The sequence below is a fragment of the Lactuca virosa genome, chromosome 7 (genome assembly GCF_052849685.1).
Source record: "Lactuca virosa cultivar CGN04683 chromosome 7, Lactuca_virosa_CGN04683_v6, whole genome shotgun sequence".
Classification (NCBI taxonomy): domain Eukaryota; kingdom Viridiplantae; phylum Streptophyta; class Magnoliopsida; order Asterales; family Asteraceae; genus Lactuca; species Lactuca virosa.
Window position 1 is genome coordinate 222,639,241 of NC_136432.1, and position 72,089 is coordinate 222,711,329.

The window sequence follows — 72,089 nt, forward strand, 5'->3', positions numbered from 1 at the left end:
GTCAAAGTTTGACCGTTGACTTCAGTTGACCTTAGGGTTTTGGTCAAGTTGATTCAGGGAGTTCAGGGAGGGGTAGGATGGCCTTCTACCCAATCTTTAGAGATGAGGTTATGAGAGAGTATTGATCAGGAATGTTATTATGTTAATAGGAGGAGGCTAGGTCGGGTTATCGAGCACGAGAAGGCATCCGACATCATACGAGGTGAGTCTTCTCACTTTACTGTACCTAGAGTGGTACCTATGTATGGCCGGAAGGTCTTATATACTATGAGAAGTATGTGCTGTATACTGTTATATGATATTGATGTGTTATGTATGTTGTGAATGCTAAGGACCAGAAGGTCATTATGATATGGACCGGAAGGTCAAGATGATATGGACCAGAAGGTCATTACGGGTAGGACCGGAAGGTCTACCAGGGTTGTGGGACGGAAGTCCTCTGAGACACAGTGACCGGAAGGTCTTATAGCCTTGAGTGGCGTATGTGCATATGTGGTATTTTGGGGAACTCACTAAGCATTTATGCTTACAGTTGTTGTGTTATGTGTTTCAGGTACTAGCGATGATCGCGGGAAGGCGCCGACATGACCCGTACACACTCATGGAGTTTATGTTTTAAGATTCTGGGATATGTTTTTGTTATGATAACATTGGACACATTATGTTTGACATCATCTTATGAATAAAAGTATGCTTTTAAAATGAAAAATTGTTTTGGAAATTTACGTTGTTACACAAGTTGGTGGACAAAGTTGTGCTACAACACTCATGAGTGCTCATAAGTTCTGAGTATTGGATTCAACTCATGCTCATTTGAATCACTTCATGGATTTTATCATGAGTGATCATGAGACGATAATATCTTATATTCTTCAAACCTAGAGATATGAGTTGTTACTATGAGTTGGTTGTACATTGATTGCACGAAACCGCATTGGTAACTCGATGTTATAAAACGTGCCTTTGTGTATGATTCAACAAGTAGTAGAACAAGCCATATGAGTCGAAGTTTATCCATTCCTTTTACCTTCGGGATAAAAGCGATATCTGTGGGCCCCTCGATGATTTAGTGATGATACATGTGAGTGCTTGGCCAAGCCATGACTGATTTGATTTGTTCAATCAGTCAGTCGTCATAAATCGGAAATCGGGAAACAACAAATGGACAGAGATAATGATTATAATCCATGTCTCAGTCCATATGATATCTAGAATGGAGGAATATATGATCCCTTATCTAATGGACAAGTCATTGACAAGGTCAGAGTTCGACAGCGGCTTTAAGAGCTATGATTACCAGTTAGGTTTTGAAGTCATACTCAATAATAGTTTTAGACTTATCCAAGTGGGAGACTGTTGGATTAATGTCTAAGTCCATAACTATATTTGGTATGTACTTGACCCGACCCGGCATGGTTCATTTGGGTTGCACTTCACCGGCACAATTTATATGGATAGTCTTTTGAGAATAGTATATTTATGATTAATGTTAATATATCATAAGTTCTAATATATTAATATGTAATCATATTATTTAATTAGTATTGATCACGAATTAATTTAGAATTAATTAAGTGATCAAAAGCAACTAATTAAATATGGACTCTTATATATATGGAATGGGCCAAGTTCATTTTGGTTGGGATAAGCTTTCATGGATAGTCCATGGAGCTTTTAACCCATGGATCCTATGTAAATGAAAGGTCATGGGTATTAGGGTTTACATGGATGTAACCCTAATCCTCCATAATATATAATGGGGTTCTTGGCTCACAAAATTGGCACTAGTGGATGGAGATAAGAGTGGGCCGATTTTGGTGTGCATACATATTCTCTCAAGTTCTTCCAAGGTGTTTTGGTGATTTATGATTCCACTTGAGGCTTCCACACTATTGGGGCTAAGCTCTTAAAGCTTGAAGACATCAAGCTACATCAAAAGGTATGTCATCTAACTAGAACTTTGTAGTATAGGTACTTCATAATATGCTAGTTAGGATGAAACCTTGGAATATTAAGTATTTGCATGTATATTAGAGAAAACATAGATCCAAGGTTTATAGGGTTGCATGTACACCATAGGAGTGTTAGAATGCTCAAAACCCAACAGAGGTGACTTGCGTGGAAACACGAGATAGATTGCCTTGTAACATGGTGAGTAATATGGAGGTGGCATCTCCAAAGTCAACTCCTCCCCTTCCATTTCATTTTTCATTTTTTTTGTTAATGATGTTGGGCCGAGGGTCTTTGGGCTAGGAGGAAGGAGGATGAACTAGTTTGGCCCAATTCTTTCCTTGGTTCGAAATTATGAAGTCCATAGAGAAGTTTTCGGCCCATTGGGCCTTTAGGGTGGTTCATGGCCCAAATGGCATAAAAAGTGGGTTTTATGGCTCACTAAGTTTAATTGGATTAGCTATAGACCAATAAGGCCAATTAGGGTTAGAATGAATTATTCTAGGCCCAAATGGTCCAAAATGTTATAGATTTGGGAATTGGGTCCATTTAGAATCCAAATAGGGTTTCCAAGCCCAAAATAGTTGAATTGAATACTTATTGGTCCATTAGGCCCAATAAGGAAATCCTAGTCCAATATAGACTTAAACCATGGTTCTTAGGGCTTCAGACTCTGATGAACATAATTGATGAATCTAAATGAGCATTGAGTGAGGTTTACTTAGAGTATATGATTTACTATAGTTGAATGGTTACACATGAATAGAATTTCCTAGCTAAAATGCTAGTTGTGACATCATCCCCCCGTTAGAGAAAATTTTGTCCCGAAATTCTTTTGAAAACTAGGCTTGTGAAGGGAAGAATAAGTGAGGGTACTTCTGCTTCATCTGGTCTTCACGTTCCCACGTGAATTCCGGTCCACGTTTTGCGCTCCATCGAACCTTCACAATCGGGATGCGACTTTGCTTTGTACGCTTCACCTCCCTATCCATAATCTCGTCTGGTTCTTCGATGAACAGGAGATTCTCGTTTATTTCAATCTCTTCCAAAGGAACGACAAGGGTTTCATCTGATAGACACTTTTTCAGATTCGAGACGTGAAACACTGGGTGTACGTTGCTGAGCTCGACATGTAGTTGTAGCTTATAAGCCACTAGACAAATTCGGGCAAGAATCTCGAACGACCCAATGTATCGCGGGTTCAACTTTCCTCGTTTCCCAAAGCGAATCATTCCTTTCCAAGGAGAGACCTTTAACAACACGCGATCCCCGACTTGAAATTCTAATGGCTTTCGCCGCTTGTCAGCATAGCTTTTCTGTCGGTCTCGCGATGCTTGAAGTCGAGCTTTGATTTGGACTATCCTTTCGGTCGTCTCACGGATGATTTCGGGTCCGGTAAGAGTACTGGCTGGCGATTTTCCTTTTGCTAGTTGAGTGTCACCCACCTTAGCCCAGCATAGGGGTGATCTGCACTTACGACCATAAAGAGCCTCGAAGGGAGCAACCTTGATGCTCGTGTGATAACTGTTATGATAGGAGAACTCGATCAGAGGCAAGTGGGTATCCCATGACTTGCCGAAGTCAACCACGCAAGCTCGGAGCATATGCTCGAGTGTCTGGATGGTACGCTCACTCTGACCATCCGTTTGTGGGTGGTAGGCAGTGCTCATATCTAGCTGTGTTTCGATTGCCTTCTGAAGAGATTGCCAGAATCTGGAAGTGAATCTGCTATCTCGATCAGAGATAATAGATACTGGCACTCTATGGAGTCTCACAACCTCCTTGAGGTAGATGTGGGTCAGCTTTTTCATCTTGTAAGACTCTTTTATTGGCAGGAAATGAGCGGTTTTTGTTAATCTATCGACAATTACCCAGATAGCATCCAATCCATCTGCTGTCTTTGGCAATTTGGTCACGAAGTCCATAGTAATCCTTTCCCATTTCCACTCGGGTATCACTGGTTGCTGCAACAGTCCCGAGGGCTTTTGGTATTCCACTTTCACCTTGGCGCAAGTAAGACACTTGGCCACGAAAGTGGCTATCTCTGCCTTCATATTAGGCCACCAATATTGCTGCTTGATATCCAAATACATTTTGTCTGACCCCGGATGAATAGAATATCGCGTCTTGTGGGCTTCATGCATGACTATCTCTCTGAATCCCCCAATTTTGGGAACCCAGATTCTATTCATGAAGTAGTGGGTTCCGTCGTCTTTAACTTCGAGCTCCTTCTCCATTCCTCGTAGTGATTCACTAGCGACATTCTCTGGCTTCAATGCGTCAAATTGAGCTTCCTTGATCTGTGAGGCTAGATGAGATTGGATGGTGATTGGCAGGGTCTTCACACGACGACTTGAATACTCCTTTCGGCTCAGGGCATCGGCTACTACATTAGCCTTGCTTGGATGGTATTTGATTTCACACTCATAATCGTTTAACAGTTCAACCCATCTCCGTTGCTTCATGTTTAGTTCCTTTTGATTTAGAATGTGCTGGAGGCTCTTGTGTTCTGTAAAGATGGTGCACTTGGTACCATATAGGTAGTGCCTCAAAATTTTCAAGGCGAAGACCACCTCCCCCAATTCGAGATCATGTGTGGTATAATTTACTTCATGAGTTTTCAGTTATCTGGATGCATAAGCAATTACCTTCTCTCGTTGCATGAGGATACAACCTAATCCTTGATTCGAAGCATCACAGTAAACTATGAAGTCTTCGGTTCCCTCCGGTAAGGATAGCACTGGAGCACTACAGAGGGCTTGCTTAAAGGATTGGAAGGCAATTTCTTGCTTCTCGGTCCAGTTGAAAGGTACGCCTTTCTAAGTCAATGTGGTGAGGGGTTTGGCTATCTTGGAGAAGTTCTGAATGAATCTTCGGTAGTAGCCTGCGAGACCCAAGAATTGGCGAATTTCTGTTGGCGTTGCCGGAATTGCCCAGTTTTCGATTGCTTTGATCTTGGAGGGGTCCAAATGTATTCCTTCCTGACTGACTACATGGCCCAGAAAGTTTACACTGCGGAGCCAGAATTCTCACTTGGAGAGTTTCGCATACAACTTTTCAGTCCGCAGGGTTTCTAAAATCTGTCGGAGGTGTTGGCTATGATCTTCTTCACTTCGAGAGTACACGAGAATATCATCGATGAAGACGATTACAAATTTATCAAGGAATGGGCGGCAGACTCGATTCATGAGGTCCATAAATGCAGCGGGGGCATTTTTTAGACCGTTATCCGCTTTCGATAAATAGTTGAACAAGCTTAAGGTGATGAACCGTTATCCGCTTTCGATAATTGACGATTTATTTGATCAGTTTTAGGGTACATCTTGATTTTCCAAGATTGATTTTAGGCCAGAGTATTACTAGATGATGGTGATAAGAGGATATATAGAAGATGACCTTCATGACCCGTTATGTGCATTACCAGTTCGTGGTGATGCCATTTGGGGTCACCAATGTACCGATAATGTTCAAGGATCTGATGAACAGAGTGTGTCGGTCGATGCTGAATCGGTCAGTTATCGTGTTTATAGATGATATCTTTGTCTATTCTATGACCATGTAAAAGTATGAGGTGCACGTGCGAGAGGTCCTTGAGAGTCTAAGGAGAGAGAGGATTTATGCCAAATTCTCTAAATGGAAGTGGTTCAGTTACTGGAGCACCTCATTAACTAAAACAGTATCTTAGTCGATCCGGCTAATATTGAGGTAGTGATGTAGTGGAAGGTTCTGAGGTCTCCATCTAATATTCAGATTTTCATTAGGTTGGATGGGGATTGTAGGAGGTTTATACAAGATTTTTTGATGATTGTTGTATCCTTGACCTGGTTTACGAACAAGAGTGTAACGCCCGATAATTCTAAGGTATTCATTTATTTAATTTGATTACTTATTTAATTATGATTTTGGGCTTGAAGACCTTGGCTTGATCTTTGGACATGGGGGTGTCGTACGCAAGGAATACCACCCATGTACTCAGGGCGTACACGAGTTAGTGGATCGCAGGTGCCATGTACGTACGCGCAACGTACAATAAGGTACGCGCAGTGTACGTGACCAGACCCAAAACCCTAATATTTAGGGTTTGAGCACTATTTAAAGAATATTATGTCCTAAGGATCCTTTCTATCAGCCTCCCTCTTGTCCCTAATCAGCCTCCACGAAACCCTAACTCCATTGTTCAGTGTTCTTGAGATTGGAATGTCTTTTTGAGTGTATTTGGTGCTTTGAAGGAAGGAGAACATCTTGAAGCTTCCTTGGAGGAGTGAGAGCTTGTAGATCCGAATTATCTGCTCCATTTCTGGCTTGTTTGAGGTATAAAGTCTTAATCATGCTCTTTAGAAGCTTAGATCTCCTTTGGTTGAGTTTTGGACCCTTTTTGGATCCCATAGATGAGATCTTACAGTTTAATATCGTTTATGAAGCTTAGAGTTGCCACTCTTGGTGTTCTTTTGGTCCTAGAGTCATAAAGTTTTCATCTTTGAAGCTTAGATCCATCCATGCATGAGTTATGGCCATTTTTATGAAAGTAGAATGTTATAAATCGAATTTGGGATCTTTTGGATATGCAAAGTCACCAAGTCAGTGACTTTATGGTTCTAGATACTCATTGGGACCCAAATCTGTGTTTTGGACCGTTGGGCTTAAGCATTAAGAGCTTAATGGAGGAGTACGTTGGGCGTACAAGTCACTACACGTGGTGTACATGCCATGCAGCGTGTACGCTTAGCGTACAACTGAGTACGCCCTGCATACTCAGTCAGTTTGGGCTTCACATCTTTTGGGCCTCGGTTGGGCCACTTCTTTGGACCTTGTTGCTTTGGGCCTTTTGCGCCATCTGAAATCAAGCTTTTGGACTAAGGAAAATTATTAGGATTTAGGTTAAGGCCCATAGGGGGGGGGAGGGGGGGGGGGGGTTAGGCCCAATTTCGAAAATTAGTCCATAAGTGGGCCTTGGTGGAACAATTGGTTTTGGGCGTTTTTGGTTTATGGATTTAGCTCTCAGTTTTGGTTCAAAATAGGTCAGGGGTAAAATGGTCATTTTACCCCACGTATGTTGGTTATAACTGGAACACAAGTGTTAATTAGGTGTTGTTTGGATTGTTTAGCTCGGGGAGTCGTCAGGGCAACAACAAGGGATTTCTTTCAGTGAGCTTGATCATTCGAGGTGAGTTTCCTCACTGGGTTTAGCGGGTCTAAGGCACCGATTTCGACCCTTATTGATTATACTAGGATGCTAGGAGTCTGCGTGACCCTTGCATGTGTTATGTGCTGCTATGTATACTAGGTGTGGCTTGATGTCAGGCGAGGCCTGAGAACTGGAACATAGGCTAGTTTTTATGATCATTATATGTGTTAGCATGATTATATGATATAGATTTCTAACGTCTGGGATTTTTATCAGGTATTACATTTCTTTTTATTCAAGTTACAATTATTAAAGTGTTGGATTTTTGGGGTGAAGCGTACGCTGGGCGTACAAGGCATATGCACGGCGTACACATATGAGGCGCGGATCGGGGAGCTCCCATGCGTATGTTGGGCATACCCATGCGTACGCTGGGCGTAGGGTGACCAGATGCAAAGCCTAAATTTTAGGGTTTGCACCCTATTTAAACAACTTATAACCTTCAAAACCCTTATCCTCTTAGCCTCCCTTGTCCTCTCAGTGCCCAACTCGAACCCTAACTCCATTGCATGTATCTTGAGCTTACTTTGAGCATTTTGGTGTTGTTTTGGTGGTTTTGAAGAGCAAGGAGTTTGAAGAAGGAGAAAGGACTTGAAGAGAGCTTGTAGATCCAGGAGATTAGCATCTTTTCTGACTCATTTGAGGTATCAAGCTTCAAACTTGATCATTGCAGGCTTAGTTGTAGTTTTGGGGTGTTTTATGGGATATTTTGACTCCAAAGTTGAGGTTTCTTGTGTTTTGGTAGTTCCAGTCGATAAGAGTTGTCCTTTTGAGCTCTTGGATGCATTTAGAGTCATAATAATCGAGCCTTGATGGTTAAGCCACAACCATGCAAGTGTTAGATGGTCACAAAGTGTGTTTAAGGACTTAATTCATGTCTTAACCCCCATCTATGCATACAAAGACATAAAGTTTGTAACTTTATGGTTTAGGACGTCTTAAAGGACCTGTATCTATGTTTTGGACATTAGGACATAATGTATTAAGTCACAAAAGGAGTTCTAAGGAAACTAGCCAATACGCTAGGCGTACCCCAGGTACGCTACGCGTACTGGGTCAACTTCCCCAAAGTGGTCAAGACCAGCGTACGTTGGGCGTATGTGCCAGGTACGCTGCACGTACGTATGCAGAGTGGTTAACATGGGTTTTTGGGCCTTAGAAGATTGGGCTTGGATTTGTTGGGCCTCATGACCCACTATAGAGTAAGGCCTCTGGGCCTAGGACTGGAGTTTATGGTATTGGGCCTTGGCTTGGGCCATTCCTTGGACTTTGTTACTTTGGGCCGTAGTGGATCATCATAAATCAGTTATTTTGGGCTTAAGAGAAGGCCCATTTGACGAGTTGGGCCCAATTTAGAAAATTGGGCCATTGGTGGGCCATTAGTGGGCTTGGGAAGGCTAACTAGATTTGGGACTTTCATGATATGGTGTTGGGCCTTAGGCATGGACCAAATTAGATCAGGGGTAATATGGTTATTTTTACCCTAATAAGGATATTAGTTTTTGACTAAGTGTTATTGTGGTAATGATAGCTCGGGGAGTCGTCGAAGCAGCCGTTAGAGATTCCTTACCGTGAGATTCTGCATTCAGCTTTGCGAGGTGAGTTACCTTCCTGTATGAGTGGATCTACGGCACCAAGGTCGGCCCACTAGAAGTTGTTTATAGTAGAGATTATTGTCTTTGTGATAATTGTCTGGTATGCCACTATTTGTAGAGATTTATGCGCTTGTATGCTATGTATTATGTGGTAGTGGTAGGAGGGGTGGAATAGACCCTATAGCCGGTTGAGATAAACCGGAGGGTAGGTCAGGCACCCAGATATGCTTGACAATATGTTTATGATATGTTATTATGTGATAGTGGTAGGGGGTAAAATAGACCCCGTAGCTTGTTGAGGTAGACCGGAGGGTAGGTTGGGCACCCCAGATATGCCTGGCAGGGTAGGTCGAGCATCCAAATATGCTTGACATGGGTAGGTCGGGCACCCCAGATATGCCTGACAGGGTAGGTCGAGCACCCAAATATGCTTGACATGGGTAGGTCGGGCACCCCATATATGCCTGACAGGGTAGGACGGGCACCCAGATATGCCTGGCAGTATGTGATTATGTGGTATGATGGGGGAACTCACTAAGCTTCATGCTTACAATTTTCAGTTTTGGATTCAGTTACTTCTTCTTCGAAAGGAAAGGGGCCGGCATGATCGCAGCACATCACACTATGATTTTCCGCACATGAGATCTTTGGGAGTTATACTCTGATGATGTTTTCTTATGACATATTTTGTTTATTGACATATTGGTTTTGATGATGATATGAGATGATACTAATGATGTTTTCAGACTACTATTTTTATACATTACCTAATTTAAAATGAAATTTTTGGTTCTGAATTTTGGGATGTTACAAGATTGTACGTGTATAGTGGGTGAGGCCCAGTGACAGGCGAGGCCTGCGAATAACAGAACTATAAACCGAGCGGGGCTCGTTGGCCGGTGGGGCCCGATGCCGGGCGAGGTCCGATGTCGGACGGGGGCCCAATATGTGATTTATTATGTATGGAATGGGGTAGTTTGGGGAACTCACTAAGCTTTGTGCTTATGGTTTCAGTTTATGTTTCAGGTACTTTCAGTTCCAAGGGGAAGAGCTCGGGATGACTGCATCACACAAACTACATGGATTCCACTTTTGAGAGATCACTCTGATTATTATGTTATTGATATTCTATTTTCATTTGAGATGTATGGATAATTTTTTCCGAATACTAGTTTATTTAAATTAAAAATGAAAGTTTGGATCATATTTTTGGGACGTTAAAAAGAGTGTTTTTTTTAGTAGGGGCCTGAGCAGTAGTCGACACTTGAGATCGTGAGGTAGAAGTTGTGTCAGGAAGCGATATTGACCCTTGTTGAGGGTGTAGATGATTTTGTGGTTTATTGTGATGCATCGATATTGGGTTTGGGTGTTGTGCTTATGCATAGGTGTCATGTCATCATGTATCCTTCGAGGCAATTGAAGCATCACAATGCAAATTATCCTACTCATGATTTGGAGTTGGGGGATGTAGTTTTTGCCCTCAAGATTTGGCGTCATTATTTGTATGGGGTTCATTATACCATCTACATGGACCACAAGAGTTTGAGATACTTGATGGATCAACCAAACCTGAATATGAGACAACACAAGTAGCTTGACATGGTGTAGGATTATGACTATAAGATTTTATATCATCTGGGGAAGACCAATATGGTAGCCGATGCTTTGATTCACAAGACTACTAGTGCCGATTCGAGATCTGTGTTTGCGGTTAACTATTGTTACTCCACTATTGGAAATGATCAAGAAAGCTCAGACTGAGGCACTCAAGGAGGAGAACCGGAAGAATGAAAGGATAGTGGGATGGATTTACTCATTTGATTATGATAGTTGTGGGTTTTTAACACTACGTGATAGGGTGTGGGTTCAATATTCAGGTGGGGCCCAATTGGCTTTATTGGATGAGACTCATAAATCGAAGTTTTCGATTCATCCAGGTGCTACCAAGATGTATAGGGATTTGAAGCATGACTATATGTGGACCTTCACGAAGAGGGATACTGCTTGGTACGTTGAGAGGTGCTTGACTTGTCGGAAGATCAAGGCTGAACATTAGAGGCCTCATGGCAAGTTGCAACTATTGGTCATCCCGATGTGGAAGTAGGAGCGTATTACAATATACTTCACCACTAAGCTACCGAAGACAATACAAGGGGTCGATGCGATTTGGTTTATTGTTGATAGATTGAATAAGAGCACTCATTTAATTCCTGTGCAGGAGAGTTATTTAGCAGAGAAGTTGGTTGATATTTACGTCATAGAGGTTGTAGCTCGTCATGGAGTGCCATTGTCTTTAGTTTCCGACAGAGATGTTTGTTTTACTTATATGTTTCAGAAGAGGTTCCATGACGATTTGGATACTCGGTTGCATTTCAACACTGCTTATCATCCATAGACCGACGGTCAAAGTTAGCAGACTATCTAGACTCTTGAGCATATGTTAGGGCATTGGTATTAGATTTTGGTGGGAGTTGGGATACATACATTCCTGTAGCAGAGTTTTCATACAACAACAATTATCACTATAGTATCGACAAGCCTCCTTTCAAGATGCTTTATGGGAAGAAATGTCAAACCCCGACTTGCTAAGGTGAGGTCGGTCATAGAGTCATAGGGAGCACTGAGGTGGTGCTTAAGACCACTTAGCTGATTCAACAGGTGCACAATATACTAAAGACTGCGCAGAGCCAACATAAGAGTTATAGAGATCGACGTCGGTCCGATCTTGCGTTACATGTTCAGGACTTTATGCTTCTGAAGGTGTCACAACTGAAACAATTCATTTGATTCTAGAAGTGGGGCAAGTTGGGCCCTCAATACATTGGACCTTTCAGAGTGATTGCTGGGGTGGGCAAGGTTGCCTACCTATTGGATCTACCCGAGGAGCTCAGTCAGAACCATAATACCTTCCATGTTTCTCAGTTGAGAAAGTGTTTAGCAGACGATTCAACAACGGTGACTTTGGATGATATTCATGTAGATGAGCAACTAAATTATGTGGAGATAAACCGATCACAATCTTAGATAAGATGATAAAGACCTTGCGCAATAAGGTGGTGGATTTAGTAAGGTGCAATGACAACACCAGAAGGGTTCTTAATGGACTTGGGAACTTGATGAGGAGATGTGCGAACACTATCTAGAGCTTTTTACAACATATTTCGATGATGAAATCTAATTCAAGTGGGGGAGAATCGTAACATCTGTTTTCAGGTATTGATCCTTCCACGTCATTTAAGTTATGATGCGCTCAGGTATGTCGTGGGTGCGGCTAGGAACTAAACCATAGATCTCAAAACTCGTGCACTCTTTAAAGGATATGATGTCTAAATTTCATCCACCCTTAGCCTCCATCATGGTCAAAGCATTTCTACCAAACCCTAGCCTCCCTCTTTCTTATTTGAACTCATTTTTCTTGTTTATACACCTTGAGGGAGAAGAATGTGCATTTAACGAAGTAAAGAAGCAAGAAGCTAGCTTGATTCAACGTTTGGAGCATTTTATGGACCCTTATAAGTTTGCAGAACTCAACCTTTGAATCTAGCAAGAAGCTAGCTAAATTCAATGTTTGGAGAATTTATCGCTCCCTAAGGTCCCTGGAGTATTTTATGTGTTGGATTTGAATTGTAATCTCCACTTGGTGCCATGCATGGATTTGTGACCCCATTTTTACCATTTTTGACCTAGCATGGAGAGAGATATGCATAAGGCATGCATGTCCATGAAAATACGATTTTTATGAACCTTGAGAAAGTATGGAAGCTTTGTGGAAAGTAGGAGAGCTGGACTTAATAGATTAAGGGGTTAATGAGTTAAGTATCCTGCCAGTGGAATCGTGGCGCGACCACAGGATGGCCACGACGCGGTTGCCTAGAGAGCCCAATAATTGTGTTGTCTTTTAGTGACCACGACGCGACCAAGGACTTGGTCATGGTGCAACGGTCAGTGGTAGTTGACTGTTGACTTTGACTGTTTACCATTGACTTTTGACCTATTGGATATTTAGTTAAACTTGGAGGTCTTGAGCTTTAGACTATGATGTGAGCCCTGATTCGTTTAGGTGTTTTGTGTAGCAGTCATTACATGACTTAGAGTGTTGATATCCAACTTTTGATTCAGGTGAGTCCTCTCACTATACTCGTAGGGCATTATGTGTCATGGAATGCTCGCTATCTTTGTGATGCTTGCATGAATGTTTACATGTTGTTGGGTGAGACCCGTTTGGTGAGATTTATTGGGTGAAGCCTGCTTGTTTATATTGTTGGGCGATGCCCGCTTATATGTCTGATGGGCGAGTCTCGTTTTTATGTTTGTTGGGCGAGGACCGTTATGGTATGTAGTATCTTGGGAAACTCACTAATCTTTATGCTTACGATTTTAAGTTTAAATATTTCAGGTACTTCTGGTAGGAAAAGGAAAGACGTCACTTGATTGTATCACATCCATTAGAGATTCCGCATTTATGATATTAGTTTATGGCGCTGATATTTAATTTTGTGGATTTTCAAACTCGTACTCTATCTATATTTTATGTTGGAATGAAATTTGGAATGGTTTTATTAATATATAAAAAGGAAATTTTGTTTTATAATTTGGGATATTATATATCTTCATTGGGAAGTACACATGTCTCCCCCAGGCATTGCTAACCAGCTAGGTGAAGTTTTTTGGGTTTGAAAAGCATTGTATGGTCTCAAACAACCCCCTCGTGCTTGTTTTGAGAATTTTTTTTATAATAATTACTTCACTTGGTTTTCATCATAGTAATCCTGATTCTGTTTTATTTAATAGATGTACAAGTACAAGTCGGATCCTTTTTTCTTAATATGATGATGACATAATGATTACTCATGATGATCATGATGGTATAAAGTCTTTGAAGTGTGATTTGGCTTACCAGTTTGCTATGAAAGACTTGGGCTTACTGCCTATTTTTTGGGGATTGAATTTACTTAATCTCCGAAGGGTTATCCTTTATCTTACACAAAATATATTTCAGATTTGTTTGAACATGCTCAAATCTTAGATAGTCAGACAGTTGATACGCCTCTAGAGATTAATATCAAGTATTCTCCAATTGATGTGTTCCCTTATCAAATCCGAGTCTTTATCGTAATATTGTAGGATATTGCTCATGCATTTTATATGGTTAGCCAATTTGGCATTGCTCTTATTGTTCATTGGGGAACCATTATTCGTATTTTGAGATATGTTTGTGGTACTCAGTTCCACACCCTTGTATTTCCTTCCACATCCTCTCTTGAGCTGCATGCATATAGTGATATTGATTGAGATAACGATGTTTATGATCGTAAGTCCACTACTAGGCATTGTATTTTTCTTGGAGATTCGTTGATTTCTTGGAAAAGTAAGAGACATGATGTTGTCTCTCGATCATCTACAAACTCTGATTATCGAGCTACAGTTATTTCTACTTGTGAGATTGTTTAGTTGCGATGGTTTCTTGCAGATATGGGTGTTCATATTTCTCAACCAACTTCTTTGCACTGTGATAACGAGAGTACGATAATGATTTCCTAGAATTCGGTGTTCCATGAGCGGATAAAACACATTGAGATTAATTGTCATTTCACTTGTCATCTCCTTGAAAAATGAACTATTTCTCTACATTGTGTTCCATCCACTTTGCAGATTGCTTATATGTTTACAAAGGCCTTGACTACTCTTTGTTTGGCCTTGACTACTCTTCGTTTTCATTTTTTTCTGACAACCTCTCAATGTTTGTTGTCGTCGTATTGTGAGTTTGAAAGTTTTGACCTTATAGTTATCGAGTTTTTTTTATATAAATGGTATTGTTTTCAAAAGTGTTTGTAAATATGGTGCTGTTTTAAAATGTGTTGCAAAAATGGAGTTGTGGCCCCATCATTTGACCATCCGGTCATAACATTTTACAAAATCAACCCTCTAATATTTCATTTTTGTTCCTTTAAATATTATGAGATGTTATATTTATATCCTATTATATTTATTTATTTTTTTAAATTATTATTTTTTATACATAAGTTATTTATTTAGGAATATCTAAATAAAATATAAATACAAATTTTTTTCGTTAAAACTATAAACTATAATAAATAAATAAAAACTTTTAGGAAAAAAAAAACAAAACACAGCAACCACTAAAATTATCATATAAAAAAATTTCTCATTAAAATTTCAATATTTTACTATAATTTACGAATAAATGTCAAATTAAATTTTATTTACAAAAAGACATGAATTACCGGTATCATTTTTATAGGCAATTTATGTTTTTTCGTAAATAAATTGTCTATATAACCCCACATATCCATCATAAACATATTTCACATTTTTTTTCCAGGTAGTGCATATGTTATTGACACTCACTACCATCTTTTTTCTCGGCAATTCATGTGTTAACGACCCCCACTCCCATCAACCTTAAGTTAGGTTTAACCTAATTAGTTTATTTATTTATTTTCTTTCTTTGTAAATCTATTGTCATTCATAATAATGAAACCCTAGCTATATTTTGGCTCCATTGTTCACTAGTTGACTATGATGGAGTTTAATCTATTGAAATGTCTAGTATCCATTCTACTTAAATTCTTTTGATTAAGCTTTGTATGGTGGTGAATGTTTCATGCATTGTCCTTCAAGTAAAGACCAAAAATGGAATGAAGAAAGTTCTGTAGAGTTGAAAACCCATATTACAAAGTAAAGCCCAAAAATGGAAGGAAGAAAGGATTCTATAGAGTTGCAAAGCCTAATTACAAAAAAAAAAAAAAAAAAAAAAAAAAAAAAAAAAAATCACATATGGTTGGTTATAGAAAAGGAATGGAAATGTAAAGGCAAATCAAATGTCTAGAAATCCTGTTTCACTACATGCAATTTTCCTAGAAAGAAAACGAAAAAACAACATAGTGCACACACAAGTTGTCATGTACTGACGTTCAAACTGAACTACTTATTGTGTATCATCGACAAAGGATGCCGATGAGGAGGCTGAAGATGAACCTGTGTGCTTGGATGATTTGACCTCGTCACTTGAACTTGAACACATGGTATAGTTTCTTCCAGAACCTGTGAGATCAACCAATGGTGAAGACCAAAACGCAGACATTGTGATAGGTGTAGCAGCAAAAGTTGGGGTTGGTACTGTTTTCGGAAGGTTAGGAAGTGGTGCTTCAAAGTTAAGAGCTTGAATTGCTTGCTTTATAGTAGGCCGGACCTTCGGGTCAGGGTGAGCACACCAAAGTCCCACATTGATCAAACATTCCATCTCTCCCTCATCAAAATCTGATTCAAGTTTCGGATCAGCTACTTGACTAAGCATTCCTCTTCCATAGAGGTCCCAAACGTGGTCAACAAGTCTTCTATAACCATCTTTTGCCATCGGATCAATGGGTTTCTTACCACTTGCTAGCTCAAGAGCTACAACCCCATAGCTATAGACGTCTGATTCCTTGCCAGCCCTACCCGTTAGGACGCATTCAGGAGCCATGTAGCCCATCGTACCTGCTAATATTGTGGTTTGGCACCCTATTTCATGGTCAACAAGCCTAGCTAAACCAAAATCTCCAAGCTTAGCGTTGAAATTGGAGTCAAGCATAATGTTGCTTGTTTTGATATCTCTATGCAAAACACACTGTTCCCATTCCTCCTGGAGATAAAGCAATGCTGAGGCTAAACCTCGAGCAACATTATACCTCATTGCCCAAGTCAACAAGAAACTTCCCTTGAAGAGGTGAGAATCCAAGCTACCATTCGACATGAACTCATAAACAAGTAGGAGTTCTTTACCTTCATGGCACCAACCAACGAGCTGCACCAAGTTCTTGTGTCTTAGTTGGCTAATAGTTCTCACTTCAGCTGCATACTCCTTTATGCCTTGTTTGGATCCACTTGATATCTTCTTGACAGCGACATAGGAATTCGTTTCTCTCATGAAACCTTTATAAACCCCACCAAAACCCCCTTGTCCTATCTTCTCTCCCTCTGAAAAGTTCTTTGTTGCAAGGGCCAGTTGTTTGTATGAGAATTTCTTTGGCCCAGTTTCAATCTCATATTCTTGTGTAGCACCAAACACGTCTTCTTCATCTCTTTTTTGGAATATAATCCTTCTCTTCTTCAAACAACCAAACATGAAAAACCCACTAATTAAAGCACATAGACCTAAACCAAGACCAATACCCAACACTACTTTAAATTGTCTTTGTGACTGATGGAGTACTGGTTGCAAAAGCGTCACTACTGATGGACTGGGTGAAGAACTATTTATACTAATCTCTGAACCAATCGGACCAATGATCTCATCATGGGTAGGTAAGCTTGAATTAAAATCCCATGAATGAATAGTATGAATCTCAAAGTAATCACCAGTTGAAGCTGAGAAACCAATACTAACATATTCTGGTAGATACTCTTTCAGATCAACTAGTTGGCTAAGTCTCTGTGTGAAAACTCCAGTTTGATCAAAACCAGTAAACGCAACACTTAGCCTTTTTGCACTAGAGTTGTAACTCACCCTTGCTACATTTTTTTGCCCATTAGCAACAAGATTTGACCATGTCACATTTTTAACTGATACCATGGAATTGATATTGATACCTACATGATCACCAGGTGGGTCCCAATCATTTCTATAAGTATCAAACTCAACTGCAATGAAAGGATTCAATGTTGAGTTGAGCACCTGGTCAGCACCTACAAGACCAATACCGCTACCTTCTTGTTTAGGAGGAAGCTCAAATCCATCAGGAGCAAGAAAGAATGCTATTCCATCACCATAAACAGATTGATCCCCAGAATTTATGGTGAATGAAAATCTGGTTGTGAAGTCAGCTAGCTCTCCTGAATCCTTGTCCCAAAGGCGAAACAATTTCTGATAAGTGACTCTACCAGTACTCCAATGCATTTCTTTATCCTGCTGATTTCTGGTTAGCTGAATGACTGGATTAGAAGGTGCAGCATCTCCATAGTAACTTAATTCATGGTTGTTAGGGTTGAAACTAGTGAAGTTAAAGGTTAGGTTAGCTGAAGAGGGAAGTACTACAAGAAGTAAACTTAAGATTATTATCATGGGAGAACACTGATGAAGGAAGTTAGCGTTCGTAGAGTTATAGGCCTGCGTTTCTACTGCTGTAATGGAACTATGAATCTTACATTTGGCATCAAAGAGGTTGCATAATTTCAGTATAATTGCAGTATATACTATATTATATGGATGAACCATAATGCAGACAATGTGATAAGGTAGTTTTATATTTGGCCTGCAGATTTAACATACCCGGCTGACTCATGGTAAAAGGCAAAATAGTCTGTCCATGCCAGTAGCGTTGAATCCAACATCAGGCCAAAACGGTGATTAGTTATACCTTAGAAACTGTAGTTATTCAACTCTAATTGTTGAAATTACCGAAAGCAATAAAATAAAGTAGACAACTCACTTGGAAGAACGAACTATAATGTAATGACGACATGGTTTAATGATACACATATTTTGACAAAGTTAAATTCTATTTAAAGTTAGAGACGTATTGTGGAGATCTACACAGGTGTCACCCGGAAATTTTAGTAGTGTCACCCGGAAATTTTAGTAGTGTCACGGTAGCAGAAATTTTTTTTTTGAAAAATTTCGACATTTTTATAGGAAACTGGAAAAACCAGGCCTTGCTGTGCCACTATTGACACCCACATAGAACCGCCCCTAATCCACACATAGTAATTATCATGAGTACGACTTTAAAATATAAATTCACACGGAAGAATACAATAGATTTCACTTATAAACTCCTACGAGACTGAATTAGAATTGATAGCACTAAATAATAGTTAACACGAACTCTCCATATTCGACAAATACTGTATATAATTAGTACATTAAGTTATTAGCCTATATCTTGGTACGTTTTGGATAGAGAAATCAAATATACTCCTATTTTTTCCTCATACATTTAAGATTGTGACACTTGTTATATTTAATGTAATTAATAAATTTTTATTACACTTGTTATTATCTAAAAGTGATAGGAGGATGAGTAGGAAGAATAATTAGGAGGATATCAATACTAGAAAACTAGACAATTTGCGATGGCCATATCCGTCGGAAATCCGTCGCTAAAGCCGATTTCCGACAGAATACCAACAGAATTAGGCCTGTCATAAAAAACCCCATGGGTAATTATTTGTGACGGATATGCGACTATTTTTGTAACGGATTGCCGATAGAATTTTTCATCGGAAATATACCGACAGATTAGGTACGAAATGTTATTTGACCATATTTTCCGACGGATTAACAACAAAAGGTATTTTCCAACGGACACTTTTAGTGACCAACTATAGACTGACACTTTCAATGACGGATTACCAACCGATGATCTTCACTTTTGATGAGATATTATTCCGTCACTAAAATTTTCTTTTTAAAATGCAGTTTTTTCTTCCTAAATTACATTAAACCACAAATTGTTAAATACATTACTAAGGCTGCGTTTGGCGCGCCACAGCTAGCTGAAAAGCTAGCTTATTTTTCGAACTTTTTTGAGTTGTCGTGTTTGGTAAGCCAAAAAGCTAGCTTTGTAAGCTAGTTTTTAAAAAGCTACTTGGAGTAGCTTTTTTACAAACTTTCCAAATATACCCTTAACTAATTATAGAAAACTTATTTTGGAAAATGTCATTTTATGTAATTTTATATCTTTCAGCTAGCTTATCAGCTAGTTTTTACCAAACACTTTTTTTTATCGGCTAGTTTATCAGCTAACAGCTAGCTTTTTATCCATCATCTAGCTTTTCAGCTATCAGCTAGCTTTTCAACTAGTGCGCCAAACGCAGCCAAGTGTTTAAAACATTACAATAAACATCGTCTAATCCATTCAAAGTGTCCAAACATTACTAAGTATTAAAACACAAAACTAAGGATAATTTAGTCGATTATTGGGTTGACCGAGTGATTCCATATAGGCCTCCACTTATTGTTTGAATTGAGCTTGTTTTTGCTGCATTTGCAACTTAACTTCAGCTTGACTTCTTTTCATCTAATTTCTCATATCCATTTTTCCATTCTAACAACTTGTTCTTGCAACATTTATACCTAAAAAATGCTACTACAAACATATATAATTAGTTAATATAACAATATAACCCTTACCCTACATTTAATTTCACTAAAATCAGAAGAGATGATGTATTAAGATTGATAAATCTTTTTGTTGATGTATGTAATTCAACAAAACATAGAAGTTGAATGACAAATTCTTCATTTTTACTTAAAAATATAACCGAATAATATCACCAGGATAAATTGTAGACTAGAAACGATTGTGAACAATATTATTATTTGCCAAATGTACACCTAAAAACTGAAATATTAATAAAAATAGTTTTATAAATAAACACAAGTTTGATAATTACCTTCATAACGCTTGCAACAAGATCAAGCACACTCTTGTTGAAATTCCATATCATGCGAAGCTGCACATTGTCAAGGAAATGCACTTGTAATAAAGATCCTACAAATTAATACATAAAGTTCAAAAAGGAAATCAAGGTTACGCTATAAGTTAAAAATTAGTGAATATATATCACTATTTTCACACCATGAAAATCAAAAACTGTGTTTCATCATATTCAATACAAATGAACTAGAACTATTAGCATCCATGACCTCATTAGCAAGAGGCCATTTGTTGTCACTGCTAATCTCCAAGACTCCATGGTAAGTTCAAAACAATCAGCAAAATTGTAGTTAGTCTTGCATACCAACATATATTTACATGATACCTAACGTAAGTGAAGTTGAAAAAATAAACCATAACATGTAAAATCATAGTGGTTTGGCAAATTTTACATCAAAAACTCCAATAAATAGGAAGTCAAATGACACATTTCCAACATGGTACTATTTTAAACAACATATTATTGAGCCCATTTGTAATTCCTACTTCAAATTTAAGACATGTTAAAGTAGGAGCCATTATACAACTTTGCCATTTATTTCAAAGTTTTATCATGAGGAGATGCATAGTTTGTTGCAAAAAAAATAAAAAACAATGTTAACATAAACAAAATACAGTTTATGTTAGAATACAACAAGCTTTTGAAACATTCCTAACATTATCAACAAAAATCATACCAAAATTCTACCAAAAAGGACTATATAAACGAAAGGTACTTTCCATAAAAATCAAGAACTTCCACTACAACTCCGAAAATATAAAATGTTTGCTTATGATTCAAGAGTGTGAGTGCTAAAATGAAAAACAAAACATTAAATATCAGAAAAACACGCAAAGAGTGTGCCAACACAAACCCGAAACAAATAATCGTTCTCGAACATTTATCGTGTCATGGGCCAGTATTCGGTTGTATAATAATTAATAAAAATGAAATCGATGTAAAGGAAAAAAGGAGGGGATGGGTGGAGCTCATAGAGCTTACCGAGAGCTGAAGGACGTCAAAATTGGCGGAGGGGAAAGGATGAAGGACGACGACCATTGCGAAAGGCTGTGATCGAGGTGGCGTCACTGGTTGTGGGTCAAGTCTAAGGTTTTTTCGATTTCAATCTATAACCAACGAAGGGTTGTGGCTTCACGTTTGTAACATCCGGATCTTTGATGTATGGATTGAAAAGCATTATGGGATTTTTTTAGTTGGCGTCGACGTGGTGGAGGCATTACCACGACATGACAATTTGTTTTTGGGGCGCACATCTTTAATGGGTGCCACGTCGTGATGCTATATTGGCCACGACGTGGCATATATTTTGTAAAAAAACCTAGTTTCAAGTTTGTGCCCCTATTTAAGGGATGTGATCGCTAGGGTTTTCAATCCCTCAGCCTCCATCACCTCCCTCTCACTCACCTTGTAGCCCTAACCTCCATTGTTGAAGATATTGAGCTTTTGTTGGTATTTTGGTGTTTTGAAGAAGAAAGAAGCACACTTGGAGAGTGGATCTAACTTACAAGCCTCATCATCATCTCCAACCTTATATTCTGGACATTTGTAAGTGATCAAGATTCAACCTTTATTGCTTTATGTCTCTAGATGTAGGTTTTTGTCCCATTTTATTCATGATGATGTAGTTAGAGTAGAAGGATTCCATAAAGTTAGCAACTATGGATCCTTAAGGTCCTTGGAGTATCATATAGTCTACATCTGAAGTGTGTTCATGTTTTGGAGTACCTTACATGAAATATTGGTGTTTTTCTTCACTTTTGACCTAGCTTGAACTCTAACCATGTATTTGGCATGCATCGCCGAAAAGAAACAATCTTTAGGACTTAATAGTCATTAGGTAGCTTTCTGGAAAGGATAAAGGGTTGGCTTGATGATTTGGGGGTTGACTCTGTTATGTGGTGAAAATTCATTGCCCACGGCGTGGTAAACTGTTCGCCACGACGTGGGGATTGGAGTATTCACGACTGTTTTGGACTTTCGTTGCCATGACATGGTGATTTTTTTTCACGACGTGGCGATGGTTTTCCTTCCGATTGAGAGGTTGGGTCGGGGTTGAACTCATTAGCCACGACGTGGCCATGGATTGGCCATGACGTGGGGGCCAATCAAAGTCAAACTTTGACCGTTGACCTTTTTACTAGGTTGACTTTAGTCAAATTGTTAGTATTAGATTGTAGACTAAGGCGAGATCTTGTGTGATTCAATCAGTGCGCAATAACAACTGTTTCGTGACGCTGAGCTGAAATTTGTCTGATCATGTGAGAAATGTGAGTCTTCTCACTATACTGTGTAGGATGTTAGCTGTCTTTGTGACTCTTTCATGTGTATGTTGGTTTGGGCCTATGTGTTATATGTTGGGTTGTGCCCATTTATTATACGTTGGGTTGGACCCATTTATTATATATTGGGCTGGGCCCATTCATTATACGTTGGACTGTGCCCATTTATTTGTATGTTGGGCTGGGCCTATTTATATGTACGTTGGGGTGGGCCCATTTGTATGTATGTTGGGTTGGGCCCATTTACACGTTGGGTTGGGTCTATTTGTATAGTGTGTGGTATTTTGGGGAACTCACTAAGCTTTGTGCTTACGGTTTGTGGTTTAAACATTTTCAGGTACTTCCATTTCCAAAGGGAAGGGCTCGGGTTGACTGCACAACATCCCCTTATGATTTCTGCATCGATGATTATTTTACTCTGATGATTTTGATACATTGTACTATGATTGGTTTTGAAACACATGATGTATAGATTTTATGATTTTAAAAACGAAAATTTTTATCAGTGTTTTTGGGACAGTACAAGTTGGTATCAGAGCCTTGGTTTGAGGGATTCAGGCATATTCTCGGTGTGTCTGAACTCAAACTGAGGAATTGATTATATTTTTGAAAAGGAAAACAAGTTTTCGAAAAAGATTTTTATAAAGAAAGTGGTGGGATGTGTGCAATCATCCGAGCTCAAGTAATTGATTCCCAAAATACCCATACCTGAGTATTATGATTAGGATGTTGTTATGTGAATTTCATACTAGAGTAGAGCTAAGGATACCTTCAGGAATCGTATGATAGAGTTTCCTGATATGTGTGATGCCTTTTAGCCTTGGAGGAATTGGGTGATATGTATTAGTTGGAATGATTAATTTAGCATTATTTCCTGTTCCTTTTTTGGTTATGGGCTTAGGGTATAATCATTATTTGGCCGTCTACCTGATTCTGCATTGTATACAATTTACATACATAAGGCAACCAGTGGTGTTGGTAGAAGTTCCTTGTAGTGAGAGGACAACGAGGGGAGGATTACTAGGGGAGCCTAGGGAGTACTTCAGTGGTGATATGTATTCTACTTAGCCTAGGGCTTCTGTGAATTTATTTAGTTGAGTGACTTAGAGGATTCAATATGGTTCTTGAGGAAAGTACGGATAGGTGTGGAAGGTATTATTACGCCAATACTAGTAAAAGCACAAGATCTTTACTCGAGTCAAGGATGGTCTCTGAGACTCTAAGGAGTTTATAGAGTGAGAGTTTCCCTCGAGTTTATTCTGATCATTTGTACGTTTGTATTTCAGTATGGTGACCACTCGAGGAGGAGGTTCTGCATCGGGTTTTGGTTCTGGCTCTGGTGCCGAACCAATTGATGAGAGAGTGCGTGAGTTAATCACATATGAGATCACTCATGGTATCTTGGATTCTACTCTTCTGATGTTTGGTACCATCAACGAGAACAACATGGAGCTTCTAGACGAGCGTTTGAGGGCCTTTCAGGCCGAGATCACGACGGGACAGTTAGGGGCACAAACTCTCTCATCTCAAGAGTTCAAGACTTGTGGGGCCCCAGAGTTCTTCCGGTAGAAGGACCCTATTGCTAGCCGTTGATGGATCGATGACATGGAGAATGCTCAGCAAATGAGCTTCTGGCCCAACCGGTTGAAGATGGGGTTCACATCCTTCCTTCTGAGGGACCAAGCTCGTGACTGGTGGGAGGAGGTGGGTCATAGATTGGGATCTGCGGTTGTGGTAGCCATGACTTAGGATGATTTCGTGACGAGGTATTGAGTTGAGTTTGCATGGAAGATCGAGGTGCAACAGCTAGCGAGGGAGTTTCAGGACCTTCTACAGGCTACAAAGACTGTGGCAGAGATCACCGCCAAGTTCCGGGAGAGAGCTCTATTGGTTCCGCAGTATGTAGCAGATGAGGATATGAAGAAGACGAGGTACCATGATATGCTAAGGGATGATATTCGTGAGTTCGTGACTTTGTTGGGTTTCAAAACCCTTGAGGATATGATAGTTAGAGCCTGGGAGCGGCAGATTGATTTGGAGCTTTTGAGGAAGCGAAGACCAGTGTAGACATCAGAGGGCCAAGCAAAGAGGCCCAAGACTGTTGACTCTTGATCGATAGGCCAGCAGGGCCGGGGCCGTTATGCCAAGTGAGGGAAGTATCACGAGGGGAGTTGTCACAATAAGGGAAGGAGTTGTTTCAGATGCGGCCAGACGGGCCATTTCAGCAGGGATTACACTCGTGGAGCACTAATATGCTTCCACTGCAATCAGACGAGTCATAAAAAGGGTGATCCCCGAGACTAGCAGGAGGATCAGTGGTGGAGCCTACATTATCATCAATGAGGATTACCGATGGTCGCAAGGGAAAGGCAGAGGCTCCAGTGGTGAAGAGCTGGACATTTCAGTTAACAACCAAGGAGGCGCGAGCAGCTCCTGATGTGGTTACTAGTCTGTATCATCACCATATCTTTTACTACTTTCATTGTTTATGCTTATGTTTTATTTGATCATGTATAGGGAATTTCTTAGTTAATGGTATGACTGCTCATGTTCTGTATGATGCGGGTGCTACCCGATCTTTTGTATCTCTTTTACTTAGCAAGAAGTTTAGCGACGCCCCAGGGACTCTGGATTACCCTTTGGAGGTGGAGATTGCCAAAGATCGTTCAGCTAATGCTTCGAGGGTTCATCGAGGATGTGTTCTGAATATGTTTAGCGAGAGGTACTCGATCGATTTTGTTCCGTTTCCTTTGCGAGGGTCGAAGATTATTGTGGGTATGGACTCGTTAGGCCTCAATAGGGCTATGATTGATTGTGAGCACCAGTAAGTGAGAGTTCGAACCCAAAGTGGGTGGGGGGGACTGGTTATTCATGGCGAGGGTGCTCAGCATGAACTAGTAGTCTATTCGGCTGCAAGATCTAGGAGGTATATTCAGCAAGGATGCATCAGATTCCTTGTTTATGTGTTGGATATGTGGGAGGAGGGTAAGACGGTCGTGGCCAATGTGCCCATTGTTCGAGATTTCCCTGATGTATTTACTGAGGATTTATTGGGAGTGCCTTCTGAAAGGCTGGTTGAGTTTCACATTGATCTGATTCTAGGTGTGGTGCCGATAGCCAAGGTGCCCTATCATTTAGCACCTCCGGAGATGCAAGAGTTTTCTACACAGCTACAGAAGGATGGCTCTGATCCTGTTTGTGAAAAAGAAGGATGGCTCACACAGGACGTGCATTGACTACTGGGAGTTGAACAAGTTGACGGTGAAGAACAATTACCCATTTTTGAGGATCGACAATTTATTTGACTAGCTTCAGGGTGCATCTTGGTTTTCCAAGATTGATTGGAGGTCAGGATATCACCAAATGAGGGTCAGGGATGAGGATGTGCAGAAGACGACCTTTAGGACTCGTTATGGTCATTACAACTTCGTGGTGATGCCATTTGGGCTCACCAACGCACTGACATTGTTCATGGATCTCATGAACCGGGCGTGTAGGCCGATGTTGGATTGGTCTGTGATAGTGTTCATTGATGATATTTTGGTCTATTCCTAGACCAAGGATTAGAATGAGGAGCATTTACGGGAGGTCTTGGAGACCTTGATTAGGGATAAGCTTTATGCCAAGTCCTCTAAATATGAGTTCTAGTTGCACGAGGTGTAGTTCTTGGGGCACATCGCTAAGACCAAGGCAGTGATGCAGTGGGAGGTTCCAAAGACACCATCTGGGATTATGAGCTTCCTTGGTTTAGCAGGTTATTATCAGATGTTTATTCAGGGTTTCTCCAAGATTGTTGTTTCATTGACTTGATTGACGAAGAAGAACGTTACTCTATGGTGGGAGGCCATATCAGCAGGCAGCTTTCGAGAATTTGAGACAGAGGTTGTGCGAGGCTCTAATGCTGACTCTGCCCGAGGGTATGGACGATTTCGTAGTGTACTGCGATGCATCGATTTTGGGTTTGGGAGCAGTGCTGATGCAGAAGAGTCATGTGATTGCATATGATTCAAGGCAGTTGAAGCCTCACGAGGCAAACTATCCTACACACGATTGCAGCTGGGAGTTGTGGTTTATGCCATCAAGATTTGGAGGCATTATTTGTATTGGGTCAGGTGCACTATATATACAGATCAAAAGTGCATGAGGTACCTGATGGATTAGCCGAACTTGAACATGAGACATTGGAGATGGTTAGACGTGGTGAAAGATTATAACTATGAGATCTTGTATCACCCTAGGAAGGCTAATGATGTGGCCAATGCCTTGAGCCGCAAGGCAGCGAGTGCACTTATTGGAGATTTGTGTCTGAGGATGGTTATTGTTTAACCATTATTAGAGTTGATCAAAAAGGCTCAAGTAGAAGGGTTGAAGAAGGAAAATTAGAAGGAAGGGGAGACAAAGGGTCAGATTTCGTTATTTGTTAGGGATACTCATCAGTTATTGACTCAGTGTGGTATGGTTTGGGTTCTGGTTTCTAGTGGGGTTAGGTAGACATTATTGGAGGAGGCTCATAAGTTGAAGTTTTCGATTCACCAGGGGCCATGAAGATGTATAGAGACTTGAGATTGAGTTATTGGTGGCCCTGTATGAAAAGGGAGATTGTATGGTATGTGGAGCGCTGCCTAACTTGTCGGAGAGTCAAGGCCAAAATCAGAGACCCCATGACAAAATGCAGTCGTTACCCATCCCAATATGGACGTTTCCTAGGACGGCATGAGGGGTGGATTATATTTGGGTGATTGTTGACAGATTGACCAAGAGTGCTCATCTTATACCCATTGGTAAGAGTATTTCTATCGAGAAGTTGGTTGACATCTACATCGGGGAGGTGGTTGTTCGTCACGGGGTTCCAGTTTCTGTGGTATCTGACCGCGATGTCTATTTCACCTCCAAATTTTAGAGGAAGTTTCTGTTGGGTTTTGAGCATTCTAACACTCCTATGGTGTACATGCAACCCTATAAACCTTGGATCTATGTTTTCTCTATTATACATGCAAATATTAAATATTCCAAGGTTTCATCCTAACTAGCATATTATGAAGCACCTATACTACAAAGTTCTAGTTAGATGACATACCTTATGATGTAGCTTTATGTCTTCAAGCTTTAAGAGCTTAGCCCCAATAGTGTGGAAGCCTCAAGTGGAATCACAAATCACCAAAACACCTTTAGAGAATATGGATACTTGGCTCACATTTATGAAATTGGTTATTGCCCTCTTTAGTGTATCCACACTAGCCACTAGCACCAATTTCATGAACCATAAGACCCTTTATATAATGTGGAGGATTAGGGTTAAACCCTAATACCCATGACCTTTCATTTCCTAGGATCCATGGGTTAAAGCTCCATGGACTATCCATGAAGACTTAGCCCAACCTAAATGAACTTGGCCTACTACACATATATATCTAAGAGTCCATATTTAATTAGTTCCTTTTGATCACTTAATTAATTATAAATTAATTCTTGATGAATTCTAATTAAATAATATGATTATATATTAATATATTAGAACTCACAATATATTAATATAAATCATAAATGTACTATTCTCAAAAGACTATCCATAGAAATTATGTCGGTGAAGTGCAACCCAAATGGACCATGTCGGGTCGGGTCAAGTACATACCAAATATCGTTATGGACTTAGACATTAATCCAACAGTCTCCCACTTGGATAAGTCTAAAACTATTATTGAGTATGACTTCAAAAACCAACTGGCAATCGTAGCTCTTAAAGTCGTTGTCGAACTCTGATCTTGTCAACGAACTCTGACCTTTGTCAATGACTTGTCCATTAGATAAGGGATCATATATTCCTCCATTCTAGATATCATATGGACTGAGACATGGATTATCAATCATTCTCTCTGTCCATTTGTTGTTTCCCGATTTCCGATTTATGATGACTGACTGATTGAACAAATCAAATCAGTCCTGGCTTGGCCAAGCACTCACATGTGTCATCACTAAATCATCGAGGGGCCCACAGATATCGCTTTTATCCCGAAGGTAAAAGGAATGGATAAACTTCGACTCATATGTCTTGTTCTGCTACTTGTTGAATCATACATAAAGGCACATTTTATAACATCGAGTTACCAATGCGTTTTCGTGCAATCAATGTACTATCAACTCATAGTAACAACTCATATCTCTAGGTTTGAAGAATATAAGATATTATCGTCTCGTGATCACTCGTGACAAAATCCATGAAGTGATTCAAATGAGCGCGGGTTGAATCCAATACTCAAAACTTATGAGCACTCATGAGTGTTGTAGCACCACTTTGTCCACCAACTTGGACCTCTACAAGCCAACTCATGACAGTCTTGATTCATATCTACTTCCAACATATGACCGACTGTGGATGGTTTAAATAACTTAATCATTCAGGAAGAGCGACTTAGTTATTCTGGAAGTCAAAACATGCAAAGTGAAACACAAGAATAAATGAATCAAATATTGTATCAAACCCTATGAATATAAATAAACACTTTTATTTATCACCATACTGATTACTCATTATTCATTGTTTCGATTTTATCAACTTTATACTTGAATTAAAAACACTAGTTGTCCCATGCTCCAAGCATGTACATTATGTTTTTCTTAAACAATAGGTTTGCCATACACCAAGTATGCACTCTATGTTTGTCTATGATCCTTACTTTGTGAACTAGATCGATTGAACATACTTTCAATGATTCTCTATTCACACTCCCAAATCCTTATCAAAAAATGTAATAATTCCAAATTCCTATCATTTATCGAAATCTGTTTAGATTTTAAATTTATATGCACTGACCCTCTTGTAATGAATGTGTACAAAGTCACAAAACTTGTCAACATTCATTAGAGGGAATTCCAATGAAGATCAACTTCATGGAAATTAAGTCTCATATTCAAAGTACATAGCTTTGAACATGCTTCTTGCATTAAGTTTTTCTAATCTTACACAGACAACTTCCACCTATGGAGACAACTCCATATTCCCATTTTGACTACCCCTTTTGAACAAGAGTTGCCTTTTTTCAGATTATGTCAATATGGTCCTTCCAAATTTAACACTATACTTACAATTGTCCTTGAGCAACCAATCTTTGGTAAACCTTAGATTGTCCTCGACAATTGCTTAATCACTTTAGTCATATCCAATTCTAAACCTTTTCCCTCCTTTATGCCCCAAGGCATTTGGAAAATTTAGAAAGGATAAATATTATAGCACATGTAATCGATCTTGTACCCAAAGCAAATGGGACACGATTCATGATGTCTCACATAAAGACATGTTTCTAAACCAGTCTTTTGCTACAATATTTTTTATTTGTCTTGTTCTCAAAATTTGACTATGAAAAGGGATGCCGTAATCATAATCGAATTTTGAGAACACAATATATAGAATTTCCTTAAGTCGAATCAATCCAACATGAAATTCATATATATATTCTTGACTAAAGGTGATTAAAATATCAATCTAAGCCTTTTAGAATTGAAAATGAAGCCTCTTAGAATTGACACGAAGTATAATTTCCTCTCCCTTAATTATAGCAAAACAACTTTTTCAACCCCTGCAACCTCACGAATTGAAACTTTTGTTTTCTATAATTAACATTGCTAACTTGCAATACTTATCATAATTATCATGCTCCCACTAACATGATGATTATTAGCATAACACTTATGATCCCACTAGCTTTGACATGTATCCAGAAATTACTGAACTTGTAGAAATCAACACTTTATTAACTTTCTTACCAAAGTTCAAATTTCAGATACTAGATTGCTTTGATAAGACTTTATCAAAAAACATACACCTTATCGTAGATAGCTCACATGTGTCTCTAAACAATTTTGAGAACTATGAAAAGGGATGTCGTAATCATATTCTTAATTGTTTAGACCTTTGCTTTTTCTCATGAGTCCATGTTGGTGTGCTCTACTAACGACTTTGAGAATGCAAATATTGCTATCTACTTAAAATCTACTTGGTGGAAGTGTTTCCTCACCATTATTTTCATGAATAGGAGAGAAACCTTATGACCCTTAGATTTTATGGTGTATGTGTTCTTATCCACGTGAATTTGTCAAAACCATAATCACAAGACTAGGTTAGTGACAAATCCTAACTCATATGGATCGAACTTGTGCAATCTTAACTTCTTGCCACCTGGTAGCATAAGGGCTTGCCATTGCTTCCAAGTAGTTATGTAAACAATTGAGAACATGTAGAACTCAAATGTTCTAGCCAACTTAACTGGAATGGGCACAGAAATATCAACACAATAGGTTATAAACCTCTAGTTGTGTACTAGTGATGAAATACAGGTTTTATTCTTGATTAGTTCTTGAAACTCTATCAGGATCTTTTAGACTCCCACTGTCTTCTTGACCTATAAGACTTTCTTGTCAAATATTCAAGAGATAGTGTGGATTCTAATCAAGACAAACACTTCACATAATTGGCCTTAGTTGGTCTTTGTTTTATCCAAAACATCACATCTTACCAATTTCAAATGTACAAGAGTAGAAAACTTTTACTCTTACATTTGACAAGTGTTTTAAACCTCCTTTAAGACGTGTCACTCAAGTTACAATCTCGGAGTATAACTCTAAGAATTGTTTTGGAACTAAGTATGACTCATCTTATTGATTTAACCACTTCAACAATTCATGATTCCTCTTCTTAGCTATCAGAATGCACTTAGAGGATGAATTGTGATAAGGTCTCTTAATCATTAAGATGATCATATATACATGTAACTAAAGTACTCTCCCATCTTTTCAGATTTGAGAAACTTTTATCCTTCTGCCTAATTTGATTCTTCTTATTCGCTCTGCCATACATTTGGAACTTTTCCAATGTCTCAGAATTATACTTAGGCTTGTAAGTATAATCATATTTACTAAACCTTAGTAAATCATGATGAATAGTCTTATCCATCTTTTGTGGTGGACTTTGGCTAGTGCACACGAATGTGTACTTGATCCCTTAGTCCTTTACTTGAGTCACATATACATGTGAACAAGGGACTAGTCTTAATTTTCCAAAAATGAAAATTCTCATTCACCATACTAAACAACTTGCATGATTCCAAGTTTCGGTCCACTTGAGACTTGGGTGATGAGAATCTTTCCTTATTTGGTAAATTTAGACACTACCACAAACGAAAGAATCAAACTCATATTTCCAATATTGCTAGAAACATACAAACATCAAGTTTTCATGAATGCCACCGTAAGGAGATATAAAATAAAGTAAAACAACCTTTTATTTATTTTTCAAAATTGCGGAAAAACCTTTTCCTTACAATGTAACTTGAAATGAAAACTATCCTGTTACATGTTTCCTAGCAATCTATCATAACTCCTAAGAAGTAGCTCAAGAATCCGATCTTCAACCAAGCGATAGAAATCCATCTTCGCGATCAGATTCAGCATACTCTTTCTTTAAGTTTCCTTCCCTTTGCTTGATCCTACTAAATATCAAAATGCAACCGAGTCACATTTTGTGTTAAGAATCATCAACCGGGAGCTTAATAGAGTTAGATAGTGGACTTTCCTGAAGTAGAGTCAAATTTTTTGATTCTACTTCCTTTCAGGTAGGGAGAGCAGCTTCTATTCCAATGCCCCTTTTTCTTCACAATGAAAACATATAGACTCTTTGGGAATGGTACAAAAGGCTATTCCAGTCTTAGACTTTCTCTTTACCTTCCGGTCATGTCGTGACCTGTCACATAGTAGTCTTTCTATATGACTCAGGAAGTGACTGAAAGACCCAGTCAATAGCTAACTTCCTTAGGATAATGACACCCAACATTCTCAACCTGTCTATCTGTGACTTCGTTCCTAAGACACGAGTGCACACAAGACTGCCAACTTTATGTTTTATTGTGAGTAGGGATTGAGTGATCTTGAACTTTTCAAGTCTTTAAACTTGTGGGTCAGGGAGAATGATTGGAGGAGGTGGAGGAAGAGAAGTATGACTTCCATGAGACAAACTCGGGAAGTCATATTTATTAGGAAATCTTGATTTGAGAAGATCATTGTTGTCTAAACTAGACATCACAATGGGAGAACTTCAAGTAAGTTGATTTAAGTCCTTAATAGAACACCCAATATGAAATATTAAGGCTAGGACCCAACAAACTATTTTATAACTTGGAAGAGGGATGCCGTAATCCAAGCTATAAAATATTTGAAGGTAGGTGAATGACGATTCACCAATTTCCACCAAGATAAACGAAATGTATTATTAAGTTTTAATTGGTTTTGAAACTCCTAGATTCTTTTGAGATTCATTGAACTTTTCAATGGCATGTTTCAATCTCGAGTGTGCCCTTCAGGTTTTCTGACTGGGATGCCGAGGATCACAAAACAAGGTGTGAAGTAACCATGCAAATATACTTGGTACCCTTAACATTTACCCCTCAATCGATGTGCCGGTTAACGACACACGCTCCACCGATACTATGATAAACATTAAGTTACCCTTTGCCTACCTTGTTAAGTCCAGGTTAGTGTGCCGGTTAACCACACACGCTCCACTAACGGCTTAAACAAAGTGCAAAGTATAATTTCATGGATTAGCACCTTATTCACATTTTCCTAAGTAACTAAGTTTGGGAATTTATAAATGTTTAGTTACTTAGTATTTATCATTAATACTTTTAATGAAAGGAGAATTATAGTCCTTGTCCTACCCGTTCGGCTAACGACCCTCCACCGGTCAAGGAAGCGGTGGGTGAGAGTGGACACCCATTAAACTGCCATTTTATAGGCAGTAACCTTATACCCCCCTTATAGAACGGCTTCGTGAATGAGGCCTACTAATGGTAAGACGACTTTTTGTTCTTATACATATATAAATATTATTAAACTTATAATATTATAAAGTATAAGGGTTGAATTTTAATTTTTTTAAAAATTCTAGGGATTGGAACTAAATTTTAATTATGACTTTACATGTTCCAAAACTTGAGGGCAAGTTTTGTAAACTTTCAAAACTTTTCATTTCTCATAACTTATGAGTTATTGGCCTATTAAAATGAGTGACTTTTCATTTTATGTAACCATTGTGTTCTTTTAATGGATTTAATGACTTGTGACTTTTGGTTATCCATAACTTGAGGACAAGTTATGGACTCCATTAAAACACATAATGATCAAGAATTAAACTACCAAGAAGGTTACAAATAATTCCTATGATCATCTAAGCTCATAAGTTCAAGAACAAGCATATCAACAATTTCAAGAATCATAAAATTAACCATATAAAACTTGAAATTTTGATAACAACTCTGAAATTGGTTTAGCATAATCATTACCACATCAAAAACAGGTTTTATAAGTCCAAAACAGTTTAAGGTAATGATTCTAGACCAATTCCAGCACAAAAACTCGAAGATATGCTGTCAGGGGGTCCAACTCGTCGAGTGCATGAACAAACTCGACGAGTTGGATGCTTTTTGCCTTGGACTCGTCGAGTCCCTTCATGGACTCGGCGAGTCTGCTGTGCAGACAGCTCCAAACTTCGATTTTTAAGCAGTTTAAGCAAGCATAACAAGAAAACAAGCCTAGGCTCTGATACCACTGTTGGGTTTTGAGCATTCTAACACTCCTATGGTGTACATGCAACCCTATAAACCTTGGATCTATGTTTTATATATTATACATGCAAATATTAAATATTCCAAGGTTTCATCCTAACTAGCATATTATGAAGCACCTATACTACAAAGTTCTAGTTAAATGACATACCTTATGATGTAGCTTGATGTCTTCAAGCTTTAAGAGCTTAGCCCCAATAGTGTGGAAGCCTCAAGTGGAATCACAAATCACCAAAACACTTTGGAAAACCTTTAGAGAATATGGATACTTGGCTCACATTTATGAAATTGGTTATTGCCCTCTTTAGTGTATCCACACTAGCCACTAGCACCAATTTCATGAACCATAAGACCCTTTATATATTGTGGAGGATTAGGGTTAAACCCTAATACCCATGACCTTTCATTTCCTAGGATCCATGGGTTAAAGCTCCATGGACTATCCATGAAGACTTAGCCCAACCTAAATGAACTTGGCCCACTACACATATATATCTAAGAGTCCATATTTAATTAGTTCCTTTTGATCACTTAATTAATTACAAATTAATTCTTGATCAATACTAATTAAATAATATGATTATATATTAATATATTAGAACTCACAATATATTAATATAAATCATAAATATACTATTCTCAAAAGACTATCCATAGAAATTGTGTCGGTGAAGTGCAACCCAAATGGACCATGCCGGGTCGGGTCAAGTACATACCAAATATAGTTATGGACTTAGACATTAATCCAACAGTTTCATGAGAAGTTGGGTACTCAGCTACAGTTCAGCACATCATACCACCCCCATATCAATGGACAAAGTGTGCGGACTATTCATATGCTCGAGGATATGCTGAGGGTGTGTGTCTTGGATTTTGGCGGGAGTTGGGATACTTAACTTCCTTTGTCTGAGTTCTCCTACAACAATAGTAATCATGATAGTACCGATCGAAAACCTTTCGAGATTATGTATGAGAGGAAGTGTCAGACCCTGGTTTGTTGGGGCGAGCTCGGTCATCGGGTTATGGGGAGTAATGAGGTAGTAATCAAGACTACCGAGTTGATACAACAGGTAGGCGATTGGATGAGAACCGCACAGAGTCGCCATAAGAGCTATGTTGATCGACGATGTTCAGAACTCGAGTTCAAGGTCGGAGATTTAGTGCTTGTTAAGGTGTCACCTTGGAAATGTATCATCCGGTTCAGGAAGCGGGGCATGTTGGGCGCTAGGTATATTGGTCCCTTCAAGATCATTGCTCGGGTAGGCAAGGTGGCATATCGGTTGGATCTACCTGATGAGCTTAGCCATATTCATAACACTTGTCATGTCTCTCGATTGCGTAAATTTTTGGCGGATGATTCTGCAGTCGTGCCCATGGATGACATTCAGGTGGATGAGCACCTAAACTATGAAGAGATACCGATTTCGATTCTCGACAGGAAGACGAATACCCTTCGAAATAAGGTGGTGGGCTTAGTGAAAGTGCAATGGCAGCATCAGAAGGGCTCTAAGTGGACTTGAGAAACCGAGGTGGAGATGAAGGAGCAGTACCCAGAGTTGTTTGTTGCAGCGGACTTCGAGGACGAAGTCTGATTAAACTAGGGGAGAGTTGTAACATCCGGATCATTGAAGTATGAATTTAAAAGGATTGTGAGATTTTTTTAGTTGGCCACGATGTGGTGGAGGCATCACCACGGCGTGGCGGTTCGTTTTTGGGGCGTACCTCCTTAATGGGTGCCATGGTGTGGCATTATATTTGTTGGATAAGGTGTCTAAGTCCATAAATTTATTTGGTATATACTTGACCCGACCCGGCATGGCCCATTTGGGTTGCACTTCACCCGAACTATTTGTATGGTTAAACCTTTGAGAATTGTATGTTTATGATTTATTAATATATTATAAGTTATAATATTTTAATATGAAATCATATTATTTAATTAGTATTTGATCATAAATTAATTTAGAATTAATTTGGTGATCAAAAAGGTGACTAATTAAATATGGGCTCTTGTACTTATATAAGTGTGGGCTAATACTCATTTGGAATGGGCTTGGCATGCATGGGAGTCCATGGAGCTTTTAACCCATGGATCCTTGGAAAGGAAGAGTCATGGGTATTAGGGTTTACATGGATGTAACCCTAATTCCCCACACTATATAAAGGAGCTTATGATGCTTGAAATTGCACTCTAAGTGTGTGTGGAAGAAGGTGGCCGATTTCTACAAGCAAACATACACTCTCATAGTTTTTCCAAAGTTTGTGGTGATTTGTGATTTCCATTTGAGGCATCCACATTATTGGTGATTGGCTCTCAAACTCCAAGGAATCAACTCACTATTGAAAGGTATGTAATTCTTCTAGGCTTTATGTTTAAAGTTCCCCATGCCATGCTAGATAGGTTATGAACCTTAGAAAAACAAATTTGCATGTATTCATAGTAAAACATAGATCCAAGGTATCTAGGGTTGCATGTACACCATAGGAGTGTTAGGATGCTCAAAACCCAACAGTGGTATTAGAGCCTAGGATTGTTTTCTTGAATACTTGATGCAAACTGTTGAAAAATCAAAAAATTGAGTTGTCTGGGCAGTGGACTCGCCGAGTCCATGGGGGGACTCGACGAGTCCAAGTGAAAAATCATCCTACTCGTCGAGTAGGTTCCTGCACTCGACGAGTAGGAGGCTCTGACTGCAGTTTTTCGACTTTTGCTGCTGGAAATGGACTAGAAACATTACCCTAAACTGTTTTGGTGTTTTAAAACTTGTTTTAGATGGTGTAATGGTTATGCTAATCCATTTACAATGGCTAATATCAAAATTCCATGTTTATATGTGTTCATATGATTCTTGAAGTTTTGATATGATATTCATGTTCTTATGAGTTATTGTTAGATCATAGGAATTACTTGCTAACTTGTTTAATGATTAATTCTTGATCAATTATGTGTTTTAATGGAATCCATAATTTGTCCTCAAGTTATGGATTTCCAAAGCTCACTTTCTTTAATGTACATTTAAAACACATAAGTTACATAAAAATGAAGAGTCTTCACTTTTATGAACCATTAACTCATAAGTTATGAAATGAAAAGTTTTGAATAGTTTCAAAACTTGCCCTCAAGTTTTGGAATTTGTAAAGATACACACACTTTCATTCTAACCCTTAGGATTTTAAAAGTTAAAATTCAACCCTTATACTATTATAAGATTAATGGTTAATATTATATATATATATATATATATATATATATATATATATATATATATATATATATATGTATAAGATCAAGTCGTTTTACCGTTAATAGCCCTCATTCACGAAGTCGGTCTATAAGGGGGGGTATAAGGTTGTTGCCTATAAAATGGCAGCTTAATGGGTGTCCACTCTCACCCACCGCTTCCTTGACTGGTGGAGGGTCGTTAGCCGAACGGGTAGGACAATAACTTTAATTCTAATTAAAAGTATAATGATTATTATAAAGTAACTAAATGTTTTTTATAAATTCCCAATCTTAGTTACTTTAGGAAATGTGAAAATGGTGCTAACCCATGAAATTTACACTTTCTACCTTACCAAGTCGTTGGTGGAGCGTGTGTGGTTAACCGGCACACTAACTTGGACTAGTAAGGATAACGAAGGGTGACTTAATGTTTATCATAGATCGGTGGAGCACATGTGTTTAACCGGCACATTGATTAGGTGATAATATTAAGGGTACAGAGTGAATTTGCATGGTTATTCACACCTTGTTTTGTGATCCTCGGCATCCCAGTCACAAAACTTGAAGGGCACAATCGAGATTGAAACATGCCTTTGAAAAGTTCAATGAATCTCAAAAGAATCTAGGAATTTCAAAACCAATTAAAACTTAATAATTTATTTCGTTTTCATGGTGGAAATTGGTGAATCGTCATTCACCTACCTTCAAATATGTTATAGCTTAGATTACGACATCCCTCTTCTAAGTTATAATATATTTTGTTAGGTCTTAGCCTTAATATCACATTTGGGTGTCTTATTAAGGACTCTATATATCTAATCTAAACTTGTCTTTCTTCTTTTCAGATGTCTTCCAACAACGCTTCGGGTTCTAACCCTACCGACTCCCTCTCTCTCATGAACCTTTGTGGGAGAGTCATCTTCGATGTTTCGAACTTTATGGATTGGATCCGGAACATCAGGATGGTCACTCGTTACGAGGGCAAGGAATATGTCCTCGACAAGGAGCTCAAGGAACTCGATGAGACTACTGTTACTCCTGAGGAGATCGCTGAATATAGGACACATGAGAGAGATGCCACTAAAGTGGCATGCATCATGATGGCCACGATGACAACCGAGCTCCAAAAGTCCTATGAGGACTATTACCCTTTTGAGATGCACCAGGACTTGATGGAAAGGTACCATCAGAGTGCTCGTCAAGAGCGGTATGAAATAATCTCCTCCATGATAACAACCCGCATGAAGGATGGTGAACCCATCACGGGCCACATGCAGAAAATGTAAAGGTATGTGGACCGTTTGCTGAAACTGAATGTGAACTTCCCAGAGGAGTTGGCAATTGATATTATTTTCCACTCCCTACCCTCGTGTTATGATCAATTCCGCATTACATACCACATGAACAAGGAGGAAGTTACACTCAGCAACCCCTACTCCTACAACAACCCCTGTTTTGGCTATCGGGCAAGGCAAAGGGAAGAAGAGGAAGAACCCTTAGAAGGGTACCAAGGGAAAGTCTCTTGATGGCTCCTCATCAAGTGGAACCAAAGGTGGTTCTGCTACTCCTTCTGCCATCCCTAAGGATGCTGATTGCTTCTATTGCCAGAATAAGGGGCACTGGAAGCGAAACTGCCCAAAGTACTTGCAGTATGTCAAGGATGGAAAAGTGAAACCATCCCATGCAGGTATTTACACTATATTGTATAATAACTCACCATATTCTAACTCTTGGGTCCTTGATACAGGTTGTGGTATTTACATATGTTCTGATTTGCAGGGCCTAAGAAGAAGTGAGCATGTGGAGCACGGGAAGATAAACTTAATCATGGGGAATAGGAAGGTTTCTCCTGTTACCATGATTGGAGCTTATACTTTGTTGCTAAGTAGTGGGTTAAAGTTAGATTTGAATAAATGTGTTTACTCGTCTGAAATGGTGAGGAATATTATTTCTTTTCATGGTTTGTACAAACAATGGTTTACCTTTTCGTTTGATAATGAATGTGGTAGCATTAATGATTTCTTTAATAATGTTCTTTATTTTAAAGCATTACCTTGTGATGGTGTGGATGAAAATGTGTCGGTTGTAGATAACCTAGGAAATAATGTGTTGTGTATTGATTCCTCTACTAGCTTGGATAAAGCATCATTGTGGCAATTTCGTCTTGGTCATGTAAGAAAGAAACACATAGGCCAACTCCAAAAGGATGGAGTCCTGGAATCATTTGACCTAAACTCAGATGATAGTTGTGAATCTTGTTTGCTTGGGAAAATGACAAAATCACCCTTCACTGGTACTTGTGAAAGGGGTGAGGGTTTGTTGGACCTTGTACATACTGATGTATGTGGACCCTTCAAAACCGCCACAAGGGATGCTAATCGCTATTATTTGACTTTTACTAATGATTATAATAGATATGGTTATGTCTACTTAATCAAGCATAAGTCAGAGACTTTTGAAAGGTTTAAAGAGTTTAAACAGGAAGTTGAAAATCAATTGGGCAGGAACATTAAGATGCTTCAGTTCGATCGAGGTGGTGAGTATCTTAGTAAAGAGTTCCTCGACTATCTTAAGGAGTGTGGGATTGTCTCACAATTGACACCTCCCAGGACACCACAGCTGAATGGTGTGGCTGAGAGGCGTAATCGGACCTTGTTGGACATGGTTCGTTCCATGATGAGTCGAGCTTCGCTACCAATCTCTTTTTGGGGGTATGCCTTAGAGACTGCCGCCCATATCCTTAATCTAGTCCCTACAAAGAAGGTTGCCAAAACACCTCATGATATGTGGACTGGGAAAGTTCCCAACTTGCACCACATCAAGATTTGGGGTCGCGAGGCTTTTGTGAGGTGCGAGACTCATGATAAGCTCGAACCTCGAAGTGAGAGGTGTATTTTCATCGGCTATCCACTGAAATCCTTTGGTTACCTCTTCTACAGACCCAGTAAGAATGTGGTCTTTATGGCAAGGATAGGGGTATTTTGCGAGAGAGAGTTCATAAGCCAAGGAAACAGTGGGAGGCAAATTGACCTTGATGAAATTCAAGAGTCAAGTGGTGAAGGAACCTCAAACCTTAGCAATCAACCTGAGGAGGAAACTCCTGTTGATCCGACTGACGAGTCTGTACCTCTGAGGCGTTCCACGAGAGTTAGGAGTGCACCTGAGCATTACTATGGTTTCCATATTACTATGGAAGGTGATACACTTATCAGTGATAGTACACTGGTAAATCTGGATGAACCTAATAGCTACACGGAAGCCATGGCAGGACCTGAGGCTACTAAATGGAAAGAGGCTATGGACAGCGAGATACAGTCCATGTATGACAATCAAGTTTGGAACTTGGTTGACAATGTACCAGGTCGTAAGACAGTCGGGTGCAAATGGATCTTCAAGAAGAAGACCAACATGGATGGTAATGTACATACTTATAAGGCGCGACTGGTTGCAAATGGATTTTCTCAAACTCCGGGAGTTGATTATGATGAGACCTTTTCACCAGTAGCAAAGATTAAGTCTATTAGGGTTATGTTAGCCATTGCTGCATTTCATGGCTATGAAATATGGCAAATGGATGTCAAAACCGCTTTCCTTAATGGGAAGTTGGCTGAGGATGTTTACATGAGTCAACCAGAGGGTTTTGTCAACACAGAGTACCCTAATAGAGTGTGTAAGCTTGAGAAATCCATTTATGGATTGAAACAAGCACCTCGCAGATGGAATCTTTGTTTCGATGAGAAAGTCAAAGAGTTTGGTTTTTCGAGAAGTGAAGATGAGTCCTGTGTATATGTCAGAGCTAGTGGGAGTATAGTTAGCTTCTTGGTGCTATATGTGGATGACATACTGCTCATAGGAAATGACATCCCAACCTTGCAGGAGGTGAAGTCATGGCTTGGGAAGTGTTTTGCTATGAAGGACCTTGGAGAGGCTGCCTATATCCTAGGGATAAGGATATTAAGAGACAGGAGTAAAAGACTAATTGGACTTAGTCAGAGTACCTACTTGGACAAGGTGTTGAAAAGGTTCAACATCCAGAATTCCAAGAAAGGAGAATTACCGATCCAAAGCAATGCCAAACTGAGCAAGGCTCAGAGCCCGAGTACAGAGGCTGAAATAGCTGAGATGAGTCGATTACCATATGCTTCTGCTGTTGGCTCGATCATGTATGCTATGTCTTGTACCCGCCCTGATGTGGCCTTCGCTTTGAGCATGGTCAGCAGATATCAGAGGAACCCTGGCAAGGCTCACTGCACTGCGGTAAAGAATATTCTCAAGTACCTGCGGAGGACTAAGGATTGGATCCTTATCCTTGGTGGGAGTGATGACTTGAGAGTAGTAGGGTATAGTGATGCTAGATTTCAGACTGATAGGGATAAATTCCGCTCTCAGTCGGGCTGGGTCTTTACTCTAAGTGGAGGGGCAATCACTTGGAAGAGTTCCAAGCAGGAGACAATAGCTGATTCGACCTGTGAATCAGAGTACATAGCAGCGAGTGAAGTGGCGAAGGAGGCGATATGGGTGAAGAACTTCATCGGAGACCTTGGAATTGTACCAGCTATTAAGGAGCCTATGGAGATTTTCTGTGAAAGCAATAGTGCGATTGCCTTAGCCAAGGAACCAAGAGATCATGGGAGATCCAGACACATTGACAGAAAATATCACTTCATAAGACATAAAATAGAAGAAGGACTCCTCGTGGTAAAGAGAGTATGATCAGAAGAGAATCCTGCAGATCCCCTCACGAAGGGACTGACGAGGGTTAGGCATTTACAGCATGCGAGACGCATTGGGCTGAAGGATGATATTGGTTTTACAGATTAGATAGCTATTTCTGAAACTTGTAAAATGTAATCGACATTTGATGATGAGTAAAAGGTGTGTTTATTTATGAGTAAGGTGTTACTGTCTTTTGTCAATTATTTAATATTGTTTCAGCTTTTCATGTTTTGACTTCCAGAATAAATTACTTTATTCAAACTTCCACAGTCGGTCATACGTCGGAAGTAGGTATGAATTAAGACTGTCATGAATTGGGCTTGTAGATGACTAAAGGTGTTTAGCCATATCAATGGTTGCTACAACATTCATGAGTGCTCATAAGTTCTGAGTATTGGAATAAACCCACGCTCACTTGCATCACTTCATGGAATTTATCTCGAGTGATCGTGAGACGGTAATATCATATAAGTCTTCAAACCTAGAGATATGGGTTGTTGCATATGAGTTGGTTGTGCATTGATTGCACGAAAATGCATCAGTAACTTGATGTTATAAAACGTGCCTATGTGCATAATTCAACAAGTAGTAGAACGAGTATATGAGTCGAAGTTTATCTGTTCCTTCTAGTCCTTGGAGGATTAGAAGCGATATCTGGGCCCCTCGATGATTTTGTTTTGACCTATGTACCGGGCCCGGTCAGAACCTAATTGATGTGTTCAATTTAGTTCTATGTCAAACAAATCGGCAATCAGCAAACAAACTGCTAGACAATAAGTACGGCGTTGTTCCATGTATTTGTCCGACTGATATCTTGAGAACAGAGGATTATATGATCACTTATCTAAAATCGCGCTTCATAGTTCAAGAGAGTTTTAATAGTTCAAGAGAGTTTTAAGAGCTACGATTGTCGGTTGATTCCTGAAGTAATATGGGCAAATATAGTTATTAGACTTATCTAAGTGGGAGACTGTTGGATAAGGTGTTTAAGTCCATAAATTTATTTGGTATATACTTGACCCGAGCCGGCATGGTCCATTTGGGTTGCACTTCACCCGAACTATTTGTATGGTTAAACCTTTGAGAATTGTATGTTTATGATTTATTAATATATTATAAGTTATAATATATTAATATGAAATCATTTTATTTAATTAGTATTTAATCATAAATTAATTTGGAATTAATTTGGTGATAAAAAAGGTGACTAATTAAATATGGGCTCTTGTATTTATATAAGTGTGGGCTAATACTCATTTGGAATGGGCTTGGCATGCATGGGAGTCCATGGATAGTCCATGGAGCTTTTAACTCATGGATCCTTGGAAAGGAAGAGTCATGGATATTAGGGTTTACATGGATGTAACCCTAATTCCCCACACTATATAAAGGAGCTTATGATGCTTGAAATTGCACTCTAAGTGTGTGTGGAAGAAGGTGGCCGATTTCTACAAGCAAACATACACTCTCATAGTTTTTCCAAAGTTTGTGGTGATTTGTGATTTCCATTTGAGGCATCCACATTATTGGTGCTTGGCTCTCAAACTCCAAGGAATCAACTCACTATTGAAAGGTATGTAATTCTTCTAACCTTTATGTTTAAAGTTCCCCATGACATGCTAGATAGGTTATGAACCTTGGAAAAACAAATTTGCATGTATTCATAGTAAAACATAGATCCAAGTTTTCTAGGGTTGCATGTACACCATAGGAGTGTTAGGATGCTCAAAACCCAACAATATTGGCCACCGCGTGGTATCTATTTTGTGCAAAAACCTAGTTCCAGGTTTTGTGCCCCTATTTAGGGGATGTGATGGCTAGGGTTTTTACACTTTCAGGCTCCATCACCTCCCTCTCACTCTCTTTGTAGCCCTAGATTTCATTATTGCAGATCTTGAGCTTTTGTTGGTATTTTGGTGTTTTGAAGAAGAAGGAAGTACACTTGGAGAGTGGATCTAGTTTGCAAGCTGCATCATCATCTCAAACCTTATATTCAAGACATTTGTAAGTGATCAAGATTCAATGTTTATTGCTTTATGACTCTAGATCTACGTTTTTTTTTCCATTTTCTTCATGGTGATGTAGTTAGAATAGAAGAATTTCATAAGGCTAGTAACTTTATGGATCCTTGAGGTCCTTGGAGTATCATATATTCCAGATCTGAAGTGTTCTGATGTTTTGGAGCACCCTGCATGAAATATTGGTGTTTTTCTTTAGTTTTGAACTAGCTTGTACTTTAATCATGTATTGGGCATGCATGTTCGAAAAGTAGCAATCTTTAGGACTTAATGGTCATTAGGAAGCTTTCTGGAAAGGATGAAGGCTTGGCATAATGATTCAGGGGTTGACTCCATTAAGTGGTGAAAATTTATCGCCCACGTCGTGGCAACCAGTTCGCCACGACGTGAGGACTGGAGTATTCACGACTGTTTTGGACTTTTGTTGTCACGACGTGGTGATTTGTGTTCCACGGCGTGGCAATGGTTTTCCTTTTGATTGAGTGGTTGGGTTGGGGCCGAACTCATAAGCCACGATGTCGCCATGGAATGGCAACGACGTGGGGGCCAGTTGAAGTCAAACTTTGACCGTTGACTTTTTGACTAGGTTGAATTTAGTCAAATTGTTAGTATTAGATCGTAGACTAAGATGGGACCTTGTATGATTCCTTAGGTAGGAAGTAGCGCATGTTTCGTGATGTTGAGCTCAGATTTGTCTTATCATGTGAGAAAGGTGAGTATTCTCATGATATTGTGTAGGATGCTAGCTGTCTTTGTGACTCTGTAGTTACAATTTAATCGAGTATGAATTACGAGATCAGAGTTAAGTAATAATTAAGAACACGTGATCTAAATAGAATCTGTTTAGATCGATTACGCTTTCAAGGAATACAAAGAAAATCTCAGAGAGTACAATGCGAATGCGAAAACTTCTCTAACTCCAGTATTCATCCCATATATATAAGGATACAGAAAGTGAACAAAAAATATAAGGGAATAAGACACTTAAGCTTCAATACATAATGCCCTTATAATAAACTAACAAACAAATATTCGATACCAAGAATGACATAGACAACCTTCGACATCTCACAACAACTTTCGACCCCAACATTCTCCCCCTTTCTGAGAAGTGTCGAATCTAAGTCATCAGCATCTGAGCAGCTTGATGTATCACCCTTCAAATTTCTATATACCAGTTAACCACCTTGCGAATTTCAGTTTTTCACCTTCATTGTTCTTTGCACAACTATTCATTCGAACAATAAGGTTTGTCTAATGAGGTGTGGTATATCTTTCAACATCACATGCTTGAAACAGAAACTTCGTTATCTCCCCTTCTTATTCTTTTCGACAAACACTATTCCCAAAGGCTTCAAGCATATCTCTCCATCTTCATAACTCTTCAAACTAGCCTGGCTTTTTAACATCGATTGTGGCATAGTGATTTGTTTACCAATGACCAAAGCTAATTCGACATCAGTGAAAGCTAAATATTCATAGTAATTATCTATGAACAACTTGATGTCAGCAAATCCAATCAAAAAATCTTCTTTCTTTGTTAATTGAAGCTTCGAGACATTTGTTCCCTTCGGAATTCTTGCAACACGGATCATATCATGAACATTCATTAAAAGGAAGTCAGCCACTGAAAAGTGGAATGCAACATTATTCGCTCTGACTGCATGAAATCGATAATTCTGCAACACGCCCTCGAACAAAACATCTTTGGATATGTTGAGAACACGAACTATCTTGACCAGTGACCAGATCTCCTTTTCCCTTTTTCCCATAACAACATGGAAACGAATCTTCATTCTCTTAAATTCTTCTTTGTCTTCGAATTTATCACCAATCTGATACTAAGCAGCCATAAACATCATCTTGTTTATTGGAAGATCTAACTAATTGAAATCAGAATTTTCTGTGGCTTAACTCTTTTTGGGAATTTTCTCAAAGTCATGCATCTTACCAGCTAAGACTTGAGCTTCAATGTATTCACAACAGAAATGTTTCGAAGGATCACCCTTATCTATAGCAGGAGGATCATTCGCCCTTTGTCGAAGAATACTTTGAACTTGCCTCTGCTTCTCCATTTCCTTTTCTATAACAACTTTCTTTTCTTCGGCAGTGGGTTCTTTAGAGATGCCTTTCCCTTTGTTTTTCATCTCTTCTGTCGAAGGAGGTGGCTTTGATGAGCTTGAACTTCCAACACCAGAACGAATCACAACCCCTTTTGTTAATGGTCTTGTTGTTGTTGTTGTTGAAGTAGTTGTAGACGAAATCTTTGGTAACGAAGTATGAAGTTGAGTAGTTATTACTTTCCCAACAACTTTCGCATCATCATCACCTTTCGAAGATCCACTTCTTCCCATATTGGTATTTGAACCCATACCCATGCCAAAACTTATCCCTTCTCCCCCTTGCACCCCTGTGTAAACAGGTGGGGCATCCGTTAGCATCAAGTTCAACAACTTCGCAAGAGGAGCCAGTTCAGCTTTGAGTGTCAACTCCAAAGCGATAAATTTTTGTGTCAACAATGCCAGAGTAAGTAATGAAGAAGATGAAGAACCAACCTTCGAGACCAAGTCCTTTAGATTGTTCAACGTTTCTTCAATCCTGAAAAAACTCTGAACATCAAGTTCAACCTTCTGTTCAACTTTCGGAAGCAATGATTGATACCACTTGACCACATTCGTTACTGCATCAGCAATAATGTCAACCTTGGTATGAATAGAAGAATAGTCATGAGAAATGGCTGCAACTTCCTTCGCCATATCAACCCTTAATTCCTCAAGTTTAAGGTTTACATCTTCTCGAACTTTCTTGACAGCTTGAACATACATAATATTCTTTTCTTTTGCCACCACTTTCAAATCCTTCGGCTTATGATTGAATGTCGAAGATTGATCCTTGACACGATTTTCATTGTTTCTATCTATGTGTTCCAACTTATTTCTTAGTCGAAGCTCTTAAGCCTTGAGCATAACATCGACTTCAATCCCATATATCGAATGACGACCCCCTACATCTGCCTGAAGCTGTAATAACGAGTTAAGCTTCCTGTTGAGAATCTTAAAATGTTTACCAAAAATTAACATGTGATCTGGTATGTTTTCTTCTTCCGGATCGTACTCAATATCAGCAAATGTAGCCACAAATTCACCATCTTCAGTGGTGTCATCGTCATTAACTGTTTTGGGGCCTTCGGTTGATTGGGATGGAAATAGAGAAGTAATGGGTTGTTGTATAATGTTATCAAAGGTTGGAGAGTGAGTAGATTGAGGTAAGGTTGTTGAAATAGGAATATGGAATGATGGTAGTGAAACAGTTGTATCAACAACAGATGTTTCGAAAGACGAGGAAATAATAAGAGTAGGATTACCTTGAGCTTCATTGTTCGACACTCCTTCACCCATATTGACATTTGCGTCCATATGAGATATGTTCGCAGGGATGCTTCGAACCTCCTCAGAAACCGATTCGGCATTCGATACTTCGGGTGGTGTGACAGCAGTCTTCTCAGGAGTGGATACTTTTGGATCTTCACCTTGATTAATGGTTGTGTCCACATTAGATGTTTTCACAAAACCATCAAGACCTCCAGTCGCCTCGACATTCGACTTAATTGGAGAGTCTCTCGTTGGTGATGGAACGCCCATATTATCATCACGAAGTGTCAATTCTGGTACTACTTCATCTTCCAGTGAATCTTCAAGCACTTTTCTCTTATTCTTCTTAGAAATCCGTTTGACCATATCTTCAGCCCTTCTCTTTTTAGACGCAGGAGACACAGGAGTCAAAATTTCACGAATAATAACACATTTTCGATTGATTTGTGGCTTGCGAGTTATCTTGGATACACCTTTAGGAGAAAAACTGCTAGACCTCTCTAGTGAATGACGTGGCCTGTGAGCCATTTTCTTCAAACGTTTCAAAACACCAAATTTCAAAGGCATAGCCTCCTTGGCAGCTGTAGAAGACTCTTCAACAACTGGTTTATTAACTTTCGTCAGAGGTTTATCAGACTTGACAACTTTCTTTGGAGTAGATTTTACAACTTTCTCCACTGGCTCAGGACTGGGTTTCGAAGGACTACCCTTAACCTCTTTCTTGGAGTATTTTCTCTTTTCGATGGACCACCAGTGCTCTTTGGTAATAAAACACCGGTTTCAATCGAAGGATTGATTGTTTGCAAGTATGCTACCAAAATTGGATTTGAAGGATCAACCTTGAAAAGCATACCATCTGGAATGCGTGCAACCGTCGGAAACATATTCGGATCATCTTCCACATCGTTAGGAAATTGATACAAGGAAAATTCAGCTGTCTGTTCATCTGCAAGGACAACAATACCTTCCTTCTCATAAGCATATTGTAAGATCAGGCTTCAATAACAAGCACACGAAATCTCATTCATGACATTCATGTTTCCAATGCTTTTCGCAAACTCTTCCCACAGCTGAGTTGCATAGTCAACAGGTAAATCATAGTAAATGCCTGCCACCAAGGCATAGATTTCTAATTTTGCCTTATCTAATCCAATAGTTCGACCCGTCAAGCATCGAAGGTAAATACTGAACAGAAAATTCCATATGCAAGGCAAATGAGATTTCTTGAAATCACTTATCTTTGTGAGAATCGGTTGATAGCTCATCTCATTGAACATATGAAGCACCTGTTCATTGGATACCTCATAAAAAGGTTAGCCATTAGGGATATTCAAGATCTGAGCAAACAGCTTCTTGGTTAGCTTAAACTTCTTGTCATTGATCAACTGGAAGGTAACCATCTTGACCGTCTTTCTATAAACCGCAGTTGAACCCGCAAGAGATAACCATGTCAATAGCACAGAAAAAGAAGAGAACATTGTCGTTGACAGGACAGAGTTTTTCAAAGCAACGATAAGCATCTGCAATGCTTCAGGGTACTTAGTAACTTCAGGTTGAACATGGAAATTAGTGCTTTGAATCTTCATGAGTGGTTGAGAAGTAATGTCATCAGCTATCTGAGATGGATCAACATTAGCATGTGTGGCCGCCATTGTTAGGGTTTGAAAAAGGTTGAAGAAAACAGAGTGTATAAGGGCAATTTAATTTAGGGATATTTGGATTGCGTAAATTTGGAATGAAATTCCCAAAAACCTTTTTATACTTAAGACCCAATTTGAATTTGAAGCGGTTAGCCTGTAGCCATAAAGTTAGCCACGTCTGAAAAGTGATGATCACTTTTTCCTTGAAACCGCAATGGTAACCAGAATGTCACATCGGTCAATCTTTTCGCTTGACCCAAGGGAATAAGAACCATCAGAAAACCTTCGGTATGGAGGCAAGGCTATTTCGCTTTTGGGTTGAGAAGCGAAGTCATATGCCAGACCTTTCTAAATCATCAGCCTGAGTTAGTATTACTCAGAACCTCAAGGATTTCGGTGTTTGCTGATGTGTGTCAAAAATTGGGATGAGAACAAGATAAATTTTTTTTGAATTTGTGATGTCAATTAATAAATCGAAATGAAGCAATAAGATCCCAGGCAAAGATCGTTTCGTTCTACATCAAGAGAGATTTCAAACAGCTTGTGTGGTTTCCCATGAATTACAATCGAATACTCATTGAGGAGTATTGAAGGGCATCTTTTGAAAAGCTTCGAGGGCCAGCTTAAATTTTGTTTCAAGTCACAACTTAACATAAGTGTGAGAAATTGTAAATAAAATTACATGTTTGAGCAGTGAAGTCAGTAACAAGTAAGCTTTGAAAAATTTATCAAGTAACGAAGAATCAAATTGATATCCAAACAGAAATCATATTCCAAAAAAAATAATCATGGATCTTGTTGGGTAAAAATGTTGTGGGTTTCGAACATTTTAGCAAGACCACTCAAACTGAAAGAATATGATTTTGAATATCGAAGATAGGTACAGAAACAAATGTTTCGTTATAGTCTTGAACTAAAAGTTCACCGTCAATTCCTTATTGGTTTCGAAATTGTGGGTTTCACCTTCATCACGGTCTCATGAATTGGGATCATTAACACAGACTTTGGACATGCATAAATATTGGTTGGTTCGAACCACAGATCTCTTGGGTATATGTCATTGTGTGTGAACGTGTAAGAATCTTTGATGAAAAAGATTGGTATAGAGAATCGAAAGTACCTCTGCTATAAGTGGACCAATAGGAAACTCTTAACTCATTTGAGAAGATTAAGGTTGCTCAGGGACTAATGTGAATATAGCCTGATTAGGAAGGAATCCTCGTGATGAGAAATCAATTAAGGCTTCGAAACACATTGAGTCATGGAGGCTTGGGTCGACATGATGTAGCATGCTTCTAGGGACATCTAACTAGTACAAAGTATCGAATATTTACCTTTCCCTAGAGCTAGAAAAAAAAATTCCACTATAGATATTCGCTAGAAAGCTTCACAAGCAGGTTAAACAAACAAAAATAGAAAAAATACTTTTGGCTTTATGATTTTTGAATGAAAATTACAAAAATAAGAAAAAAAATTTGATATTTTTGATTTTTGAATGAAAATGACAAAAATAAGAAAATCTTTTTGATATTTTTGATTTTTGAATGAAAATGACAAAAATAAGAAAATCTTTTTGATATTTTTGATTTTTGAATGAAAATGACAAAAATAAGAAAATCTTTTTGATATTTTTGATTTTTAAATGAAAATAAAAGAACGAAAAAAAATATCAGGCTAGCAAAATGTAAAGTGTCGACATAAGGATCAAAAGTATCGACATTACAGTGGTTATGAAGTAGCGAAGCTTGTGATCAATCGTTTAGAGGAATGTCGAAAGCGAAGCATGCCGAACGCTGAATTGTGAATAGTAACCTCTGAATGAATCACCAAAAATTCGACATCACCTGTCTTTATAACGAATTCAGACTTGGAACAACATTCGCGTCTATCATGCCTAAGCTCGCCAAAATTGGGAGAAAACGCTTTTCATCCAACGGTTTTGTAAAGATATCAACAATATGATATGTTGTCTTTACAAAGTGAACTTCAATGTTGCCATCTTTAACATGATCTTCTATAAAGTGATAACGAAGTGCAATGTGTTTAGTTTTCGAATGTTGCACACGGTTATGGCAGATGCGAATAGCACTTTGTGAGTCACAATACAACATAATTTTCTTCATGTTGATTGCATAATCACGCAGTTGACTTTGAATCCAAATGATTTGAGAAGTGCAAGCTGCAGCAGCAACATATTCTGCTTCTGTTGTGGAAATCGAAATAGAAGTTTGTTTCTTTGATTGCCAGCTCACAAGCTTCCCATCCAAAAGTTGGCATCCGTCACTTGTGCTTTTTCAATCAAGTTGACAACCACCCACGTCAGCATCCGAAAATGCTTGAATGAAAAACCCTGTTTTCGAAGGATACCATAATCCCAACGAAATTGAACCTTTGAGATAGCGAAAAATGTTCTTGACAGCTGTGAGATGAGGTTCCCTGTGATTCGATTGGTACCTAGGAAAATTACAAACAACAAACATTATATCAGATCGACTTGTTGTTAGACATAATAATGAACGAATCATGCTTCGGTATAATGTGAGATCGACAACCGGTTTATCCAACAAAGGACCAAGTCTTGTTCCTACTGTCATTGGTACTCTCAACTTTGGGCCATTCGTCATTCCAAACTTTTCTAACAGAGTTCGAGTGTATTTCTCTTGATTGATAAATATTCCTTCTCTGCTTTAACGAATGTTTAATCCCAGAAAAGTGTTAATTTTCCACATCATGCTCATCTCAAATTGACTTTTCATAAGATTCTCAAATTCACTTGATAAAGCAGGGTCAATAGAGCCAAAAATAATATCATCAACATAAATTTGAACAAGAATGAGATGAATCCCAACTTTCTTTCGAAAGAGAGTGGGATCAATTGATCCTTGTTTAAATTTTTATTGCTTTAAGAATGTAGTAAAAGTTGCATACCAGGCTCGTGGAGCTTGTTTTAACCCATAAACAACCTTATCTAAAATGTAACATTGATCAGGGAATTCCTCATTAATAAAACCTGAGGGTTTCTCGACATACACCATTTCTTCGAGTTCACCATTCAAAAATGTACACTTGACATCCATCTGATAGACATCGAAATCCTTGTGTGTTGCATAGGCTAAAAATATTCGAACAGCCTCGAGTCTTGTGACAGGGACGAATGTTTCCTCATAGTCTATACCTTCTTGTTGCGAATAACCTTTAACAACAAGCCTAGCTTTGTTTCGAACAACATTACCATGTTTATCGGTTTTATTTTTGAAAATCCATTTTAAGCCCACAATTAAAATATTATCTAGTTTTGGAATGAGTCTCCAGACTTTGTTTCTTTCAAATTCAGCAAGCTCAGATTGCATATAAACCACCCAATCAGGATGTTCCATAGCAGCCTTGACTGATTTAGTTCGATTTTGGAAATTAAAACATTGAACATGCAAAATTCTTGATGAACATTAAGTACCTCATTCTTTGCACGAAGTTGAGCTCTAGTCAACACTCCATCATGAGGATCACCAAGAACTTGTTCTTTTGGATGACTTCGAGTCCATTTATCCATTGGAGGATATGAAGTATCAAAGTCCAATGGTGCATCTTCGAACATTTCACCTATTTCTGATCCTTCCCCTACATTCGCCATATTATCAGGTAAGTCATGAAATATAGCAGTATGAACATTTGAATTATTTGGTATAGATCCATTGTGCTCCCCCTCAACAATTGGATCGTTATTAGGATGCTCCCCCTTGACATTAACATCCGGTTGATATTGCTCCCCCTCAAAAGTATGCTCCCCCCTCAACACTACTGGTTGAACTCAAATGCTCCCCCTACACTTGAGCATTGGGTATTACATGTAAACTTTCCTTGGTCATCGGAGAATTTGTTGAAGAATTCATATCAACAACATCCTGCATGATGGTCAAATCATCACTATATGCTACGATGATTCAAGCACTTGATTATCATCCGCATTAACTTCTGCATCAATTGTCTTGTTAGGAATACCAAAAATTAAATCATAATCCAAATCTAACGAATTCCCACCAAAAGATTCATTAGCTGACTCATTAATGATTGGTTTTTGTTCGAAGCATTTTTTGACTCTTTTAACAAAATAATCATCAAAGGTAAGATTAAAAGTTTCTTCGATTTTCCTGGTTCATTTGTTTAACACCCAGTATGCAACCGAATTATGAGAATATCACAGGAATATCCCTTCATTAGCTTTAGATTGAAAGTTCGAAAGGTTATCCTTAAGATTCATAATGCAGCACCTGCAAAAAAAACATGGAAAAAATTTAACATTTGGTTTTCTATTGTTAATCATTGTCACACCCCCAAACCGGAATGGCGGAAACGTTCGGGGGCGGATGACGTCATGTATAGTATCACAATAATTGCATCATAGTAATCAAAGTAAACACAACCATTACATTGAATATATATAATAAGTGTTTACATCAGTTTGTTTCATATTTTTATACATCCAAAAGTATAACAAAAGTAAAATACGAGATTCTATATGCTCCGTCTTCTCAAAAGTCAGTCGAGGTACCTGTCTAATGATTTCCTGAGGATACAAGCAGTTTTGAAAAAGAGTATCAGCATAAAGCTGGTGAATTCATAAGCATCTTTTTGTAATAACAACCTGTTAATGAATCAGTGAAAATGTTTGTATGTTTCCAAGAAAATCCATTATTTTCTAACATGTGATTTTGTTATAAGGTTCCGTAAGTGTTTGTTTGAATGTTTATTCAAAACCAGATTAATTGGATAATACTAATTTGAATGTATAAATCCCTTTTTGTAAGAAGACCTTGGCTATCACTAGTATGAATAAAATGTTCTGTTTGAAAACCCCGGTTATTACCAGTATGTATAGTAGTTTTATTTCTGATAAAGAAACCATGTATTTTTCCATACTTATGCTAAATAATCATTATTCATGTAAAGTATATTTTTACGTAAATATATCGTTGTGTTCTATTTGCGAGTGTTATGACCATACTAAACATGATATGGCGCGAATCGGGCACCAGTATCCTTTATGACTTTGTCACCCGTAGACCTGCCCGTCCTACTGTAGCTAGCATCAAGGTGCAGGATTGTCAGTCCCGTATAGATCTATACACAAACTCACGCTCTCCCTCGGGGAGATTCTGGATCATAAGGGTAGTCTTCCACTAGTACATGTGATTGTACCCAAAGACGTGTCTCTCAAACTAGATTAACGACATTATAAGTAATAATACGAGGAAAACCTTTTTATAAATATTGTTCATAAAAGATGTATGTATATGTATATGTATAACCTTGTATGTATTCCCAAACTATACTTAATATAGTTTGTGTGTATGTATATGTATAACCTTGTATGAATTCCCAAACTATACCTAATATAGTTTGTGTGGATGTATATGTATAACCTTGTATGTATTCCCAAACTATACTTAATATAGTTTGTGTGTATGTATATGTATAACCTTGTATGAATTCCCAAACTATACCTATTATAGTTTGTGTGTTTGTATATGTACAATTTTGTATTGATCTGAAAACTATGTGGTTAAGTTTGTAAGTTTAAAACGTCCCTTATGCTCAGCATAATACAGAAGATATAAAATGTCTAAATATTTTATGAAAGTATAGAAACTGTGTGTTAGTATCGATTACATCCGTTTTAAGTTTATTGAACTCCTTCTTGTATAAATATCATCAAATCATTTATGTTTGGCTTGTATCCCCCCCCCCCCCTGAAAACATTAAAAACTCGGAAAAATGTAGGGGTATGAACTCACCTGATGCGAGTGATGCGTACGTAAGATTGGTTGTAGGAAGCTAAGTGTTGAGTGAAGACTCGAGTATACACGGATCCTGTTTAGCATATAATGACATATATTTGTATCAAATTAGTGTATAAAGCAACTAGTTATGATAGGGAATCACCCTAGGGACTAGGAAACACTTGAACCTAAGTGTTAGAATCACATGTGATTGAATAAGGGAGATTCACGGCCACACTAGTGTGTGTACGGCCATGGGTGTACGGCCCATGAGTGTACGGCCATACACTCATGAAGAAGTGTGTATTTTAGGTGTTTTTAAGGCCGTAACTAGCATCAAGGAAGTGTTCTAGGTCCGATGCTTAGTTTTAATGCAAGTTTAAGGCCAATAATGAGCATCAAAGAGGGGTTACGGGCTTATGAGGTGTGTAAGGCCGTACAAGGGGTGTGCGGCCGTACACCCTTCATGTTTATGCTAAGTTGGTCGATTTTAAGGTGAATCAAGGCTAGAATCAAAGGTTTAGCATGTCCAACTAGATGATAGGGGCTAAACTCTCACCTTAGAGGGCTGTTAAGGTGTGTACGGCCAACCTATGAAGGTGTACGGCCGTACTCCCTTCAAGATGAAGAAGATCATGTTGAAACATGATGAATCAAGGCTTGAATCAAGTGGTCTTTCAACTATAACAAGCTAAAGAATGAAATACTTACGTTTTTGGTGTCTTGGAGGTTTCACGGTTGAAGAAGCTTGAGAGAGAATGGAGTGGTGTGCGGCCAAAGGAAGAAAAAAATGAAGGAAATGAGGTCCACTTATATATAAAGGGGTGGGTGACCGACCAACATGAGTGTACGGTCGTACACCCCTGTGTACGGCTGTACACACCACTTGATGGTATGTTTGGCCCGAAAACAATGCGATGTACTGAAATGAACTCACCCATTAACCCAAACCTTGATTGTACTAAGCTTAGAATACTCAAACAGACCTTAAACAGTGCTAAAAGGTAGCAGAAACGAGTCTAGCATTGATTGAATTGAACGGTTGAACCAGATAGATATTTCGAGTTGTCACATCATCCCCCCGTTAGAGGGAATTTCGTCCCAAAATTCAGACACTGAATATGAATCATGAACTCGGAAATGGATGACGGTACTTATGTTTCATTGAATCTTCGCGCTCTCAAGTAAATTCAGGTCCTCGCTTGGCGTTCCAGCGAACCTTCCCTATCGGGATACGACTTTACTTCCTTTGTTTGACCTCTTGGTCCATGATCTCTACTGGTTCACCCACGAAGTTAAGGTTCTCATCTAGTTCGATCTCATCGAGGGGAATTACAAGTATCTTATCGGATAGACACTTCTTTAGGTTTGACACGTGGGAGATAGAATGTTCGCGGCTAAGTTCTTGGGTTAACAAAATTTGTATGATACGGTACCGGTCCTAGTAGGAATCTTGAATGGCCCTATGTGTCTCGGATTTAGCTTTCCACGCTTTCCAAAACGTATCGTGCCTTTCCTGTGTGAGACCTTCAAATGAACACGGTCACTAACTTGGAACTCCAAAGGTTTTCGTCTCTGATCAGCACGACTCTTTTTTCTATTTCTTGAATATGGATTTGTGTTAATCTCTAAGTTTATACTCGACTCAACGGACAAGTGGTAGTTCTGGAGGGTTTGCTGGTATTTTTCGGAAGGGTTTCAGAGGGTAAGGTACTCCTCGCATGAGTACTTCGGGGTCTAGAATATGAGAGAGGCGATTTAGAGATCTATGTCGGGTTGTCGTTACGAGTGACAAGGGGATCGATAATCGGTCGGTTAAGGCGGTGGGTTTTCGTGATACACGAATTTCGTATGGTGAGGACCACGTCAATCCATGAAGAACGATGATAACAGACCCTTTATAGAGACAAGGGTTAAGCCAATTTGAAAGAAATGATTGCTATATGACGGTGTATCTTTAGTGTGTCTGACATTGTACTCTGTGTAAACGTTCTAGTGTTTTCTGTTTTCTCTTTGATGTTACCACAGTTACACTTGTACCGCGATGAGCGAGTACAAACAGTGCAAGTGTTTTGATGACTAGTGAAGATACTTTATATTATGATTCTTCTCGGTACCTCTATGATCGCTTGGTATATACAAATTATGTATAATTAAGATGAATAAGACAGTCGACTGAGTGACTCCGCCTTAAATCCACAACCAAACAAGGAACAAGAATTAAGGCGGAATCACTCACTCTAAGTCTGTAGCATCTCAGCTATACACAACCCTGATGTATAAACTAAGCCATCATAGCTTCCCTGAACGGATCTTTAGTTTTCATATGGATGTCGTGACTTGTTCGGATGAGTGTGTTATTTATAATTACTTTTCAATTTTCCCAAAATTTAATACTAATACAGATTAAGTCTTTAAAGAAGTTTTATTTAAAATACGTACCAAAATCTCAAAAGGGAGGGGGGTTTCCTTGTTTCCCTTATATGTCATGCTGCTACACTCCTTCTTCTCCTCCGTCATTTCTCTCTGTCGGACAGTCTCTCTTGAAATGGCCCATTTTACCACATGCATGCCATACTTAAATTATACTAGCATCGGTAGTTGAAGTGATATGTTGAGCCGGGGTCCTACGGAAGTGGGCTTCTTCTCCATTTTTAATCCTTGGACAATTTCTTTTGAAATTTCCAGATTCGCCACAGCTATAACAAACCTGACTCACTTTTCCGCCAAGAACTTGGCTGATTGATCGTGTCGGTGCCCTACAGAAATGGGTGGTGTGTCCTTGTCTGTTGCAGTTCTTACATTGCAATGTGCGGCACCTTCCTACATGATGGAAGTTACATCTTTTACAATCTGGTAGACTTCCAGCGTATTGCCGTACTGGCATTGGTACTGGAGTGGCAGATGTCGTGGCTGTAGAAGTTGTCACTGGTTGTTGTCTCTTGGCAAGTTTTTGAGATAACGTGCGCTCCTTTTTGTTCCAGAACTTTCGCTTATTATTCTTAGGTTTGTGAATTGGGGTATCATCATGGATAGGCCCTTGTCGGTTTCCTTGTGTGTTGCTACGGTTTGAAGTGTTAAAACTGTTTCCATTCTCATTTGGGTAGTTGGCGTTAAATTGTGCCATGACAGCTGTTACGACGGCTGTGACCGCGGCCTGGAATGTAGCGAAGTCTATATGTAAAATTGGTGTATCTCTAGTTGGTGGGTTACCTCCTTGTGATGACATGGTTCTGTGGCATGACGAAAAAAACAATCTCGTGAGTAACGATGATCATCGGTAGTTGTGTTTCACGAATTTATATACTTATAAATTTCACACCTTGGAGGATTACCCTGAATGGTTCTGATAATATTCCTGAAGTGTATTCTATGGAAGTGGGTATTGCATGAATGTTAATTAAGCTAAATTATACTGGTTTCCGAGAGTATTATAATCTGACTCCTATAGTGTCCTGATAATTATTCATAAAAAAAGGTCTATAGGAATTAAAATCTTGGATTTGAAGTGGCGATTCTTGAATGAATTTCTGACGAGATGTTTGTGAGGTGGCACATTGCTGCCAAAAGATTCAAAAGACGAACGAGGGTAAGTCCTTAGATGTTACGAATCGAGTGTATTCTGAATCGAAGTTATCTTAGTTCTGAGTGTTTCATGTTCTGACGTTTGAAGCAATCTATAACAGAGGTCTACGCAACATAGACTTGTGAACTTGGTAGTGACTACCCTCTTAATGAAGTTATGGAATCTGGTTTACTGCAACTTAGCTGATATGATAAAGGAAATAAGCCCGACACATAGTGTGAGCAGTGTAATCACTAACTCACTAGATCACATTAGTTAGTTACTTATTAGTATGACGTATATGGTGCTCTACCACCTTGTGCGCCTCGGGAGGGGTTTCTGTCCTAGTTATGATGGTCCTGAACTCAACTGGGAGGGTTTGTTGTCTCTGAAATTTCCTAGTTTCTCCAATTCACTGCAGCTCATGCCTCGGGTTCTACCACAGATCTCCATCACCTCCCAATGGAAGATTTGCCTTCTCATATGATTCCTCCTTGGAATTGTAACGCCCCGATTCCCAGGTATTTTTAAATAAGAATTTAATTGGTTTCAAGGCCTACTCGACGAGTTGGTTGCCCTACTCGTCGAGTAGCAACGGGTTTAATACGCGTGTTTAGTGACCTACTTGCCGAGTCCATGAAGGGACTCGACGAGTAGGAGCTGGCAGAGGAAACCCTAAATCCCGGGGTTTTGCACCCTATTTAAGGAAGCATAAGCCTCCTTTGGCCTCTTTGGAGTTCTAGAGAGCTCTTGAGAAACCCTAATTCGTGTGGTGCTCTTTTGTGTGTGTATTAAGCTTGGGAGGAAGATCTTTGGAGAAGAGGAACTTGGAAGGCAAGGGAATTGGAGCAAGGAAAGTGTGGGAATCAGCATCTACCTCAGTTAGCATCTTCCAGAGGTATCAAGTCGCCACCTTTACTTCTTTTCCCTTCTAGATCTCTTTTTGGTTGAGTTTGGGACTTTTATGGATCTTTGAGTTGATAAGGTGGACTATGGGCTAGATCTGAAGTTGTAACTTCAGATCTGGACCCTTCCTAAGTCCTAGAGTCATAAAGTTTCTGGTTTGGGCGTGAATGAAACCTCTTTGAACATGAAACCCCCATTGTAAGCTTGGATTTGACATTAAGAGCCTTTGTAGCTATGCATGCACGTAAAGTTTGCAACTTTACGTGAAAAGCATGCCTTAGAAGCTTGGATCTGTAGTTTGGAGCCGCTGCATGGCTCAAATGAGTCTGCATGGCAAAAAGGATTGAAGGGACTCGGCGAGTCGCATGGTCGACTCGGCGAGTCATATGAAGATATGCATTAACTCGACGAGTTGGAAGAACAACTCGGCGAGTCCAATGAAGATTGACGTAGACTCGACGAGTGGATGAACAACTCGGCGAGTCGGATGAGGTTGCCCCAACTTATATATGCGCGGGTAACTGTCGAGTTGCAAGAAGGAAGCTCGACGAGTGGCCTTAGGGTCTCGATCGTAAACCAAAGGAACTCGACGAGTCACTCAGATGACTCGGCGAGTGGGTTAGTACTTCAAGGAACTCGGCGAGTAGCCGGGGGTACTCGGCGAGTCAAGGTCAACATGGACTGTTGACCTTGACTGATGACTTTGACTTTGACCAGGGTTTGATTAGTTGGCTAAAGGGGTACCTTGAAGGGTTGGGAACTTATGGGTATGATTATACTATGGTAATAGGTGGTGGAGTTTGTGGCGTGATCCGAGGGTTGAAGTTTATCTACCGAGTCGACATCTGCAAGGTGAGTTATCCTCACTATATCGATAGGGTCTAAGGCACCAAGGCCGGCCCTTTAGTTGTTATCGTTATGGTATGCTACATGTGGATATGATCTATTAGATCAGAATCAGGATAGACGGTATGTTATTCTCTCATGATCCGTAGGGATTGATATGTTAGTGACCTGCTAGGTCAGTGCTCTAGTTATGAGAGATTGATATGTTTGGTAATCAGTGAGATAGATATGTTCGATGTTTGTATATGCCAGTAAATGTTAGTTATGCGCACATGGTTATTCGCTTGTTGCTTGGGTTGAGGCGGTCCTGCTTTGTGTTGAAGGCCAACACACCCTATGAGCGGTCCGGGAAGACTGTAGGCCCACGTGGCGGTCCAGTCATGCCGAAGGCTCAGTATAGATTCAGTTTGGACTGTAGGCCCTGTAGGGCGGTCCAGTCAGGCCGATGGCTCAGTATGCATGTTGATTGATTGATTATTACAGATATGGTATTATCAGTGTGGTATTGGTATTTTGGGGGTAGCTCACTAAGCCCTCGGGCTTACAGTTTTCAGTTTATTGTTTCAGGTACTTCAGGAGTTCATGGCAAGGCGAAGGCATGACCGTACCGCTCCTCATCCTTATGATCTGGCTTTTGGGACACTCTGATTGAATAATGAATTGAAAACACTTTTGAAATCAATTACTATTTGGTTTTATTTATGCTTGAAAAGTTTAAATTTGGCGTAAAATTTTGGATGTTACAAGTTGGTATCAGAGCCTTGGTTTGAGTGAATCGGGGGAAACACACGTGTGAACCCAGTCTCAAATCAAGGAAATTTTCGAAATAAATTCTAAAATGGTTTTCAAAATAAAGGATGGAGGATGCAGAGGGTACGATCAGTCGGAGCCTGTAAGTAAACCTCAAAATACCATACAGTTATTATGATATGTTAGAACAGCATGTTAGTGCTAGGCTAGGGATCTTCAGGAATCGCATGATAGACTTGCTTGATTATATGATGCCTACTAGCCTAGGGTTTCTTGTATATGGAATTGACATCATTACTGTAGTCGTTAGTGTAGGCGCCACGGCTGTGCGTAATCAAGATCTTATAGCCTGAGAATGATTGATCCAGTCTTCGGATAGGATTGGGTATTCGAAAGTCTATTGGGTCTATCCAGTCTTCGGATAGGCTGTGCGTAATCAAGATCTTATAGCCTGAGAATGATTGATCCAGTCTTCGGATAGGATTGGGTATTCGAAAGTCTATTGGGTCTAGTGTTATGTGCGACTAGCCTGCACTAGCACTGTAGGGGTTGATGAAAGTTTCATGGATGTGTGGGTTGTGAGGAGCTTTGAGATCAGTTGTGGGATGGGCGATGTTTCCCTAGGAGTAAGGGTTGAGCGCATATTATGTTGATGATAGTGTTAGGGTGTTGTGGTGATACTTGAGACAAATATGGGTAGGTGTGGAAGGTAGTATGGGCCCGTACTACTGAAAGCACAGGACCCATACGCGTAGCAAGGAAGTCACAACCCCTAGGGCTTGTGGGTTTTGGTCTCCCGATATTATGTTATTTATCTGATGACTTGAATATATATTTCAGTATGGTGGTGACGAGACGTGTTGCTACTGGATCCGGATCAGGATCAGGATCAGGATCAGGATTGGGAGACGGAGGGTCAGAGGTGCCGATAGCACTTGAGCCCGTCGTACAGATAGGGACCGAGGAGTTGGATGCCAGGTTCCGGGAGACTATGCACGACGAGATTGCTGCAGCGTTCCGAGCGCAGCTGCCAGAGATGTTTGGGTCGATTAAGACCGCGATGGTCGAGTACTTTGCTGAGCGATATGCAGCTCTAGCAGAGACAGCTGCCGCTGCAGCCACTTCGGCTGTAACTGCGGCAGGGGTTGGAGGAGGAGCCAGCAGGGCTTTCTAGTACCGGGACTTCGATAATACGAAGCCCCCGACGTTTGATGGTACACAGGATGCGATCAGGGCTATGAGGCGGTTATCTGACGTGGAGGGATGTTTCTTCACGTGTTCATGTCCTGTTGACCAGAAGGTCAGGTGTGGCCTGAACCTGCTGAGGCTTGGGGCAAAGGACTGGTAGAGATTGATGACAGGGTCGTACACGGATGATCAGCGAGCTGCTGTTACTTGGGAGCAGTTCCGGGATATGTTCCGCACCCGCTACGTTCCACGTGTTGAGCGGGAGCGGCTTGCTCAGGAGTTTTTGACATTGAGACAGGATGGGGAGTCAGTGATGGAGATCACTCGTATGTTCATGGAAAGGGCTATGTTCTGCCCGGAGTTTGCTTCAGAGCAGTCTCAGATGACTCGTTATTTGAGTATGCTCAAGACTGATATTCGACAGTTTGTTTCTACGCAACGTTGTGAGACTCTTTTGGATCTTCAGGAAGCCGCAAGGCGGCACGAGTTGGAGATAGAGCTGCAGTTGAAGGAGCAGCGTCAGGTTCCGGCACAGTCTCAGCCGGCACCTAAGCGGTCCAAGACCGCTGATACTCGGACCGGGGGTCAGCAGAGCCGCACTTGTGGAAAGTGTGGCAGGGGTCATTCAGGGATTTGTCGAGCAGGAGGTGGTTGCCATAAATATGGCAAAGAGGGGCACTATGCCAGGGACTGTCGCCAGTCCGCCCCTCCAACAGATATGAGGATTTGTTATCATTGTCATCAGGTTGGTCACATGAATACCAACTGCCCGCAGCTCGCCGCCAAGCCGGCGCAGGGATCCGCACCGGCTACTTTGAGGATTGGGGATGGGAGGCCAGTCAAGGCGGAGCCTCCGAAGGCTCAGGGGCACGCCTTCCAGCTCACGCCCGAGGAGGCCAAGGCAGCACCGGATGTGGTTGCTGGTATGTTTTTATTTTCTGTTTCACTCATTTTATCTATGTTGTGCTTATCGTTGGTGCCTGTGTTTAGGTACGTTTTTAGTAAACTCTTTGCCTGCATTAGTTTTATTTGACTCGGGGGCGAGTCGGTCGTTTGTATCTCAGACTTTCAGTAGAGAGTTCAGTGTGTCGGTAGATGAGCTTGAGTGACCGTTGCGAGTTTTGATCGCCAACGAGCACGGGATTTCTGTATCTTCAGTTTACCGGGGATGCGAGCTGGAGATTTTCGGGGTATCATTCCCGATAGATTTGATTCCTATTCCCATGGGGGAAGTATGTGTGATCGTAGGGATGGATTGGCTCAGCCGGTTTGGCGCCATGATCGACTATGAGGGACAGCGAGTAGTAGTTCGAACCCCAAGTGAGGGAGAACTGGTGGTATATGGTGAGGGCACCAGAGTAGGATCAGGGTTTTGTTTGGCCGCCAGGGCTCGATAGTATATTCAGCACGGATGTGCAGGTTATTTAGCGTGTGTGGTGGACATGCGGGTCAGGGATCAGACTTCAGTTTCAGAGGTCCCGGTGGTTAGAGAGTTTGCTGACGTGTTTCCGGAGGAGTTACCTGGAGTGCCTCCGGAGAGGCAGGTGGAGTTCAGGATTGATCTGGTGCCGGGGGCGGCCCCTATCGCTAAGGCGTCGTACCGATTGGCACCGCCAGAGATGCAGGAGTTGTCATCTCAGTTGCAGAAGCTGCTGGGTAAGCAGTTTATTCGTCCGAGTAGTTCCCCATGGGGAGCACCGATACTCTTCGTCAGGAAGAAGGACGGTTCGCACAGGATGTGCATCGACTACAGGGAGTTGAACAAGCTAACGGTGAAGAACCGTTACCCACTCCCAAGGATATATGATCTTTTCGATCAGCTGTATGGTGCATCTTGGTTTTCCAAGATCGACTTGAGATCCGGGTATCACCAGGTTAGGGTGAGGGAGGAAGACATGGAGAAGACCACGTTTCGGACTCGTTATGGTCATTACGAGTTCGTGGTGATACCGTTTGGGCTCACCAACGCGCCAGCAGTATTCATGGATTTGATGAATCGAGTCTGCAGGCCGATGCTCGATCGCTCGGTCATTGTGTTCATAGATGATATCTTGGTGTATTCCAAGACCCGAGAGCAGCACGAGGAGCACCTCAGGGAGCTGCTGGAGGTTCTGCGACGAGAACGGCTATATGCCAAGTTCTTGAAGTGTGAGTTTTGGTTACGAGAGGTCCAGTTCCTCGGACATCTCGTTAACCAGGAGGGGTTTTTGGTCGACCCGGCCAAAGTCGAGGCGGTTATGCAGTGGGAGATTCTGAAATCTCCCTCCGACATCAGGAGTTTCTTGGGATTAGCAGGGTACTACCGGAGATTTATTCGAGATTTTTCCAAGGTTGCAGTACCCCTCACTCGTCTAACGAGGAAGGGGGTGGATTTTCGGTGGGGCCCTGAGCAGCAGAGGGCGTTTGAGACCCTCCGGCGATGTTTGTGTGAGGCGCCAGTGTTGACGCTCCCCGAGGGAGTCGAGGATTTCGTAGTATTTTGTGATGCGTCCATCACAGGTCTGGGGGCGGTCCTCGTGCAGAGGGGACGGGTGATAGCCTATGCATCGCGGCAGCTGAAGCCGCATGAGACGAGATACCCTACGCACGATCTTGAGTTGGGAGCGGTGGTTTTCGCTCTCAAGATTTGGAGGCATTATCTATACGGGGGTCCGATGTACTATATACACGGATCACAAGAGTTTGAGGCACATCATGGATCAGCCGAACCTAAATATGAGGCAGCGTAGGTGGCTGGATGTAGTCAAGGACCATGATTGTGAGATCCTTTACCATCCTGGTAAAGCGAATGTGGTTGCGGTCACTTTGAGTCGCAAGTCAGCTGGGTCTTCTACCCCGGCAAGGTGTATGAGGATAGCGGTGCCTTCCCCGCTTGTGATCTTGATTAGGGATGCTCAGGTCGAGGGCATGAGACCAGAGAACTGGAAGATGGAGCGGATTAAGGGCGAGAACGCCCGGTTTGTTCAGGATATCCGCAGATTATTGACACGACACGGTCGGGTTTGGGTCCCGATGTCCGGAGGGATCCGGCAGACAGTGATGGAGGAGGCTCATAAGTCTCACTTTTCTATACACCCGGGGGCCACCAAGATGTACCGGGATTTGAGTTTGAGCTACTGGTGGCCGTGCATGATGCGAGAAATCGCTTGGTACATCGAGAGGTGCTTGACTTGTAGGATGGTCAAGGCCGAGCATCAGAGGCCGCATGGTAAACTACAGCCCCTGGAGATTCCCATGTGGAAATGGGAACAGATCACGATGGACTTTATTACCAAGTTGCCGAGAACGGCGAAGGGGCTTGATGCTATATGGGTCATCGTGGATCGATTGACCAAGAGTGCCCATTTCTTGGCCATACGGGAGAGTTCATCGGCCGAGAGATTGGCCGATATGTACGTCAGCGAGATTGTCTCTCGCCATGGGGTTCCAGTCTCCATTGTCTCCGATTGGGATGTCAGGTTTACTTCCCATTTTTGGCAGAAGTTCCACGAGGAAGTGGGTACGCGGCTGCACTTTAGTACAGCTTTCCATCCGCAGACCGACGGTCAGAGCGAGCGGACCATTCAGACCCTCGAGGATATGTTGAGGGCGTGTGTTATTGATTTCGGTGGGAGCTGGGATTCTCACCTACCGCTGGCAGAGTTCGCCTACAACAACAGCTATCATTCCAGTATTGGCGCCACGCCTTTTGAGCTGTTGTATGGTCAGAGATGTAGAACCCCGGTCTGTTGGGGTGAAGTTGGACACAGAGTGATGGGTCGAATAGAGGTAGTCTTGCAGACTACCGAAAAGATCTAGCAGATCAGACAGCGGTTTCAGACCGCTCAGAGTCGGCAAAAGAGTTACGCTGATAGACGCCGATCGGATTTAGAGTTTCAGGTTAGTGACATGGTACTTCTGAAGGTCTCACCCTGGAAGGGTGTGATCCGCTTCAGGAAGAGGGGAAAATTGGGTCCCCGTTATATTGGGCCATTCAGGATTATTGCCAGGGTCGGCAAGGTGGCTTATAGGCTTGAGCTACCGGAGGAGCTCAGCCAAATTCATAGCACATTCCATGTTTCGTAATTGCGGAAGTGTATTATGGACCAGGAGGCAGTAGTATCGATGGATGATATTCAGGTCGGTGAGCGCCTGAATTATGTGGAGAGGCCTGTAGCCATCTTGGAAAGGAAGAAGAAGATTTTGCGGAATAAAGAGATGCCTATGGTAAAAGTGCAGTGGGAGCATCGGAGAGGATCCGAGTGGATGTGGGAGCCAGAGGCGGAAATGCGGGAGCATTACCCGGCATTGTTTATTCCAGCAGACTTCGAGGGCGAAGTCTAGTTCGAGTGGGGGAGAATTGTAACGCCCCGATTCCCAGGTATTGTTTAAATAAGAATTTAATTGGTTTCAAGGCCTACTCGACGAGTTGGTTGCCCTACTCGTCGAGTAGCAACGGGTTTAATACGCGTGTTTAGTGACCTACTCGCCGAGTCCATGAAGGGACTCGACGAGTAGGAGCTGGCAAAGGAAACCCTAAATCTCGGGGTTTTGCACCCTATTTAAGGAAGCATAAGCCTCCTTTGGCCTCTTTGGAGTTCTAGAGAGCTCTTGAGAAACCCTAATTCGTGTGGTGCTCTTTTGTGTGTGTATTAAGCTTGGGAGGAAGATCTTTGGAGAAGAGGAACTTGGAAGGCAAGGGAATTGGAGCAAGGAAAGTGTGGGAATCAGAATCTACCTCAGTTAGCATCTTCCAGAGGTATCAAGTCGCCACCATTACTTCTTTTCCCTTCTAGATCTCTTTTTGGTTGAGTTTGGGGCTTTTATGGATCTTGGAGTTCATAAGGTGGACTATGGGCTAGATCTGAAGTTGTAACTTCAGATCTGGACCCTTCCTAAGTCCTAGAGTCATAAAGTTTCTGGTTTGGGCGTGAATGAAACCTCTTTGAACATGAAATCCCCCAATGTAAGCTTGGATTTGACATTAAGAGCCTTTGTAGCTATGCATGCACGTAAAGTTTGCAACTTTACGTGAAAAGCATGCCTTAGAAGCTTGGATCTGTAGTTTGGAGCCGCTGCATGGCTCAAATGAGTCTGCATGGCAAAAAGGATTGAAGGGACTCGGCGAGTCGCATGGTCGACTCGGTAAGTCATATGAAGATATGCATTAACTCGACGAGTTGGAAGAACAACTCGGCGAGTCCAATGAAGATTGACGTAGACTCGACGAGTGGATGAACAACTCGGCGAGTCGGATGAGGTTGCCCCAACTTATATATGCGCGGGTAACTGTCGAGTTGCAAGAAGGAAGCTCGACGAGTGGCCTTAGGGTCTCGATCGTAAACCAAAGGAACTCGACGAGTCACTCAGATGACTCGGCGAGTGGGTTAGTACTTCAAGGAACTCGGCGAGTAGCCGGGGGTACTCGGCGAGTCAAGGTTAACATGGACTGTTGACCTTGACTGATGACTTTGACTTTGACCAGGGTTTGATTAGTTGGCTAAAGGGGTACCTTGAAGGGTTGGGAACTTATGGGTATGATTATACTATGGTAATAGGTGGTGGAGTTTGTGGCGTGATCCGAGGGTTGAAGTTTATCTACCGAGTCGACATCTGCAAGGTGAGTTATCCTCACTATATCGATAGGGTCTAAGGCACCAAGGCCGGCCCTTTAGTTGTTATCGTTATGGTATGCTACATGTGGATATGATCTATTAGATCAGAATCAGGATAGACGGTATGTTATTCTCTCATGATCCGTAGGGATTGATATGTTAGTGACCTGCTAGGTCAGTGCTCTAGTTATGAGAGATTGTTATGTTTGGTAATCAGTGAGATAGATATGTTCGATGTTTGTATATGCCAGTAAATGTTAGTTATGCGCACATGGTTATTTGCTTGTTGCTTGGGTTGAGGCGGTCCTGCTTTGTGCTGAAGGCCAAAACACCCTATGAGCGGTCCGGGAAGACTGTAGGCTCACGTGGCGGTCCAGTAATGCCGAAGGCTCGGTATAGATTCAGTTGGACTGTAGGCCCTGTAGGGCGGTCCAGTCAGGCCGATGGCTCAGTATGCATGTTGATTGATTGATTATTACGGATATGGTATTATCAGTGTGGTATTGGTATTTTGGGGGTAGCTCACGAAGCCCTCGGGCTTACAGTTTTCAGTTTATTGTTTCAGGTACTTCAGGAGTTCATGGCAAGGCGAAGGCGTGACCGTACCGCTCCTCATCCTTATGATTTGGCTTTTGGGACACTCTGATTGAATAATGAATTGAAAACACTTCTGTAAACAATTACTATTTGGTTTTATTTATGCTTGAAAAGTTTAAATTTGGCGTAAAATTTTGGATGTTACAGGAATCCACTTTACGAACCCTCTCTTATCCCTTATTGACTTCTCTATTTGCGGTTGGAGTGGCTATCTATATCTAGGTTGTTCGCGCAAGAATGGGGATGTCTAAAGAATCCTATGAGATTAAGTAGAACATTTCTTTTGTAGTTATTGATGATCTAAACTGGGTCCTTCTATAGTCAATAGTGCATGCAAGCTGTATATAACCAACATCAAATAGACTTTCGAATAGGGTATCCTACTCCAAAACCACAACCAAACAAGGAACATGTAGTAGAGCGTAGATCACCAATTCTGAGTCTATAAGATCCTAATTATATATAACCCTAGGAAGTATGCACTTCAACTATAGACCTGCCAGTAAAGGTCTTTTAGTTCTTATTCAAGTTTGTTATAGTGCCTAAAATACTCCCATAGTATTTTATCTTTATGTTTTGTTCTAGGAATACTCTTGTATATGGAGTCAGGTAAGTTTTAGGCTTGCTGCAACTTCACGGTCACTCCCAGACACATGTTGGTCATGTCTCAAATAAATATAGTTGATCAGGCTATATTGGTCCTAGACATGATTACATAACTATCCAGGTTTAACCGCAGTGTTCAACATCCAAATACTTTTGTTTTGTTCTACTTATGATACTGTTTCTGGTACTTATGGATACTTGTATACTCTTTATAAAATACTTATATTTTAGAAGTATACTTTTAGTTCAGAGCGCTTCGGCCCCTTAGTGTTTATAGTTGTATACCATGTAAGGTTCGGTATACTTAGTTCACTATAAATAATAGCTCTGATACCAATTTGTCACGCCCCCAAACCGGAACGGTGGAAACGTTCGGGGGCGGATGACGTCATGTATAGTATCACAACAATTGCATCATAGTAATCAAAGTAAACACAACCATTACATTAAATATATATAATAATTGTTTACATCAGTTTGCTTCATATTTTTATACATCCAAAAGTATAACAAAAGTAAAAGACGAGACTCTATATGCTCCGTCTTCTCAAAAGTAAGTCGAGGTACCTCTCTAATGATTTCCTGAGGATACAAGCAGTTTTGAAAAAGAGTATCAGCATAAAGCTGGTGAATTCATAAGCATCTTTTTGTAATAACAACCTGTTAATGAATCAGTGAAAATGTTTGTGTCTTTCCAAGAAAATCCATTATTTTCTAACATGTGATTTTGTTATAAGGTTCCGTAAGTGTTTGTTTGAATGTTTATTTAACACCAGATTAAATGTATAATACTAATTTGAATGTATAAATCCCTTTTTGTAAGAAGACCTTGGCTATCACTAGTATGAATAAAATGTTATGTTTGAAAACCCTGGTTATTACCAGTATGTATAGTAGTTTTATTTCTCATAAAGAAACCATGTATTTTTCCATACTTATGCTAAATAATCATTATTCATGTAAAGTATATTACTACATAAATATATCGTTGTGTTCTATTTGCGAGTGTTATGACCATACTAAACATGATATGGCGCGAATCGGGCACCGGTATCCTTTATGACTTTGTCACCCGTAGACCTACCGGTCCTACTGTAGCTAGCAGCAAGGTGCGAGATTGTCAGTCTCGTATAGATCTATACAGAAACTCACGCTCTCCCTCGGGGAGATTCTGGATCATAAGGGTAGTCTTCCACTAGTACATGTAATTGTACCCAAAGACGTGTCTCTCAAACTAGATTAACGACATTACAAGTAATAATACGAGGAAAACCTTTTTATAAATATTGTTCATAAAAGATGTATGTGTATGTATATGTATAACCTTGTATGTATTCCCAAACTATACTTAATATAGTTTGTGTGTATGTATATGTATAACCTTGTATGAATTCCCAAACTATACCTAATATAGTTTGTGTGGATGTATATGTATAACCTTGTATGTATTCCCAAACTATACTTAATATAGTTTGTGTGTATGTATATGTATAACCTTCTATGAATTCCCAAAATATACCTATTATAGTTTGTGTGTTTGTATATGTACAATCATGTATTGATCTGAAAACTATGTGGTTAAGTTTGTAAGTTGAAAACGTCCCTTATGCTCAACATAATACAGAAGGGATAAAATGTCTAAATATTTTATAAAAGTATAGAAACTGTGTGTTAGTATCGATTGCATCCGTTTTAAGTTTATTGAAATCCTTCTTGTATAAATTTCATCAAATCATTTATGTTTGGCTTGTATTCCCCCCCCCCCTGAAAACATTAAAAATACGGAAAAATGTAGGGGTATGAACTCACCTCATGCGAGTGATGCGTACGTAAGATTGGTTGTAGGAAGCTAAGTGTCGAATGAAGACTCGAGTATACACGGATCCTATTTAGCATATAATGACATATATTTGTATCAAATTAGTGTATAATGCAACTAGTTATGATAGGGAATCACCTTAGGACTAGGAAACACTTGAAACTAAGTGTTAGAATCACATGTGATTGAATAAGGGAGATTCACGGCCACACTAGTGTGTGTACGACCAAGGGTGTACGGCCCATGAGTGTATGGCCGTACACTCATGAAGATGTGTTTATTTTAGGTATTTTTAAGGTCCGAACTAGCATCAAGGAAGTGTTCTAGGTCCCATGCTTAGTTTTAATGCAAGTTTAAGGTCAATAATGAGCATCAAAGAGGGTTTACGACCCTATGATGTGTGTACGGCCGTACAAGGGGTTTGCGGCCGTACACCCTTCATGTTTATGCTAAGTTGGTCGATTTTAAGTTGAATCAAGGCTAGAATCAAAGGTTTAGCATGTCCAACTAGATGATAGGGGCTAAACTCTCACTTTGGAGGGCTTTTAAGGTGTGTACGGCCAACCTATGAAGGTGTACGGCCGTACTCCCTTCAAGATGAAGAAGATCATGTTGAAACATGATGAATCAAGGCTTGAATCAAGCGGTCTTTCAAGTATAACAAGCTAAAAAATGAAATACTTATGTTTTTGGAGTCTTGGAGGTTTCACGGTTGAAGAATCTTGAGAGAGAATGGAGTGGTGTGCGGCCAAAGGAAGAAAGAAATGAAGGAAATGAGGTCCACTTATATATAAAGGGGTGGGTGACCGACCAACATGAGTGTACGGCCGTACACCCCTGTGTACGGCCGTACACACCACTTGATGGTGTGTTTGGACTGAAAACAATGTGATGTACTGAAATTAACTCACCCATTAACCCAAACCTTGAATGTACTAAGCTTAGTATACTCAAACAGACCTTAAACAGTGCTAAAAGGTAGCAGAAACGAGTCTAGCATTCATTGAATTGAACGGTTGAACCAGATAGAAATTTCGGGTTGTCACAATGATTTCATATGGGGTGATATTAAATGGACGATGAATGAAAGATCGATTTTGAGTAAAATAAGTTGTCGAAACTGCTTCAACCCAAAGATATTGTGGAAGATTCGTATATGTAAGCATAGTTCTTGCTGCTTCACAAAGAGACCTGTTCCTCCTTTCGACAAAACCATTTTGTTGAGGTGTGTAAGGAGAGGAAAAATTATGCAAAATTCTTTTGTCAGTTAAGAACGAATCAAGAACTTTGTTCTTGAACTCTGAGCCATTGTCACTCTTGATCTTACAAACCTTTTTCTTCAAACTCACTTCTATGTGCTTGATAAAGTCAATCATTGCTTGAGCTGTTTCTGACTTCAAACGAAGAAAA

The 72,089-nt window shown here is 40.1% G+C and overlaps 1 protein-coding gene across 1 annotated transcript; it reads right to left on the reverse strand.

Annotated features, from left to right (window-relative positions):
• Nucleotides 1-15,461: 15,461 nt before the first annotated feature.
• On the reverse strand, nucleotides 15,462-45,816 carry LOC145127580 (L-type lectin-domain containing receptor kinase IX.1-like). Its single transcript, XM_079062750.1, has 6 exons — nucleotides 45,359-45,816; nucleotides 45,196-45,248; nucleotides 20,128-20,225; nucleotides 20,033-20,075; nucleotides 15,730-17,763; nucleotides 15,462-15,478 (listed from the first exon to the last, which is right to left on the reverse strand). Exons 1-6 carry the CDS (start codon nucleotides 45,814-45,816, stop codon nucleotides 15,462-15,464), a joined length of 2,703 nt encoding a protein of 900 aa, XP_078918876.1.
• Between the last annotated feature and the right edge of the window lie 26,273 nt (nucleotides 45,817-72,089).

Coding starts and splice junctions, on each gene's coding strand:
- LOC145127580 (XM_079062750.1), bottom strand. CDS start 45,816: ATGAAGATTCGTTTCCATGTTGTTATGGGAAAAAGGGAAAAGGAGATC. Junction 20,226..45,195: donor ATTCGCAAGGTGGTTAACTG/GTATATAGAAAT, acceptor ATTAATTTGTAG/GATCTTTATTACAAGTGCAT. Junction 17,764..20,032: donor TAATAATATTGTTCACAATC/GTTTCTAGTCTA, acceptor TACTTCTTGTAG/TACTTCCCTCTTCAGCTAAC.